The 72089-nt window shown below is 42.4% G+C and overlaps 1 protein-coding gene and 1 long non-coding RNA gene across 4 annotated transcripts; one reads left to right on the top strand and one right to left on the bottom strand.

The window, feature by feature from the left end:
• Window positions 1-38745: 38745 nt before the first annotated feature.
• LOC311253959 lies at window positions 38746-42539 on the bottom strand. The gene is made up of 3 exons (XR_014622097.1): window positions 42468-42539; window positions 40885-41028; window positions 38746-38903 (listed from the first exon to the last, which is right to left on the bottom strand). It is a non-coding gene; the product is annotated as an uncharacterized lncRNA (long non-coding RNA).
• On the top strand, window positions 41726-63541 carry LOC311253958 (uncharacterized protein). Of its 3 annotated transcripts, none has more exons than XM_084384402.1 (4): window positions 41726-41738; window positions 60656-60801; window positions 60924-61978; window positions 62341-63541. In XM_084384402.1, the coding sequence occupies exons 3-4, from the start codon at window positions 61883-61885 to the stop codon at window positions 62866-62868; spliced, it is 624 nt and encodes a 207-aa protein (XP_084240528.1). In that variant the 5' UTR covers window positions 41726-41738; window positions 60656-60801; window positions 60924-61882; the 3' UTR covers window positions 62869-63541. The 3 variants fall into 3 exon arrangements, 2 of the variants coding, with proteins under 2 accessions (XP_084240528.1, XP_084240527.1); XR_014622096.1 differs by lacking the exon at window positions 41726-41738 and adding an exon at window positions 57831-59504 and having other exon boundaries at window positions 60924-62035; XM_084384401.1 differs by lacking the exon at window positions 41726-41738 and adding an exon at window positions 57854-59504.
• The last annotated feature ends 8548 nt before the right edge of the window (window positions 63542-72089 follow it).

Below are 72089 nucleotides of genomic sequence, written 5' to 3'. Positions count from 1 at the left end.
TGCTCTCGCTCTGAAACGCTCATTTTTCACATAAGCCACTTTTCAGCGCTAAAACAGCCTCCAATCGCTCTGAAACGCTCATTTTTGACATAAGCCACTTTTCACCTTTAATGAATGAAATTCCAGGTAAAAACTCCTTTGCCATGAAGAAGATCCAAATTCAACCAGTTCAGGCTAGTAAACCTGTTTGAAAGACCTTTTTTCAGTGAAATGCAGCTTAGTGCAAAAACAGGCTGCTCTCGCTCTGAAACGCTCATTTTTCACATAAGCCACTTTTCAGCCTTAGGAGACTGTACAGTGCTAAAACAGCCTCCTATCGCTCTGAAACGCTCATTTTTGACATAACCCACTTTTCAGCCTTAATGAATTAAATTCCAGGTGAAAACTCCTTTGCCATGAAGAAGATCCAAATTCAACAAGTTCAGGCTAGTAAACCTGTTTGAAAGACCTTTTTTCAGTGAAATGCAGCTTAGTGCAAAAACAGGCTGCTCTCGCTCTGAAACGCTCATTTTTCACATAAGCCACTTTTCAGCGCTAAAACAGCCTCCAATCGCTCTGAAACGCTCATTTTTGACATAAGCCACTTTTCACCTTTAATGAATGAAATTCCAGGTAAAAACTCCTTTGCCATGAAGAAGATCCAAATTCATCCAGTTCAGGCTAGTAAACCTGGTTGAAAGACCTTTTTTCAGTGAAATGCAGCTTAGTGCCAAAACAGGCTGCTCTCGCTCTGAAACGCTCATTTTTCACATAAGCCACTGTTCAGCCTTATAGGCGACTGTACAGTGCAAAAACAGCCTCCTCTCGCTCTGAAACGCTCATTTTTGACATAAGCCACTTTTCACCTTTAATGAATGAAATTCCAGGTAAAAACTCCTTTGCCATGAAGAAGATCCAAATTCAACCAGTTCAGGCTAGTAAACCTGTTTGAAAGACCTTTTTTCAGTGAAATGCAGCTTAGTGCAAAAACAGGCTGCTCTCGCTCTGAAACGCTCATTTTTCACATAAGCCACTTTTCAGCGCTAAAACAGCCTCCAATCGCTCTGAAACGCTCATTTTTGACATAAGCCACTTTTCACCTTTAATGAATGAAATTCCAGGTAAAACCTCCTTTGCCATGAAGAAGATCCAAATTCAACCAGTTCAGGCTAGTAAACCTGTTTGAAAGACCTTTTTTCAGTGAAATGCAGCTTAGTGCAAAAACAGGCTGCTCTCGCTCTGAAACGCTCATTTTTCACATAAGCCACTTTTCAGCGCTAAAACAGCCTCCAATCGCTCTGAAACGCTCATTTTTGACATAAGCCACTTTTCACCTTTAATGAATGAAATTCCAGGTAAAAACTCCTTTGCCATGAAGAAGATCCAAATTCAACCAGTTCAGGCTAGTAAACCTGTTTGAAAGACCTTTTTTCAGTGAAATGCAGCTTAGTGCAAAAACAGGCTGCTCTCGCTCTGAAACGCTCATTTTTCACATAAGCCACTTTTCAGCCTTAGGCGACTGTACAGTGCTAAAACAGCCTCCAATCGCTCTGAAACGCTCATTTTTGACATAAGCCACTTTTCACCTTTAATGAATGAAATTCCAGGTAAAAACTCCTTTGCCATGAAGAAGATCCAAATTCAACCAGTTCAGGCTAGTAAACCTGTTTGAAAGACCTTTTTTCAGTGAAATGCAGCTTAGTGCAAAAACAGGCTGCTCTCGCTCTGAAACGCTCATTTTTCACATAAGCCACTTTTCAGCCTTAGGCGACTGTACAGTGCTAAAACAGCCTCCAATCGCTCTGAAACGCTCATTTTTGACATAAGCCACTTTTCACCTTTAATGAATGAAATTCCAGGTAAAAACTCCTTTGCCATGAAGAAGATCCAAATTCAACCAGTTCAGGCTAGTAAACCTGTTTGAAAGACCTTTTTTCAGTGAAATGCAGCTTAGTGCAAAAACAGCCTCCTCTCGCTCTGAAACGCTCATTTTTCACATAAGCCACTTTTCAGCCTTAGGCGACTGTACAGTGCTAAAACAGCCTCCTATCGCTCTGAAACGCTCATTTTTGACATAACCCACTTTTCAGCCTTAATGAATGAAATTCCAGGTAAAAACTCCTTTGCCATGAAGAAGATCCAAATTCAACCAGTTCAGGCTAGTAAACCTGTTTGAAAGACCTTTTTTCAGTGAAATGCAGCTTAGTGCAAAAACAGGCTGCTCTCGCTCTGAAACGCTCATTTTTCACATAAGCCACTTTTCAGCCTTAGGCGACTGTACAGTGCTAAAACAGCCTCCAATCGCTCTGAAACGCTCATTTTTGACATAAGCCACTTTTCACCTTTAATGAATGAAATTCTAGGTAAAAACTCCTTTGCCATGAAGAAGATCCAAATTCAACCAGTTCAGGCTAGTAAACCTGTTTGAAAGACCTTTTTTCAGTGAAATGCAGCTTAGTGCAAAAACAGCCTCCTCTCGCTCTGAAACGCTCATTTTTCACATAAGCCACTTTTCAGCCTTAGGCGACTGTACAGTGCTAAAACAGCCTCCTATCGCTCTGAAACGCTCATTTTTGACATAACCCACTTTTCAGCCTTAATGAATGAAATTCCAGGTAAAAACTCCTTTGCCATGAAGAAGATCCAAATTCAACCAGTTCAGGCTAGTAAACCTGTTTGAAAGACCTTTTTTCAGTGAAATGCAGCTTAGTGCAAAAACAGGCTGCTCTCGCTCTGAAACGCTCATTTTTCACATAAGCCACTTTTCAGCGCTAAAACAGCCTCCAATCGCTCTGAAACGCTCATTTTTGACATAAGCCACTTTTCACCTTTAATGAATGAAATTCCAGGTAAAAACTCCTTTGCCATGAAGAAGATCCAAATTCAACCAGTTCAGGCTAGTAAACCTGTTTGAAAGACCTTTTTTCAGTGAAATGCAGCTTAGTGCAAAAACAGGCTGCTCTCGCTCTGAAACGCTCAATTTTCACATAAGCCACTTTTCAGCCTTAGGAGACTGTACAGTGCTAAAACAGCCCCCTATCGCTCTGAAACGCTCATTTTTGACATAACCCACTTTTCAGCCTTAATGAATTAAATTCCAGGTGAAAACTCCTTTGCCATGAAGAAGATCCAAATTCAACAAGTTCAGGCTAGTAAACCTGTTTGAAAGACCTTTTTTCAGTGAAATGCAGCTTAGTGCAAAAACAGGCTGCTCTCGCTCTGAAACGCTCATTTTTCACATAAGCCACTTTTCAGCGCTAAAACAGCCTCCAATCGCTCTGAAACGCTCATTTTTGACATAAGCCACTTTTCACCTTTAATGAATGAAATTCCAGGTAAAAACTCCTTCGCCATGAATAAGATCCAAATTCAACCAGTTCAGGCTAGTAAACCTGTTTGAAAGACCTTTTTTCAGTGAAATGCAGCTTAGTGCAAAAACAGGCTGCTCTCGCTCTGAAACGCTCATTTTTCACATAAGCCACTTTTCAGCCTTAGGCGACTGTACAGTGCTAAAACAGCCTCCAATCGCTCTGAAACGCTCATTTTTGACATAAGCCACTTTTCACCTTTAATGAATGAAATTCTAGGTAAAAACTCCTTTGCCATGAAGAAGATCCAAATTCAACCAGTTCAGGCTAGTAAACCTGTTTGAAAGACCTTTTTTCAGTGAAATGCAGCTTAGTGCAAAAACAGCCTCCTCTCGCTCTGAAACGCTCATTTTTCACATAAGCCACTTTTCAGCCTTAGGCGACTGTACAGTGCTAAAACAGCCTCCTATCGCTCTGAAACGCTCATTTTTGACATAACCCACTTTTCAGCCTTAATGAATGAAATTCCAGGTAAAAACTCCTTTGCCATGAAGAAGATCCAAATTCAACCAGTTCAGGCTAGTAAACCTGTTTGAAAGACCTTTTTTCAGTGAAATGCAGCTTAGTGCAAAAACAGGCTGCTCTCGCTCTGAAACGCTCATTTTTCACAAAAGCCACTTTTCAGCGCTAAAACAGCCTCCAATCGCTCTGAAACGCTCATTTTTGACATAAGCCACTTTTCACCTTTAATGAATGAAATTCCAGGTAAAAACTCCTTTGCCATGAAGAAGATCCAAATTCAACCAGTTCAGGCTAGTAAACCTGTTTGAAAGACCTTTTTTCAGTGAAATGCAGCTTAGTGCAAAAACAGGCTGCTCTCGCTCTGAAACGCTCATTTTTCACATAAGCCACTTTTCAGCCTTAGGCGACTGTACAGTGCTAAAACAGCCTCCAATCGCTCTGAAACGCTCATTTTTGACATAAGCCACTTTTCACCTTTAATGAATGAAATTCTAGGTAAAAACTCCTTTGCCATGAAGAAGATCCAAATTCAACCAGTTCAGGCTAGTAAACCTGTTTGAAAGACCTTTTTTCAGTGAAATGCAGCTTAGTGCAAAAACAGCCTCCTCTCGCTCTGAAACGCTCATTTTTCACATAAGCCACTTTTCAGCCTTAGGCGACTGTACAGTGCTAAAACAGCCTCCTATCGCTCTGAAACGCTCATTTTTGACATAACCCACTTTTCAGCCTTAATGAATGAAATTCCAGGTAAAAACTCCTTTGCCATGAAGAAGATCCAAATTCAACCAGTTCAGGCTAGTAAACCTGTTTGAAAGACCTTTTTTCAGTGAAATGCAGCTTAGTGCAAAAACAGGCTGCTCTCGCTCTGAAACGCTCATTTTTCACATAAGCCACTTTTCAGCGCTAAAACAGCCTCCAATCGCTCTGAAACGCTCATTTTTGACATAAGCCACTTTTCACCTTTAATGAATGAAATTCCAGGTAAAAACTCCTTTGCCATGAAGAAGATCCAAATTCAACCAGTTCAGGCTAGTAAACCTGTTTGAAAGACCTTTTTTCAGTGAAATGCAGCTTAGTGCAAAAACAGGCTGCTCTCGCTCTGAAACGCTCAATTTTCACATAAGCCACTTTTCAGCCTTAGGAGACTGTACAGTGCTAAAACAGCCCCCTATCGCTCTGAAACGCTCATTTTTGACATAACCCACTTTTCAGCCTTAATGAATTAAATTCCAGGTGAAAACTCCTTTGCCATGAAGAAGATCCAAATTCAACAAGTTCAGGCTAGTAAACCTGTTTGAAAGACCTTTTTTCAGTGAAATGCAGCTTAGTGCAAAAACAGGCTGCTCTCGCTCTGAAACGCTCATTTTTCACATAAGCCACTTTTCAGCGCTAAAACAGCCTCCAATCGCTCTGAAACGCTCATTTTTGACATAAGCCACTTTTCACCTTTAATGAATGAAATTCCAGGTAAAAACTCCTTCGCCATGAATAAGATCCAAATTCAACCAGTTCAGGCTAGTAAACCTGTTTGAAAGACCTTTTTTCAGTGAAATGCAGCTTAGTGCAAAAACAGGCTGCTCTCGCTCTGAAACGCTCATTTTTCACATAAGCCACTTTTCAGCCTTAGGCGACTGTACAGTGCTAAAACAGCCTCCAATCGCTCTGAAACGCTCATTTTTGACATAAGCCACTTTTCACCTTTAATGAATGAAATTCTAGGTAAAAACTCCTTTGCCATGAAGAAGATCCAAATTCAACCAGTTCAGGCTAGTAAACCTGTTTGAAAGACCTTTTTTCAGTGAAATGCAGCTTAGTGCAAAAACAGCCTCCTCTCGCTCTGAAACGCTCATTTTTCACATAAGCCACTTTTCAGCCTTAGGCGACTGTACAGTGCTAAAACAGCCTCCTATCGCTCTGAAACGCTCATTTTTGACATAACCCACTTTTCAGCCTTAATGAATGAAATTCCAGGTAAAAACTCCTTTGCCATGAAGAAGATCCAAATTCAACCAGTTCAGGCTAGTAAACCTGTTTGAAAGACCTTTTTTCAGTGAAATGCAGCTTAGTGCAAAAACAGGCTGCTCTCGCTCTGAAACGCTCATTTTTCACAAAAGCCACTTTTCAGCGCTAAAACAGCCTCCAATCGCTCTGAAACGCTCATTTTTGACATAAGCCACTTTTCACCTTTAATGAATGAAATTCCAGGTAAAAACTCCTTTGCCATGAAGAAGATCCAAATTCAACCAGTTCAGGCTAGTAAACCTGTTTGAAAGACCTTTTTTCAGTGAAATGCAGCTTAGTGCAAAAACAGGCTGCTCTCGCTCTGAAACGCTTATTTTTCACATAAGCCACTTTTCAGCCTTAGGCGACTGTACAGTGCTAAAACAGCCTCCTATCGCTCTGAAACGCTCATTTTTGACATAACCCACTTTTCAGCCTTAATGAATGAAATTCCAGGTAAAAACTCCTTTGCCATGAAGAAGATCCAAATTCAACCAGTTCAGGCTAGTAAACCTGTTTGAAAGACCTTTTTTCAGTGAAATGCAGCTTAGTGCAAAAACAGGCTGCTCTCGCTCTGAAACGCTCATTTTTCACATAAGCCACTTTTCAGCCTTATAGGCGACTGTACAGTGCAAAAACAGCCTCCTCTCGCTCTGAAACGCTCATTTTTCACATAAGCCACTTTTCAGCCTTAGGCGACTGTACAGTGCTAAAACAGCCTCCTATCGCTCTGAAACGCTCATTTTTGACATAAGCCACTTTTCAGCCTTAATGAATGAAATTCCAGGTAAAAACTCCTTTGCCATGAAGAAGATCCAAATTCAACCAGTTCAGGCTAGTAAACCTGTTTGAAAGACCTTTTTTCAGTGAAATGCAGCTTAGTGCAAAAACAGGCTGCTCTCGCTCTGAAACGCTCATTTTTCACAAAAGCCACTTTTCAGCGCTAAAACAGCCTCCAATCGCTCTGAAACGCTCATTTTTGACATAAGCCACTTTTCACCTTTAATGAATGAAATTCCAGGTAAAAACTCCTTTGCCATGAAGAAGATCCAAATTCAACCAGTTCAGGCTAGTAAACCTGTTTGAAAGACCTTTTTTCAGTGAAATGCAGCTTAGTGCAAAAACAGGCTGCTCTCGCTCTGAAACGCTCATTTTTCACATAAGCCACTTTTCAGCGCTAAAACAGCCTCCAATCGCTCTGAAACGCTCATTTTTCACATAAGCCACTTTTCACCTTTAATGAATGAAATTCCAGGTAAAAACTCCTTTGCCATGAAGAAGATCCAAATTCAACCAGTTCAGGCTAGTAAACCTGTTTGAAAGACCTTTTTTCAGTGAAATGCAGCTTAGTGCAAAAACAGGCTGCTCTCGCTCTGAAACGCTCATTTTTCACAAAAGCCACTTTTCAGCGCTAAAACAGCCTCCAATCGCTCTGAAACGCTCATTTTTGACATAAGCCACTTTTCACCTTTAATGAATGAAATTCCAGGTAAAAACTCCTTTGCCACGAAGAAGATCCAAATTCAACCAGTTCAGGCTAGTAAACCTGGTTGAAAGACCTTTTTTCAGTGAAATGCAGCTTAGTGCCAAAACAGGCTGCTCTCGCTCTGAAACGCTCATTTTTCACATAAGCCACTTTTCAGCGCTAAAACAGCCTCCAATCGCTCTGAAACGCTCATTTTTGACATAAGCCACTTTTCACCTTTAATGAATGAAATTCCAGGTAAAAACTCCTTTGCCATGAAGAAGATCCAAATTCAACCAGTTCAGGCTAGTAAACCTGTTTGAAAGACCTTTTTTCAGTGAAATGCAGCTTAGTGCAAAAACAGGCTGCTCTCGCTCTGAAACGCTCATTTTTCACATAACCCACTTTTCACCCTTAATGAATTAAATTCCAGGTAAAAACTCCTTTGCCATGAAGAAGATCCAAATTCAACCAGTTCAGGCTAGTAAACCTGTTTGAAAGACCTTTTTTCAGTGAAATGCAGCTTCGTGCAAAAACAGGCTGCTCTCGCTCTGAAACGCTCATTTTTCACATAAGCCACTTTTCAGCGCTAAAACAGCCTCCAATCGCTCTGAAACGCTCATTTTTGACATAAGCCACTTTTCACCTTTAATGAATGAAATTCCAGGTAAAAACTCCTTTGCCATGAAGAAGATCCAAATTCATCCAGTTCAGGCTAGTAAACCTGGTTGAAAGACCTTTTTTCAGTGAAATGCAGCTTAGTGCAAAAACAGGCTGCTCTCGCTCTGAAACGCTCATTTTTCACATAAGCCACTTTTCAGCCTTAGGCGACTGTACAGTGCTAAAACAGCCTCCAATCGCTCTGAAACGCTCATTTTTGACATAAGCCACTTTTCACCTTTAATGAATGAAATTCCAGGGAAAAACTCCTTTGCCTTGAAGAAGATCCAAATTCAACCAGTTCAGGCTAGTAAACCTGTTTGAAAGACCTTTTTTCAGTGAAATGCAGCTTAGTGCAAAAACAGGCTGCTCTCGCTCTGAAACGCTCATTTTTCACATAAGCCACTTTTCAGCGCTAAAACAGCCTCCAATCGCTCTGAAACGCTCATTTTTGACATAAGCCACTTTTCACCTTTAATGAATGAAATTCCAGGTAAAAACTCCTTTGCCATGAATAAGATCCAAATTCAACCAGTTCAGGCTAGTAAACCTGTTTGAAAGACCTTTTTTCAGTGAAATGCAGCTTAGTGCAAAAACAGGCTGCTCTCGCTCTGAAACGCTCATTTTTCACATAAGCCACTTTTCAGCGCTAAAACAGCCTCCAATCGCTCTGAAACGCTCATTTTTGACATAAGCCACTTTTCACCTTTAATGAATGAAATTCCAGGTAAAAACTCCTTTGCCATGAAGAAGATCCAAATTCAACCAGTTCAGGCTAGTAAACCTGTTTGAAAGACCTTTTTTCAGTGAAATGCAGCTTAGTGCAAAAACAGGCTGCTCTCGCTCTGAAACGCTCATTTTTCACATAAGCCACTTTTCAGCCTTAGGCGACTGTACAGTGCTAAAACAGCCTCCAATCGCTCTGAAACGCTCATTTTTGACATAAGCCACTTTTCACCTTTAATGAATGAAATTCCAGGTAAAAACTCCTTTGCCATGAAGAAGATCCAAATTCAACCAGTTCAGGCTAGTAAACCTGTTTGAAAGACCTTTTTTCAGTGAAATGCAGCTTAGTGCAAAAACAGGCTGCTCTCGCTCTGAAACGCTCATTTTTCACATAAGCCACTTTTCAGCCTTAGGCGACTGTACAGTGCTAAAACAGCCTCCAATCGCTCTGAAACGCTCATTTTTGACATAAGCCACTTTTCACCTTTAATGAATGAAATTCCAGGTAAAAACTCCTTTGCCATGAAGAAGATCCAAATTCAACCAGTTCAGGCTAGTAAACCTGTTTGAAAGACCTTTTTTCAGTGAAATGCAGCTTAGTGCCAAAACAGGCTGCTCTCGCTCTGAAACGCTCATTTTTCACATAACCCACTTTTCACCCTTAATGAATTAAATTCCAGGTAAAAACTCCTTTGCCATGAAGAAGATCCAAATTCAACCAGTTCAGGCTAGTAAACCTGTTTGAAAGACCTTTTTTCAGTGAAATGCAGCTTAGTGCAAAAACAGGCTGCTCTCGCTCTGAAACGCTCATTTTTCACATAAGCCACTTTTCAGCGCTAAAACAGCCTCCAATCGCTCTGAAACGCTCATTTTTGACATAAGCCACTTTTCAACTTTAATGAATGAAATGCCAGGTAAAAACTCCTTTGCCATGAAGAAGATCCAAATTCAACCAGTTCAGGCTAGTAAACCTGTTTGAAAGACCTTTTTTCAGTGAAATGCAGCTTAGTGCAAAAACAGGCTGCTCTCCCTCTGAAACGCTCATTTTTCACATAAGCCACTTTTCAGCCTTAGGCGACTGTACAGTGCTAAAACAGCCTCCTATCGCTCTGAAACGCTCATTTTTGACATAACCCACTTTTCAGCCTTAATGAATGAAATTCCAGGTAAAAACTCCTTTGCCATGAAGAAGATCCAAATTCAACCAGTTCAGGCTAGTAAACCTGTTTGAAAGACCTTTTTTCAGTGAAATGCAGCTTAGTGCAAAAACAGGCTGCTCTCGCTCTGAAACGCTCATTTTTCACATAAGCCACTTTTCAGCGCTAAAACAGCCTCCAATCGCTCTGAAACGCTCATTTTTGACATAAGCCACTTTTCACCTTTAATGAATGAAATTCCAGGTAAAAACTCCTTTGCCATGAAGAAGATCCAAATTCAACCAGTTCAGGCTAGTAAACCTGTTTGAAAGACCTTTTTTCAGTGAAATGCAGCTTAGTGCAAAAACAGGCTGCTCTCGCTCTGAAACGCTCATTTTTCACATAAGCCACTTTTCAGCCTTAGGCGACTGTACAGTGCTAAAACAGCCTCCAATCGCTCTGAAACGCTCATTTTTGACATAAGCCACTTTTCACCTTTAATGAATGAAATTCCAGGTAAAAACTCCTTTGCCATGAAGAAGATCCAAATTCAACCAGTTCAGGCTAGTAAACCTGTTTGAAAGACCTTTTTTCAGTGAAATGCAGCTTAGTGCCAAAACAGGCTGCTCTCGCTCTGAAACGCTCATTTTTCACATAACCCACTTTTCACCCTTAATGAATTAAATTCCAGGTAAAAACTCCTTTGCCATGAAGAAGATCCAAATTCAACCAGTTCAGGCTAGTAAACCTGTTTGAAAGACCTTTTTTCAGTGAAATGCAGCTTAGTGCAAAAACAGGCTGCTCTCGCTCTGAAACGCTCATTTTTCACATAAGCCACTTTTCAGCGCTAAAACAGCCTCCAATCGCTCTGAAACGCTCATTTTTGACATAAGCCACTTTTCAACTTTAATGAATGAAATGCCAGGTAAAAACTCCTTTGCCATGAAGAAGATCCAAATTCAACCAGTTCAGGCTAGTAAACCTGTTTGAAAGACCTTTTTTCAGTGAAATGCAGCTTAGTGCAAAAACAGGCTGCTCTCCCTCTGAAACGCTCATTTTTCACATAAGCCACTTTTCAGCCTTAGGCGACTGTACAGTGCTAAAACAGCCTCCTATCGCTCTGAAACGCTCATTTTTGACATAACCCACTTTTCAGCCTTAATGAATGAAATTCCAGGTAAAAACTCCTTTGCCATGAAGAAGATCCAAATTCAACCAGTTCAGGCTAGTAAACCTGTTTGAAAGACCTTTTTTCAGTGAAATGCAGCTTAGTGCAAAAACAGGCTGCTCTCGCTCTGAAACGCTCATTTTTCACATAAGCCACTTTTCAGCCTTAGGCGACTGTACAGTGCAAAAACAGGCTGCTCTCGCTCTGAAACGCTCATTTTTCACATAAGCCACTTTTCAGCGCTAAAACAGCCTCCAATCGCTCTGAAACGCTCATTTTTGACATAAGCCACTTTTCACCTTTAATGAATGAAATTCCAGGTAAAAACTCCTTTGCCATGAAGAAGATCCAAATTCATCCAGTTCAGGCTAGTAAACCTGGTTGAAAGACCTTTTTTCAGTGAAATGCAGCTTAGTGCAAAAACAGGCTGCTCTCGCTCTGAAACGCTCATTTTTCACATAAGCCACTTTTCAGCCTTAGGCGACTGTACAGTGCTAAAACAGCCTCCAATCGCTCTGAAACGCTCATTTTTGACATAAGCCACTTTTCACCTTTAATGAATGAAATTCCAGGGAAAAACTCCTTTGCCTTGAAGAAGATCCAAATTCAACCAGTTCAGGCTAGTAAACCTGTTTGAAAGACCTTTTTTCAGTGAAATGCAGCTTAGTGCAAAAACAGGCTGCTCTCGCTCTGAAACGCTCATTTTTCACATAAGCCACTTTTCAGCGCTAAAACAGCCTCCAATCGCTCTGAAACGCTCATTTTTGACATAAGCCACTTTTCACCTTTAATGAATGAAATTCCAGGTAAAAACTCCTTTGCCTTGAAGAAGATCCAAATTCAACCAGTTCAGGCTAGTAAACCTGTTTGAAAGACCTTTTTTCAGTGAAATGCAGCTTAGTGCAAAAACAGGCTGCTCTCGCTCTGAAACGCTCATTTTTCACATAAGCCACTTTTCAGCGCTAAAACAGCCTCCAATCGCTCTGAAACGCTCATTTTTGACATAAGCCACTTTTCACCTTTAATGAATGAAATTCCAGGTAAAAACTCCTTTGCCATGAATAAGATCCAAATTCAACCAGTTCAGGCTAGTAAACCTGTTTGAAAGACCTTTTTTCAGTGAAATGCAGCTTAGTGCAAAAACAGGCTGCTCTCGCTCTGAAACGCTCATTTTTCACATAAGCCACTTTTCAGCGCTAAAACAGCCTCCAATCGCTCTGAAACGCTCATTTTTGACATAAGCCACTTTTCACCTTTAATGAATGAAATTCCAGGTAAAAACTCCTTTGCCATGAAGAAGATCCAAATTCAACCAGTTCAGGCTAGTAAACCTGTTTGAAAGACCTTTTTTCAGTGAAATGCAGCTTAGTGCAAAAACAGGCTGCTCTCGCTCTGAAACGCTCATTTTTCACATAAGCCACTTTTCAGCCTTAGGCGACTGTACAGTGCTAAAACAGCCTCCAATCGCTCTGAAACGCTCATTTTTGACATAAGCCACTTTTCACCTTTAATGAATGAAATTCCAGGTAAAAACTCCTTTGCCATGAAGAAGATCCAAATTCAACCAGTTCAGGCTAGTAAACCTGTTTGAAAGACCTTTTTTCAGTGAAATGCAGCTTAGTGCAAAAACAGGCTGCTCTCGCTCTGAAACGCTCATTTTTCACATAAGCCACTTTTCAGCCTTAGGCGACTGTACAGTGCTAAAACAGCCTCCAATCGCTCTGAAACGCTCATTTTTGACATAAGCCACTTTTCACCTTTAATGAATGAAATTCCAGGTAAAAACTCCTTTGCCATGAAGAAGATCCAAATTCAACCAGTTCAGGCTAGTAAACCTGTTTGAAAGACCTTTTTTCAGTGAAATGCAGCTTAGTGCCAAAACAGGCTGCTCTCGCTCTGAAACGCTCATTTTTCACATAACCCACTTTTCACCCTTAATGAATTAAATTCCAGGTAAAAACTCCTTTGCCATGAAGAAGATCCAAATTCAACCAGTTCAGGCTAGTAAACCTGTTTGAAAGACCTTTTTTCAGTGAAATGCAGCTTAGTGCAAAAACAGGCTGCTCTCGCTCTGAAACGCTCATTTTTCACATAAGCCACTTTTCAGCGCTAAAACAGCCTCCAATCGCTCTGAAACGCTCATTTTTGACATAAGCCACTTTTCAACTTTAATGAATGAAATGCCAGGTAAAAACTCCTTTGCCATGAAGAAGATCCAAATTCAACCAGTTCAGGCTAGTAAACCTGTTTGAAAGACCTTTTTTCAGTGAAATGCAGCTTAGTGCAAAAACAGGCTGCTCTCCCTCTGAAACGCTCATTTTTCACATAAGCCACTTTTCAGCCTTAGGCGACTGTACAGTGCTAAAACAGCCTCCAATCGCTCTGAAACGCTCATTTTTGACATAAGCCACTTTTCACCTTTAATAAATGAAATTCCAGGTAAAAACTCCTTTGCCATGAAGAAGATCCAAATTCAACCAGTTCAGGCTAGTAAACCTGTTTGAAAGACCTTTTTTCAGTGAAATGCAGCTTAGTGCAAAAACAGGCTGCTCTCGCTCTGAAACGCTCATTTTTCACATAAGCCACTTTTCAGCCTTAGGCGACTGTACAGTGCTAAAACAGCCTCCAATCGCTCTGAAACGCTCATTTTTGACATAAGCCACTTTTCACCTTTAATGAATGAAATTCCAGGTAAAAACTCCTTTGCCATGAAGAAGATCCAAATTCAACCAGTTCAGGCTAGTAAACCTGTTTGAAAGACCTATTTTCAGTGAAATGCAGCTTAGTGCAAAAACAGGCTGCTCTCGCTCTGAAACGCTCATTTTTCACATAAGCCACTTTTCAGCGCTAAAACAGCCTCCAATCGCTCTGAAACGCTCATTTTTGACATAAGCCACTTTTCACCTTTAATGAATGAAATTCCAGGTAAAAACTCCTTTGCCATGAAGAAGATCCAAATTCAACCAGTTCAGGCTAGTAAACCTGTTTGAAAGACCTTTTTTCAGTGAAATGCAGCTTAGTGCAAAAACAGGCTGCTCTCGCTCTGAAACGCTCATTTTTCACATAAGCCACTTTTCAGCCTTAGGCGACTGTACAGTGCTAAAACAGCCTCCAATCGCTCTGAAACGCTCATTTTTGACATAAGCCACTTTTCACCTTTAATGAATGAAATTCCAGGTAAAAACTCCTTTGCCTTGAAGAAGATCCAAATTCAACCAGTTCAGGCTAGTAAACCTGTTTGAAAGACCTTTTTTCAGTGAAATGCAGCTGAGTGCAAAAACAGGCTGCTCTCGCTCTGAAACGCTCATTTTTCACATAACCCACTTTTCACCCTTAATGAATTAAATTCCAGGTAAAAACTCCTTTGCCATGAAGAAGATCCAAATTCAACCAGTTCAGGCTAGTAAACCTGTTTGAAAGACCTTTTTTCAGTGAAATGCAGCTTCGTGCAAAAACAGGCTGCTCTCGCTCTGAAACGCTCATTTTTCACATAAGCCACTTTTCAGCGCTAAAACAGCCTCCAATCGCTCTGAAACGCTCATTTTTGACATAAGCCACTTTTCACCTTTAATGAATGAAATTCCAGGTAAAAACTCCTTTGCCATGAAGAAGATCCAAATTCATCCAGTTCAGGCTAGTAAACCTGGTTGAAAGACCTTTTTTCAGTGAAATGCAGCTTAGTGCAAAAACAGGCTGCTCTCGCTCTGAAACGCTCATTTTTCACATAAGCCACTTTTCAGCCTTAGGCGACTGTACAGTGCTAAAACAGCCTCCAATCGCTCTGAAACGCTCATTTTTGACATAAGCCACTTTTCACCTTTAATGAATGAAATTCCAGGGAAAAACTCCTTTGCCTTGAAGAAGATCCAAATTCAACCAGTTCAGGCTAGTAAACCTGTTTGAAAGACCTTTTTTCAGTGAAATGCAGCTTAGTGCAAAAACAGGCTGCTCTCGCTCTGAAACGCTCATTTTTCACATAAGCCACTTTTCAGCGCTAAAACAGCCTCCAATCGCTCTGAAACGCTCATTTTTGACATAAGCCACTTTTCACCTTTAATGAATGAAATTCCAGGTAAAAACTCCTTTGCCATGAAGAAGATCCAAATTCAACCAGTTCAGGCTAGTAAACCTGTTTGAAAGACCTTTTTTCAGTGAAATGCAGCTTAGTGCAAAAACAGGCTGCTCTCGCTCTGAAACGCTCATTTTTCACATAAGCCACTTTTCAGCCTTAGGCGACTGTACAGTGCTAAAACAGCCTCCAATCGCTCTGAAACGCTCATTTTTGACATAAGCCACTTTTCACCTTTAATGAATGAAATTCCAGGTAAAAACTCCTTTGCCTTGAAGAAGATCCAAATTCAACCAGTTCAGGCTAGTAAACCTGTTTGAAAGACCTTTTTTCAGTGAAATGCAGCTGAGTGCAAAAACAGGCTGCTCTCGCTCTGAAACGCTCATTTTTCACATAAGCCACTTTTCAGCGCTAAAACAGCCTCCAATCGCTCTGAAACGCTCATTTTTGACATAAGCCACTTTTCACCTTTAATGAATGAAATTCCAGGTAAAAACTCCTTTGCCATGAAGAAGATCCAAATTCAACCAGTTCAGGCTAGTAAACCTGTTTGAAAGACCTTTTTTCAGTGAAATGCAGCTTAGTGCAAAAACAGGCTGCTCTCGCTCTGAAACGCTCATTTTTCACATAAGCCACTTTTCAGCGCTAAAACAGCCTCCAATCGCTCTGAAACGCTCATTTTTGACATAAGCCACTTTTCACCTTTAATGAATGAAATTCCAGGTAAAAACTCCTTTGCCATGAAGAAGATCCAAATTCAACCAGTTCAGGCTAGTAAACCTGTTTGAAAGACCTTTTTTCAGTGAAATGCAGCTTAGTGCAAAAACAGGCTGCTCTCGCTCTGAAACGCTCATTTTTCACATAAGCCACTTTTCAGCCTTAGGCGACTGTACAGTGCTAAAACAGCCTCCAATCGCTCTGAAACGCTCATTTTTGACATAAGCCACTTTTCACCTTTAATGAATGAAATTCCAGGTAAAAACTCCTTTGCCATGAAGAAGATCCAAATTCAACCAGTTCAGGCTAGTAAACCTGTTTGAAAGACCTTTTTTCAGTGAAATGCAGCTTAGTGCAAAAACAGGCTGCTCTCGCTCTGAAACGCTCATTTTTCACACAAGCCACTTTTCAGCCTTAGGCGACTGTACAGTGCTAAAACAGCCTCCAATCGCTCTGAAACGCTCATTTTTGACATAAGCCACTTTTCACCTTTAATGAATGAAATTCCAGGTAAAAACTCCTTTGCCATGAAGAAGATCCAAATTCAACCAGTTCAGGCTAGTAAACCTGTTTGAAAGACCTTTTTTCAGTGAAATGCAGCTTAGTGCCAAAACAGGCTGCTCTCGCTCTGAAACGCTCATTTTTCACATAAGCCACTTTTCAGCCTTATAGGCGACTGTACAGTGCAAAAACAGCCTCCTCTCGCTCTGAAACGCTCATTTTTCACATAAGCCACTTTTCAGCCTTAGGCGACTGTACAGTGCTAAAACAGCCTCCTATCGCTCTGAAACGCTCATTTTTGACATAACCCACTTTTCAGCCTTAATGAATTAAATTCCAGGTAAAAACTCCTTTGCCATGAAGAAGATCCAAATTCAACCAGTTCAGGCTAGTAAACCTGTTTGAAAGACCTTTTTTCAGTGAAATGCAGCTTAGTGCAAAAACAGGCTGCTCTCGCTCTGAAACGCTCATTTTTCACATAAGCCACTTTTCAGCGCTAAAACAGCCTCCAATCGCTCTGAAACGCTCATTTTTGACATAAGCCACTTTTCACCTTTAATGAATGAAATTCCAGGTAAAAACTCCTTTGCCATGAAGAAGATCCAAATTCAACCAGTTCAGGCTAGTAAACCTGTTTGAAAGACCTTTTTTCAGTGAAATGCAGCTTAGTGCAAAAACAGGCTGCTCTCGCTCTGAAACGCTCATTTTTCACATAAGCCACTTTTCAGCCTTAGGCGACTGTACAGTGCTAAAACAGCCTCCAATCGCTCTGAAACGCTCATTTTTGACATAAGCCACTTTTCACCTTTAATGAATGAAATTCCAGGGAAAAACTCCTTTGCCTTGAAGAAGATCCAAATTCAACCAGTTCAGGCTAGTAAACCTGTTTGAAAGACCTTTTTTCAGTGAAATGCAGCTTAGTGCAAAAACAGGCTGCTCTCGCTCTGAAACGCTCATTTTTCACATAAGCCACTTTTCAGCGCTAAAACAGCCTCCAATCGCTCTGAAACGCTCATTTTTGACATAAGCCACTTTTCACCTTTAATGAATGAAATTCCAGGTAAAAACTCCTTTGCCATGAAGAAGATCCAAATTCAACCAGTTCAGGCTAGTAAACCTGTTTGAAAGACCTTTTTTCAGTGAAATGCAGCTTAGTGCAAAAACAGGCTGCTCTCGCTCTGAAACGCTCATTTTTCACATAAGCCACTTTTCAGCCTTAGGCGACTGTACAGTGCTAAAACAGCCTCCAATCGCTCTGAAACGCTCATTTTTGACATAAGCCACTTTTCACCTTTAATGAATGAAATTCCAGGTAAAAACTCCTTTGCCTTGAAGAAGATCCAAATTCAACCAGTTCAGGCTAGTAAACCTGTTTGAAAGACCTTTTTTCAGTGAAATGCAGCTGAGTGCAAAAACAGGCTGCTCTCGCTCTGAAACGCTCATTTTTCACATAAGCCACTTTTCAGCGCTAAAACAGCCTCCAATCGCTCTGAAACGCTCATTTTTGACATAAGCCACTTTTCACCTTTAATGAATGAAATTCCAGGTAAAAACTCCTTTGCCATGAAGAAGATCCAAATTCAACCAGTTCAGGCTAGTAAACCTGTTTGAAAGACCTTTTTTCAGTGAAATGCAGCTTAGTGCAAAAACAGGCTGCTCTCGCTCTGAAACGCTCATTTTTCACATAAGCCACTTTTCAGCGCTAAAACAGCCTCCAATCGCTCTGAAACGCTCATTTTTGACATAAGCCACTTTTCACCTTTAATGAATGAAATTCCAGGTAAAAACTCCTTTGCCATGAAGAAGATCCAAATTCAACCAGTTCAGGCTAGTAAACCTGTTTGAAAGACCTTTTTTCAGTGAAATGCAGCTTAGTGCAAAAACAGGCTGCTCTCGCTCTGAAACGCTCATTTTTCACATAAGCCACTTTTCAGCCTTAGGCGACTGTACAGTGCTAAAACAGCCTCCAATCGCTCTGAAACGCTCATTTTTGACATAAGCCACTTTTCACCTTTAATGAATGAAATTCCAGGTAAAAACTCCTTTGCCATGAAGAAGATCCAAATTCAACCAGTTCAGGCTAGTAAACCTGTTTGAAAGACCTTTTTTCAGTGAAATGCAGCTTAGTGCAAAAACAGGCTGCTCTCGCTCTGAAACGCTCATTTTTCACACAAGCCACTTTTCAGCCTTAGGCGACTGTACAGTGCTAAAACAGCCTCCAATCGCTCTGAAACGCTCATTTTTGACATAAGCCACTTTTCACCTTTAATGAATGAAATTCCAGGTAAAAACTCCTTTGCCATGAAGAAGATCCAAATTCAACCAGTTCAGGCTAGTAAACCTGTTTGAAAGACCTTTTTTCAGTGAAATGCAGCTTAGTGCCAAAACAGGCTGCTCTCGCTCTGAAACGCTCATTTTTCACATAAGCCACTTTTCAGCCTTATAGGCGACTGTACAGTGCAAAAACAGCCTCCTCTCGCTCTGAAACGCTCATTTTTCACATAAGCCACTTTTCAGCCTTAGGCGACTGTACAGTGCTAAAACAGCCTCCTATCGCTCTGAAACGCTCATTTTTGACATAACCCACTTTTCAGCCTTAATGAATTAAATTCCAGGTAAAAACTCCTTTGCCATGAAGAAGATCCAAATTCAACCAGTTCAGGCTAGTAAACCTGTTTGAAAGACCTTTTTTCAGTGAAATGCAGCTTAGTGCAAAAACAGGCTGCTCTCGCTCTGAAACGCTCATTTTTCACATAAGCCACTTTTCAGCGCTAAAACAGCCTCCAATCGCTCTGAAACGCTCATTTTTGACATAAGCCACTTTTCACCTTTAATGAATGAAATTCCAGGTAAAAACTCCTTTGCCATGAAGAAGATCCAAATTCAACCAGTTCAGGCTAGTAAACCTGTTTGAAAGACCTTTTTTCAGTGAAATGCAGCTTAGTGCAAAAACAGGCTGCTCTCGCTCTGAAACGCTCATTTTTCACAAAAGCCACTTTTCAGCGCTAAAACAGCCTCCAATCGCTCTGAAACGCTCATTTTTGACATAAGCCACTTTTCACCTTTAATGAATGAAATTCCAGGTAAAAACTCCTTTGCCATGAAGAAGATCCAAATTCAACCAGTTCAGGCTAGTAAACCTGTTTGAAAGACCTTTTTTCAGTGAAATGCAGCTTAGTGCAAAAACAGGCTGCTCTCGCTCTGAAACGCTCATTTTTCACATAACCCACTTGTCACCCTTAATGAATTAAATTCCAGGTAAAAACTCCTTTGCCATGAAGAAGATCCAAATTCAACCAGTTCAGGCTAGTAAACCTGTTTGAAAGACCTTTTTTCAGTGAAATGCAGCTTAGTGCAAAAACAGGCTGCTCTCGCTCTGAAACGCTCATTTTTCACATAAGCCACTTTTCAGCGCTAAAACAGCCTCCAATCGCTCTGAAACGCTCATTTTTGACATAAGCCACTTTTCACCTTTAATGAATGAAATTCCAGGTAAAAACTCCTTTGCCATGAAGAAGATCCAAATTCATCCAGTTCAGGCTAGTAAACCTGGTTGAAAGACCTTTTTTCACTGAAATGCAGCTTAGTGCCAAAACAGGCTGCTCTCGCTCTGAAACGCTCATTTTTCACATAAGCCACTTTTCAGCCTTATAGGCGACTGTACAGTGCAAAAACAGCCTCCTCTCGCTCTGAAACGCTCATTTTTCACATAAGCCACTTTTCAGCCTTAGGCGACTGTACAGTGCTAAAACAGCCTCCTATCGCTCTGAAACGCTCATTTTTGACATAACCCACTTTTCAGCCTTAATGAATTAAATTCCAGGTAAAAACTCATTTGCCATGAAGAAGATCCAAATTCAACCAGTTCAGGCTAGTAAACCTGTTTGAAAGACCTTTTTTCAGTGAAATGCAGCTTAGTGCAAAAACAGGCTGCTCTCGCTCTGAAACGCTCATTTTTCACATAAGCCACTTTTCAGCGCTAAAACAGCCTCCAATCGCTCTGAAACGCTCATTTTTGACATAAGCCACTTTTCACCTTTAATGAATGAAATTCCAGGTAAAAACTCCTTTGCCATGAATAAGATCCAAATTCAACCAGTTCAGGCTAGTAAACCTGTTTGAAAGACCTTTTTTCAGTGAAATGCAGCTTAGTGCAAAAACAGGCTGCTCTCGCTCTGAAACGCTCATTTTTCACATAAGCCACTTTTCAGCCTTAGGCGACTGTACAGTGCTAAAACAGCCTCCAATCGCTCTGAAACGCTCATTTTTGACATAAGCCACTTTTCACCTTTAATGAATGAAATTCCAGGTAAAAACTCCTTTGCCATGAAGAAGATCCAAATTCAACCAGTTCAGGCTAGTAAACCTGTTTGAAAGACCTTTTTTCAGTGAAATGCAGCTTAGTGCAAAAACAGGCTGCTCTCGCTCTGAAACGCTCATTTTTCACATAAGCCACTTTTCAGCCTTAGGCGACTGTACAGTGCTAAAACAGCCTCCAATCGCTCTGAAACGCTCATTTTTGACATAAGCCACTTTTCACCTTTAATGAATGAAATTCCAGGTAAAAACTCCTTTGCCATGAAGAAGATCCAAATTCAACCAGTTCAGGCTAGTAAACCTGTTTGAAAGACCTTTTTTCAGTGAAATGCAGCTTAGTGCAAAAACAGGCTGCTCTCGCTCTGAAACGCTCATTTTTCACACAAGCCACTTTTCAGCCTTAGGCGACTGTACAGTGCTAAAACAGCCTCCAATCGCTCTGAAACGCTCATTTTTGACATAAGCCACTTTTCACCTTTAATGAATGAAATTCCAGGTAAAAACTCCTTTGCCATGAAGAAGATCCAAATTCAACCAGTTCAGGCTAGTAAACCTGTTTGAAAGACCTTTTTTCAGTGAAATGCAGCTTAGTGCCAAAACAGGCTGCTCTCGCTCTGAAACGCTCATTTTTCACATAAGCCACTTTTCAGCCTTATAGGCGACTGTACAGTGCAAAAACAGCCTCCTCTCGCTCTGAAACGCTCATTTTTCACATAAGCCACTTTTCAGCCTTAGGCGACTGTACAGTGCTAAAACAGCCTCCTATCGCTCTGAAACGCTCATTTTTGACATAACCCACTTTTCAGCCTTAATGAATTAAATTCCAGGTAAAAACTCCTTTGCCATGAAGAAGATCCAAATTCAACCAGTTCAGGCTAGTAAACCTGTTTGAAAGACCTTTTTTCAGTGAAATGCAGCTTAGTGCAAAAACAGGCTGCTCTCGCTCTGAAACGCTCATTTTTCACATAAGCCACTTTTCAGCGCTAAAACAGCCTCCAATCGCTCTGAAACGCTCATTTTTGACATAAGCCACTTTTCACCTTTAATGAATGAAATTCCAGGTAAAAACTCCTTTGCCATGAAGAAGATCCAAATTCAACCAGTTCAGGCTAGTAAACCTGTTTGAAAGACCTTTTTTCAGTGAAATGCAGCTTAGTGCAAAAACAGGCTGCTCTCGCTCTGAAACGCTCATTTTTCACAAAAGCCACTTTTCAGCGCTAAAACAGCCTCCAATCGCTCTGAAACGCTCATTTTTGACATAAGCCACTTTTCACCTTTAATGAATGAAATTCCAGGTAAAAACTCCTTTGCCATGAAGAAGATCCAAATTCAACCAGTTCAGGCTAGTAAACCTGTTTGAAAGACCTTTTTTCAGTGAAATGCAGCTTAGTGCAAAAACAGGCTGCTCTCGCTCTGAAACGCTCATTTTTCACATAACCCACTTGTCACCCTTAATGAATTAAATTCCAGGTAAAAACTCCTTTGCCATGAAGAAGATCCAAATTCAACCAGTTCAGGCTAGTAAACCTGTTTGAAAGACCTTTTTTCAGTGAAATGCAGCTTAGTGCAAAAACAGGCTGCTCTCGCTCTGAAACGCTCATTTTTCACATAAGCCACTTTTCAGCGCTAAAACAGCCTCCAATCGCTCTGAAACGCTCATTTTTGACATAAGCCACTTTTCACCTTTAATGAATGAAATTCCAGGTAAAAACTCCTTTGCCATGAAGAAGATCCAAATTCATCCAGTTCAGGCTAGTAAACCTGGTTGAAAGACCTTTTTTCACTGAAATGCAGCTTAGTGCCAAAACAGGCTGCTCTCGCTCTGAAACGCTCATTTTTCACATAAGCCACTTTTCAGCCTTATAGGCGACTGTACAGTGCAAAAACAGCCTCCTCTCGCTCTGAAACGCTCATTTTTCACATAAGCCACTTTTCAGCCTTAGGCGACTGTACAGTGCTAAAACAGCCTCCTATCGCTCTGAAACGCTCATTTTTGACATAACCCACTTTTCAGCCTTAATGAATTAAATTCCAGGTAAAAACTCATTTGCCATGAAGAAGATCCAAATTCAACCAGTTCAGGCTAGTAAACCTGTTTGAAAGACCTTTTTTCAGTGAAATGCAGCTTAGTGCAAAAACAGGCTGCTCTCGCTCTGAAACGCTCATTTTTCACATAAGCCACTTTTCAGCGCTAAAACAGCCTCCAATCGCTCTGAAACGCTCATTTTTGACATAAGCCACTTTTCACCTTTAATGAATGAAATTCCAGGTAAAAACTCCTTTGCCATGAATAAGATCCAAATTCAACCAGTTCAGGCTAGTAAACCTGTTTGAAAGACCTTTTTTCAGTGAAATGCAGCTTAGTGCAAAAACAGGCTGCTCTCGCTCTGAAACGCTCATTTTTCACATAAGCCACTTTTCAGCCTTAGGCGACTGTACAGTGCTAAAACAGCCTCCAATCGCTCTGAAACGCTCATTTTTGACATAAGCCACTTTTCACCTTTAATGAATGAAATTCCAGGTAAAAACTCCTTTGCCATGAAGAAGATCCAAATTCAACCAGTTCAGGCTAGTAAACCTGTTTGAAAGACCTTTTTTCAGTGAAATGCAGCTTAGTGCAAAAACAGGCTGCTCTCGCTCTGAAACGCTCATTTTTCACATAAGCCACTTTTCAGCCTTAGGCGACTGTACAGTGCTAAAACAGCCTCCAATCGCTCTGAAACGCTCATTTTTGACATAAGCCACTTTTCACCTTTAATGAATGAAATTCCAGGTAAAAACTCCTTTGCCATGAAGAAGATCCAAATTCAACCAGTTCAGGCTAGTAAACCTGTTTGAAAGACCTTTTTTCAGTGAAATGCAGCTTAGTGCCAAAACAGGCTGCTCTCGCTCTGAAACGCTCATTTTTCACATAACCCACTTTTCACCCTTAATGAATTAAATTCCAGGTAAAAACTCCTTTGCCATGAAGAAGATCCAAATTCAACCAGTTCAGGCTAGTAAACCTGTTTGAAAGACCTTTTTTCAGTGAAATGCAGCTTAGTGCAAAAACAGGCTGCTCTCGCTCTGAAACGCTCATTTTTCACATAAGCCACTTTTCAGCGCTAAAACAGCCTCCAATCGCTCTGAAACGCTCATTTTTGACATAAGCCACTTTTCAACTTTAATGAATGAAATGCCAGGTAAAAACTCCTTTGCCATGAAGAAGATCCAAATTCAACCAGTTCAGGCTAGTAAACCTGTTTGAAAGACCTTTTTTCAGTGAAATGCAGCTTAGTGCAAAAACAGGCTGCTCTCGCTCTGAAACGCTCATTTTTCACATAAGCCACTTTTCAGCCTTAGGCGACTGTACAGTGCTAAAACAGCCTCCAATCGCTCTGAAACGCTCATTTTTGACATAAGCCACTTTTCACCTTTAATGAATGAAATTCCAGGTAAAAACTCCTTTGCCATGAAGAAGATCCAAATTCAACCAGTTCAGCCTAGTAAACCTGTTTGAAAGACCTTTTTTCAGTGAAATGCAGCTTAGTGCAAAAACAGGCTGCTCTCGCTCTGAAACGCTCATTTTTCACATAAGCCACTTTTCAGCCTTAGGCGACTGTACAGTGCTAAAACAGCCTCCAATCGCTCTGAAACGCTCATTTTTGACATAAGCCACTTTTCACCTTTAATGAATGAAATTCCAGGTAAAAACTCCTTTGCCATGAAGAAGATCCAAATTCAACCAGTTCAGGCTAGTAAACCTGTTTGAAAGACCTTTTTTCAGTGAAATGCAGCTTAGTGCAAAAACAGGCTGCTCTCGCTCTGAAACGCTCATTTTTCACATAACCCACTTGTCACCCTTAATGAATTAAATTCCAGGTAAAAACTCCTTTGCCATGAAGAAGATCCAAATTCAACCAGTTCAGGCTAGTAAACCTGTTTGAAAGACCTTTTTTCAGTGAAATGCAGCTTAGTGCAAAAACAGGCTGCTCTCGCTCTGAAACGCTCATTTTTCACATAAGCCACTTTTCAGCGCTAAAACAGCCTCCAATCGCTCTGAAACGCTCATTTTTGACATAAGCCACTTTTCACCTTTAATGAATGAAATTCCAGGTAAAAACTCCTTTGCCATGAAGAAGATCCAAATTCATCCAGTTCAGGCTAGTAAACCTGGTTGAAAGACCTTTTTTCACTGAAATGCAGCTTAGTGCCAAAACAGGCTGCTCTCGCTCTGAAACGCTCATTTTTCACATAAGCCACTTTTCAGCCTTATAGGCGACTGTACAGTGCAAAAACAGCCTCCTCTCGCTCTGAAACGCTCATTTTTCACATAAGCCACTTTTCAGCCTTAGGCGACTGTACAGTGCTAAAACAGCCTCCAATCGCTCTGAAACGCTCATTTTTGACATAAGCCACTTTTCACCTTTAATGAATGAAATTCCAGGTAAAAACTCCTTTGCCATGAAGAAGATCCAAATTCAACCAGTTCAGGCTAGTAAACCTGTTTGAAAGACCTTTTTTCAGTGAAATGCAGCTTAGTGCAAAAACAGGCTGCTCTCGCTCTGAAACGCTCATTTTTCACATAAGCCACTTTTCAGCCTTAGGCGACTGTACAGTGCTAAAACAGCCTCCAATCGCTCTGAAACGCTCATTTTTGACATAAGCCACTTTTCACCTTTAATGAATGAAATTCCAGGTAAAAACTCCTTTGCCATGAAGAAGATCCAAATTCAACCAGTTCAGGCTAGTAAACCTGTTTGAAAGACCTTTTTTCAGTGAAATGCAGCTTAGTGCCAAAACAGGCTGCTCTCGCTCTGAAACGCTCATTTTTCACATAACCCACTTTTCACCCTTAATGAATTAAATTCCAGGTAAAAACTCCTTTGCCATGAAGAAGATCCAAATTCAACCAGTTCAGGCTAGTAAACCTGTTTGAAAGACCTTTTTTCAGTGAAATGCAGCTTAGTGCAAAAACAGGCTGCTCTCGCTCTGAAACGCTCATTTTTCACATAAGCCACTTTTCAGCGCTAAAACAGCCTCCAATCGCTCTGAAACGCTCATTTTTGACATAAGCCACTTTTCAACTTTAATGAATGAAATGCCAGGTAAAAACTCCTTTGCCATGAAGAAGATCCAAATTCAACCAGTTCAGGCTAGTAAACCTGTTTGAAAGACCTTTTTTCAGTGAAATGCAGCTTAGTGCAAAAACAGGCTGCTCTCGCTCTGAAACGCTCATTTTTCACATAAGCCACTTTTCAGCCTTAGGCGACTGTACAGTGCTAAAACAGCCTCCAATCGCTCTGAAACGCTCATTTTTGACATAAGCCACTTTTCACCTTTAATGAATGAAATTCCAGGTAAAAACTCCTTTGCCATGAAGAAGATCCAAATTCAACCAGTTCAGCCTAGTAAACCTGTTTGAAAGACCTTTTTTCAGTGAAATGCAGCTTAGTGCAAAAACAGGCTGCTCTCGCTCTGAAACGCTCATTTTTCACATAAGCCACTTTTCAGCCTTAGGCGACTGTACAGTGCTAAAACAGCCTCCAATCGCTCTGAAACGCTCATTTTTGACATAAGCCACTTTTCACCTTTAATGAATGAAATTCCAGGTAAAAACTCCTTTGCCATGAAGAAGATCCAAATTCATCCAGTTCAGGCTAGTAAACCTGGTTGAAAGACCTTTTTTCACTGAAATGCAGCTTAGTGCCAAAACAGGCTGCTCTCGCTCTGAAACGCTCATTTTTCACATAAGCCACTTTTCAGCCTTATAGGCGACTGTACAGTGCAAAAACAGCCTCCTCTCGCTCTGAAACGCTCATTTTTCACATAAGCCACTTTTCAGCCTTAGGCGACTGTACAGTGGTAAAACAGCCTCCTATCGCTCTGAAACGCTCATTTTTGACATAACCCACTTTTCAGCCTTAATGAATTAAATTCCAGGTAAAAACTCATTTGCCATGAAGAAGATCCAAATTCAACCAGTTCAGGCTAGTAAACCTGTTTGAAAGACCTTTTTTCAGTGAAATGCAGCTTAGTGCAAAAACAGGCTGCTCTCGCTCTGAAACGCTCATTTTTCACATAAGCCACTTTTCAGCGCTAAAACAGCCTCCAATCGCTCTGAAACGCTCATTTTTGACATAAGCCACTTTTCACCTTTAATGAATGAAATTCCAGGTAAAAACTCCTTTGCCATGAATAAGATCCAAATTCAACCAGTTCAGGCTAGTAAACCTGTTTGAAAGACCTTTTTTCAGTGAAATGCAGCTTAGTGCCAAAACAGGCTGCTCTCGCTCTGAAACGCTCATTTTTCACATAACCCACTTTTCACCCTTAATGAATTAAATTCCAGGTAAAAACTCCTTTGCCATGAAGAAGATCCAAATTCAACCAGTTCAGGCTAGTAAACCTGTTTGAAAGACCTTTTTTCAGTGAAATGCAGCTTAGTGCAAAAACAGGCTGCTCTCGCTCTGAAACGCTCATTTTTCACATAAGCCACTTTTCAGCGCTAAAACAGCCTCCAATCGCTCTGAAACGCTCATTTTTGACATAAGCCACTTTTCAACTTTAATGAATGAAATGCCAGGTAAAAACTCCTTTGCCATGAAGAAGATCCAAATTCAACCAGTTCAGGCTAGTAAACCTGTTTGAAAGACCTTTTTTCAGTGAAATGCAGCTTAGTGCAAAAACAGGCTGCTCTCGCTCTGAAACGCTCATTTTTCACATAAGCCACTTTTCAGCCTTAGGCGACTGTACAGTGCTAAAACAGCCTCCAATCGCTCTGAAACGCTCATTTTTGACATAAGCCACTTTTCACCTTTAATGAATGAAATTCCAGGTAAAAACTCCTTTGCCATGAAGAAGATCCAAATTCAACCAGTTCAGCCTAGTAAACCTGTTTGAAAGACCTTTTTTCAGTGAAATGCAGCTTAGTGCAAAAACAGGCTGCTCTCGCTCTGAAACGCTCATTTTTCACATAAGCCACTTTTCAGCCTTAGGCGACTGTACAGTGCTAAAACAGCCTCCAATCGCTCTGAAACGCTCATTTTTGACATAAGCCACTTTTCACCTTTAATGAATGAAATTCCAGGTAAAAACTCCTTTGCCATGAAGAAGATCCAAATTCAACCAGTTCAGGCTAGTAAACCTGTTTGAAAGACCTTTTTTCAGTGAAATGCAGCTTAGTGCAAAAACAGGCTGCTCTCGCTCTGAAACGCTCATTTTTCACATAACCCACTTTTCACCCTTAATGAATTAAATTCCAGGTAAAAACTCCTTTGCCATGAAGAAGATCCAAATTCAACCAGTTCAGGCTAGTAAACCTGTTTGAAAGACCTTTTTTCAGTGAAATGCAGCTTCGTGCAAAAACAGGCTGCTCTCGCTCTGAAACGCTCATTTTTCACATAAGCCACTTTTCAGCGCTAAAACAGCCTCCAATCGCTCTGAAACGCTCATTTTTGACATAAGCCACTTTTCACCTTTAATGAATGAAATTCCAGGTAAAAACTCCTTTGCCATGAAGAAGATCCAAATTCATCCAGTTCAGGCTAGTAAACCTGGTTGAAAGACCTTTTTTCAGTGAAATGCAGCTTAGTGCCAAAACAGGCTGCTCTCGCTCTGAAACGCTCATTTTTCACATAAGCCACTTTTCAGCCTTATAGGCGACTGTACAGTGCAAAAACAGCCTCCTCTCGCTCTGAAACGCTCATTTTTCACATAAGCCACTTTTCAGCCTTAGGCGACTGTACAGTGCTAAAACAGCCTCCTATCGCTCTGAAACGCTCATTTTTGACATAACCCACTTTTCAGCCTTAATGAATTAAATTCCAGGTAAAAACTCATTTGCCATGAAGAAGATCCAAATTCAACCAGTTCAGGCTAGTAAACCTGTTTGAAAGACCTTTTTTCAGTGAAATGCAGCTTAGTGCAAAAACAGGCTGCTCTCGCTCTGAAACGCTCATTTTTCACATAAGCCACTTTTCAGCGCTAAAACAGCCTCCAATCGCTCTGAAACGCTCATTTTTCACATAAGCCACTTTTCACCTTTAATGAATGAAATTCCAGGTAAAAACTCCTTTGCCATGAAGAAGATCCAAATTCAACCAGTTCAGGCTAGTAAACCTGTTTGAAAGACCTTTTTTCAGTGAAATGCAGCTTAGTGCAAAAACAGGCTGCTCTCGCTCTGAAACGCTCATTTTTCACATAAGCCACTTTTCAGCCTTAGGCGACTGTACAGTGCTAAAACAGTCTGCTATCGCTCTGAAACGCTCATTTTTGACATAAGCCACTTTTCAGCCTTAATGAATGAAATTCCAGGTAAAAACTCCTTTGCCATGAAGAAGATCCAAATTCAACCAGTTCAGGCTAGTAAACCTGTTTGAAAGACCTTTTTTCAGTGAAATGCAGCTTAGTGCAAAAACAGGCTGCTCTCGCTCTGAAACGCTCATTTTTCACATAAGCCACTTTTCAGCGCTAAAACAGCCTCCAATCGCTCTGAAACGCTCATTTTTGACATAAGCCACTTTTCACCTTTAATGAATGAAATTCCAGGTAAAAACTCCTTTGCCATGAAGAAGATCCAAATTCAACCAGTTCAGGCTAGTAAACCTGTTTGAAAGACCTTTTTTCAGTGAAATGCAGCTTAGTGCAAAAACAGGCTGCTCTCGCTCTGAAACGCTCATTTTTCACATAAGCCACTTTTCAGCGCTAAAACAGCCTCCAATCGCTCTGAAACGCTCATTTTTGACATAAGCCACTTTTCACCTTTAATGAATGAAATTCCAGGTAAAAACTCCTTTGCCATGAAGAAGATCCAAATTCAACCAGTTCAGGCTAGTAAACCTGTTTGAAAGACCTTTTTTCAGTGAAATGCAGCTTAGTGCAAAAACAGGCTGCTCTCGCTCTGAAACGCTCATTTTTCACATAAGCCACTTTTCAGCGCTAAAACAGCCTCCAATCGCTCTGAAACGCTCATTTTTGACATAAGCCACTTTTCACCTTTAATGAATGAAATTCCAGGTAAAAACTCCTTTGCCATGAAGAAGATCCAAATTCAACCAGTTCAGGCTAGTAAACCTGTTTGAAAGACCTTTTTTCAGTGAAATGCAGCTTAGTGCAAAAACAAGCTGCTCTCGCTCTGAAACGCTCATTTTTCACATAAGCCACTTTTCAGCGCTAAAACATCCTCCAATCGCTCTGAAACGCTCATTTTTGACATAAGCCACTTTTCACCTTTAATGAATGAAATTCCAGGTAAAAACTCCTTTGCCATGAAGAAGATCCAAATTCAACCAGTTCAGGCTAGTAAACCTGTTTGAAAGACCTTTTTTCAGTGAAATGCAGCTTAGTGCAAAAACAGGCTGCTCTCGCTCTGAAACGCTCATTTTTCACATAAGCCACTTTTCAGCCTTATAGGCGACTGTACAGTGCAAAAACAGCCTCCTCTCGCTCTGAAACGCTCATTTTTCACATAAGCCACTTTTCAGCCTTAGGCGACTGTACAGTGCTAAAACAGCCTCCTATCGCTCTGAAACGCTCATTTTTGACATAACCCACTTTTCAGCCTTAATGAATTAAATTCCAGGTAAAAACTCATTTACCATGAAGAAGATCCAAATTCAACCAGTTCAGGCTAGTAAACCTGTTTGAAAGACCTTTTTTCAGTGAAATGCAGCTTAGTGCAAAAACAGGCTGCTCTCGCTCTGAAACGCTCATTTTTCACATAAGCCACTTTTCAGCGCTAAAACAGCCTCCAATCGCTCTGAAACGCTCATTTTTGACATAAGCCACTTTTCACCTTTAATGAATGAAATTCCAGGTAAAAACTCCTTTGCCATGAATAAGATCCAAATTCAACCAGTTCAGGCTAGTAAACCTGTTTGAAAGACCTTTTTTCAGTGAAATGCAGCTTAGTGCCAAAACAGGCTGCTCTCGCTCTGAAACGCTCATTTTTCACATAACCCACTTTTCACCCTTAATGAATTAAATTCCAGGTAAAAACTCCTTTGCCATGAAGAAGATCCAAATTCAACCAGTTCAGGCTAGTAAACCTGTTTGAAAGACCTTTTTTCAGTGAAATGCAGCTTAGTGCAAAAACAGGCTGCTCTCGCTCTGAAACGCTCATTTTTCACATAAGCCACTTTTCAGCGCTAAAACAGCCTCCAATCGCTCTGAAACGCTCATTTTTGACATAAGCCACTTTTCAACTTTAATGAATGAAATGCCAGGTAAAAACTCCTTTGCCATGAAGAAGATCCAAATTCAACCAGTTCAGGCTAGTAAACCTGTTTGAAAGACCTTTTTTCAGTGAAATGCAGCTTAGTGCAAAAACAGGCTGCTCTCGCTCTGAAACGCTCATTTTTCACATAAGCCACTTTTCAGCCTTAGGCGACTGTACAGTGCTAAAACAGCCTCCAATCGCTCTGAAACGCTCATTTTTGACATAAGCCACTTTTCACCTTTAATGAATGAAATTCCAGGTAAAAACTCCTTTGCCATGAAGAAGATCCAAATTCAACCAGTTCAGCCTAGTAAACCTGTTTGAAAGACCTTTTTTCAGTGAAATGCAGCTTAGTGCAAAAACAGGCTGCTCTCGCTCTGAAACGCTCATTTTTCACATAAGCCACTTTTCAGCCTTAGGCGACTGTACAGTGCTAAAACAGCCTCCAATCGCTCTGAAACGCTCATTTTTGACATAAGCCACTTTTCACCTTTAATGAATGAAATTCCAGGTAAAAACTCCTTTGCCATGAAGAAGATCCAAATTCAACCAGTTCAGGCTAGTAAACCTGTTTGAAAGACCTTTTTTCAGTGAAATGCAGCTTAGTGCAAAAACAGGCTGCTCTCGCTCTGAAACGCTCATTTTTCACATAACCCACTTTTCACCCTTAATGAATTAAATTCCAGGTAAAAACTCCTTTGCCATGAAGAAGATCCAAATTCAACCAGTTCAGGCTAGTAAACCTGTTTGAAAGACCTTTTTTCAGTGAAATGCAGCTTCGTGCAAAAACAGGCTGCTCTCGCTCTGAAACGCTCATTTTTCACATAAGCCACTTTTCAGCGCTAAAACAGCCTCCAATCGCTCTGAAACGCTCATTTTTGACATAAGCCACTTTTCACCTTTAATGAATGAAATTCCAGGTAAAAACTCCTTTGCCATGAAGAAGATCCAAATTCATCCAGTTCAGGCTAGTAAACCTGGTTGAAAGACCTTTTTTCAGTGAAATGCAGCTTAGTGCCAAAACAGGCTGCTCTCGCTCTGAAACGCTCATTTTTCACATAAGCCACTTTTCAGCCTTATAGGCGACTGTACAGTGCAAAAACAGCCTCCTCTCGCTCTGAAACGCTCATTTTTCACATAAGCCACTTTTCAGCCTTAGGCGACTGTACAGTGCTAAAACAGCCTCCTATCGCTCTGAAACGCTCATTTTTGACATAACCCACTTTTCAGCCTTAATGAATTAAATTCCAGGTAAAAACTCATTTGCCATGAAGAAGATCCAAATTCAACCAGTTCAGGCTAGTAAACCTGTTTGAAAGACCTTTTTTCAGTGAAATGCAGCTTAGTGCAAAAACAGGCTGCTCTCGCTCTGAAACGCTCATTTTTCACATAAGCCACTTTTCAGCGCTAAAACAGCCTCCAATCGCTCTGAAACGCTCATTTTTCACATAAGCCACTTTTCACCTTTAATGAATGAAATTCCAGGTAAAAACTCCTTTGCCATGAAGAAGATCCAAATTCAACCAGTTCAGGCTAGTAAACCTGTTTGAAAGACCTTTTTTCAGTGAAATGCAGCTTAGTGCAAAAACAGGCTGCTCTCGCTCTGAAACGCTCATTTTTCACATAAGCCACTTTTCAGCCTTAGGCGACTGTACAGTGCTAAAACAGTCTGCTATCGCTCTGAAACGCTCATTTTTGACATAAGCCACTTTTCAGCCTTAATGAATGAAATTCCAGGTAAAAACTCCTTTGCCATGAAGAAGATCCAAATTCAACCAGTTCAGGCTAGTAAACCTGTTTGAAAGACCTTTTTTCAGTGAAATGCAGCTTAGTGCAAAAACAGGCTGCTCTCGCTCTGAAACGCTCATTTTTCACATAAGCCACTTTTCAGCGCTAAAACAGCCTCCAATCGCTCTGAAACGCTCATTTTTGACATAAGCCACTTTTCACCTTTAATGAATGAAATTCCAGGTAAAAACTCCTTTGCCATGAAGAAGATCCAAATTCAACCAGTTCAGGCTAGTAAACCTGTTTGAAAGACCTTTTTTCAGTGAAATGCAGCTTAGTGCAAAAACAGGCTGCTCTCGCTCTGAAACGCTCATTTTTCACATAAGCCACTTTTCAGCGCTAAAACAGCCTCCAATCGCTCTGAAACGCTCATTTTTGACATAAGCCACTTTTCACCTTTAATGAATGAAATTCCAGGTAAAAACTCCTTTGCCATGAAGAAGATCCAAATTCAACCAGTTCAGGCTAGTAAACCTGTTTGAAAGACCTTTTTTCAGTGAAATGCAGCTTAGTGCAAAAACAGGCTGCTCTCGCTCTGAAACGCTCATTTTTCACATAAGCCACTTTTCAGCGCTAAAACAGCCTCCAATCGCTCTGAAACGCTCATTTTTGACATAAGCCACTTTTCACCTTTAATGAATGAAATTCCAGGTAAAAACTCCTTTGCCATGAAGAAGATCCAAATTCAACCAGTTCAGGCTAGTAAACCTGTTTGAAAGACCTTTTTTCAGTGAAATGCAGCTTAGTGCAAAAACAAGCTGCTCTCGCTCTGAAACGCTCATTTTTCACATAAGCCACTTTTCAGCGCTAAAACATCCTCCAATCGCTCTGAAACGCTCATTTTTGACATAAGCCACTTTTCACCTTTAATGAATGAAATTCCAGGTAAAAACTCCTTTGCCATGAAGAAGATCCAAATTCAACCAGTTCAGGCTAGTAAACCTGTTTGAAAGACCTTTTTTCAGTGAAATGCAGCTTAGTGCAAAAACAGGCTGCTCTCGCTCTGAAACGCTCATTTTTCACATAAGCCACTTTTCAGCCTTATAGGCGACTGTACAGTGCAAAAACAGCCTCCTCTCGCTCTGAAACGCTCATTTTTCACATAAGCCACTTTTCAGCCTTAGGCGACTGTACAGTGCTAAAACAGCCTCCTATCGCTCTGAAACGCTCATTTTTGACATAACCCACTTTTCAGCCTTAATGAATTAAATTCCAGGTAAAAACTCATTTACCATGAAGAAGATCCAAATTCAACCAGTTCAGGCTAGTAAACCTGTTTGAAAGACCTTTTTTCAGTGAAATGCAGCTTAGTGCAAAAACAGGCTGCTCTCGCTCTGAAACGCTCATTTTTCACATAAGCCACTTTTCAGCGCTAAAACAGCCTCCAATCGCTCTGAAACGCTCATTTTTCACATAAGCCACTTTTCACCTTTAATGAATGAAATTCCAGGTAAAAACTCCTTTGCCATGAAGAAGATCCAAATTCAACCAGTTCAGGCTAGTAAACCTGTTTGAAAGACCTTTTTTCAGTGATATGCAGCTTAGTGCAAAAACAGGCTGCTCTCGCTCTGAAACGCTCATTTTTCACATAAGCCACTTTTCAGCCTTATAGGCGACTGCACAGTGCAAAAACAGCCTCCTCTCGCTCTGAAACGCTCATTTTTCACATAAGCCACTTTTCAGCCTTAGGCGACTGAACAGTGCTAAAACAGCCTCCTATCGCTCTGAAACGCTCATTTTTCACATAACCCACTTTTCAGCCTTAATGAATGAAATTCCAGGTAAAAACTCCTTTGCCATGAAGAAGATCCAAATTCAACCAGTTCAGGCTAGTAAACCTGTTTGAAAGACCTTTTTTCAGTGAAATGCAGCTTAGTGCAAAAACAGGCTGCTCTCGCTCTGAAACGCTCATTTTTCACATAAGCCACTTTTCAGCCTTAGGCGACTGTACAGTGCAAAAACAGGCTGCTCTCGCTCTGAAACGCTCATTTTTCACATAAGCCACTTTTCAGCCTTAGGCGACTGTACAGTGCTAAAACAGCCTCCTATCGCTCTGAAACGCTCATTTTTGACATAACCCACTTTTCAGCCTTAATGAATTAAATTCCAGGTAAAAACTCCTTTGCCATGAAGAAGATCCAAATTCAACCAGTTCAGGCTAGTAAACCTGTTTGAAAGACCTTTTTTCAGTGAAATGCAGCTTAGTGCAAAAACAGGCTGCTCTCGCTCTGAAACGCTCATTTTTCACATAAGCCACTTTTCAGCCTTAATGAATTAAATTCCAGGTAAAAACTCATTTGCCATGAAGAAGATCCAAATTCAACCAGTTCAGGCTAGTAAACCTGTTTGAAAGACCTTTTTTCAGTGAAATGCAGCTTAGTGCAAAAACAGGCTGCTCTCGCTCTGAAACGCTAATTTTTCACATAAGCCACTTTTCAGCCTTAGGCGACAGTACAGTGCTAAAACAGCCTGCTATCGCTCTGAAACGCTCATTTTTGACATAAGGCACTTTTCAGCCTTAATGAATTAAATTCCAGGTAAAAACTCCTTAGCCATGAAGAAGATCCAAATTCAACCAGTTCAGGCTAGTAAACCTGTTTGAAAGACCTTTTTTCAGTGAAATGCAGCTTAGTGCAAAAACAGGCTGCTCTCGCTCTGAAACGCTCATTTTTCACATAAGCCACTTTTCAGCCTTAGGCGACAGTACAGTGCTAAAACAGCCTGCTATCGCTCTGAAACGCTCATTTTTGACATAAGCCACTTTTCAGCCTGAATGAATTAAATTCCAGGTAAAAACTCCTTTGCCATGAAGAACATCCAAATTCAACCAGTTCAGGCTAGTAAACCTGTTTGAAAGACCTTTTTTCAGTGAAATGCAGCTTAGTGCAAAAACAGGCTGCTCTCGCTCTGAAACGCTCATTTTTCACATAAGCCACTTTTCAGCCTTAGGCGACTGTACAGTGCAAAAACAGCCTCCTATCGCTCTGAAACGCTCATTTTTGACATAAGCCACTTTTTACCCTTAATGAATGAAATTCCAGGTAAAAACTCCTTTGCCATGAAGAAGATACAAATTCAACCAGTTCAGGCTAGTAAACCTGTTTCAAAAGACCTTTTTTCATTGAAATGCAGCTTAGTGCAAAAACAGGCTGCTCTCGCTCTGAAACGCTCATTTTTCACATAAGCCACTTTTCATCCTAAATGAATGAAATTCCAGGTAAAAACTCCTTTGCCATGAAGAAGATCCAAATTCAACCAGTTCAGGCTAGTAAACCTGTTTGAAAGACCTTTTTTCAGTGAAATGCAGCTTAGGCGACTGTACAGTGCTAAAACAGCCTCCTATCGCTCTGAAACGCTCATTTTTCACATAAGCCACTTTTCAGCCTTAGGCGACTTTACAGTGCTAAAACAGCCTCATATCGCTCTGAAACGCTCATTTTTGACATAAGCCACTTTTCACCCTTAATGAATGAAATTCCAGGTAAAAACTCCTTTGCCATGAAGAAGATCCAAATTCAACCAGTTCAGGCTAGTAAACCTGTTTGAAAGACCTTTTTTCAGTGAAATGCAGCTTAGTGCAAAAACAGGCTGCTCTCGCTCTGAAACGCTCATTTTTCACATAAGCCACTTTTCAGCCTTAGGCGACAGTACAGTGCTAAAACAGCCTCCTATCGCTCTGAAACGCTCATTTTTGACATAAGCCACTTTTCGCCCTTAATGAATGAAATTCCAGGTAAAAACTCCTTTGCCATGAAGAAGATCCAAATTCAACCAGTTCAGGCTAGTAAACCTGTTTGAAAGACCTTTTTTCAGTGAAATGCAGCTTAGTGCAAAAACAGGCTGCTCTCGCTCTGAAACGCTCATTTTTCACATAAGCCACTTTTCACCCTTAATGTATGAAATTCCAGGTAAAAACTCCTTTGCCATGAAGAAGATACAAATTCAACCAGTTCAGGCTAGTAAACCTGTTTGAAAGACCTTTTTTCAGTGAAATGCAGCTTAGTGCAAAAACAGGCTGCTCTCGCTCTGAAACGCTCATTTTTCACATAAGCCACTTTTCAGCCTTAGGCTAAAACAGCCTCCTATCGCTCTGAAACGCTCATTTTTGACATAAGCCACTTTTCACCCTTAATGAATGAAATTCCAGGTAAAAACTCCTTTGCCATGAAGAAGATACAAATTCAACCAGTTCAGGCTAGTAAACCTGTTTGAAAGACCTTTTTTCAGTGAAATGCAGCTTAGGCGACTGTACAGTGCTAAAACAGCCTCCTATTGCTCTGAAACGCTCATTTTTGACATAACCCACTTTTCAGCCTTAATGAATTAAATTCCAGGTAAAAACTCCTTTGCCATGAAGAAGATCCAAATTCAACCAGTTCAGGCTAGTAAACCTGTTTGAAAGACCTTTTTTCAGTGAAATGCAGCTTAGTGCAAAAACAGGCTGCTCTCGCTCTGAAGCGCTCATTTTTCACATAAGCCACTTTTCAGCCTTAGGCGACTGTACAGTGCTAAAACAGCCTCCTATCGCTCTGAAACGCTTATTTTTGACATAAGCCACTTTTCACCCTTAATGAATGAAATTCCAGGTAAAAACTCCTTTGCCATGAAGAAGATCCAAATTCAACCAGTTCAGGCTAGAAAACCTGTTTGAAAGACCTTTTTTCAGTGAAATGCAGCTTAGGCGACTGTACAGTGCTAAAACAGGCTCCTCTCGCTCTGAAACGCTCATTTTTGACATAAGCCACTTTTCACCCTTAATGAATTAAATTCCAGGTAAAAACTCCTTTGCCATGAAGAAGATCCAAATTGTCGGGGTTCGATACTTTGAAACGCTGGTTTGGAAAGATGATGGCCCAGTCGGCAAACTTTAGTTTGGTGATTTTCTTTTTATTACACCAAAAACCCAAAGACAAAAATACCCACAGGTGGCAAAGCAACAAAAAAAACGCAGGAATATTTACAATATGACAGAGTAAAAAAAATATTTACAAGGAACAGGCAGCAACTGTCATCCACATGCCACTCAGCCGAATCCTTCCTTCAAGTGAGCCGAGCTCTCTTTAAATACCCCCTTGGCCCCTCCCCCGGGCAAACCAATTAACAAAACACAGGGGTTAAGAAACATAAACTGGGAAACAACCCAGATAGCAAAATTCTTTTGGCCCATATCTGGCCCACACCTGACATGTTCATCCGGTCCACATACCGCATGGAATGATGTCACTTGGGAGGTCCGCTCCTGTTTGCCAAAAGTGGGCCACAACCAAGCCATCACAATGCCAGATGTCAACCAAAAACAGGCCAAATAAACCAGCAATCAACCGAATGTGGGCCACTGTACACTTTTATTCTGGCCCAAGTACGGCATGGGAAGATGGCACAAGGGTGGTCCACAGTTGTTTGCCAGAAGTGGGCCACAACCAAACCAACACAGTGCCAAATGTCAGCCGACACGCAATAAACCAGCACTCACCCAAATGTGGGCCACCACTGTACATTTTTATTCTGGCCCACATCCCACATGGAATGATGGCACATGAGTGGTCCACAGCTGTTTGCTAGAAGTGGGCCACAACCAAACCAACACAGTGCCAAATGTCAGCCATGACCAAATAAACCAGCACTCACCCAAATGTGGGCCACCACTGTACATTTTTATTCTGGCCCATATACCACTTGGAATGATGGCACAAATGTGGTCCACAGTTGTTTGCCAGAAGTGGGCCACAACCAAACCAACACAGTGCCAAGTGTCAGCCAAAAATAGACCAAATAAACCAGCACTCACCCAAATTTGGGCCACTATGCATTTTTATTCTGACCCACCTACCACATGGAATGACATGAGTGGTCCACACTTGTTTCTCACATATGACCCACAGCCTAGTCATAATGCTACATATTAACCAAGAGCTGAATACATCAGAACTGGTTTACAGTCTATGATCTTGTCTAGCCTGTACACATTGGAGTCACAACCAAACCATGACAAAGTTCTATGTCAAATATGAACACATCATATAAATAAACCAGAACTGGTCTGAATTTGTGGCTACTGTACATGTCATTATGGTACCTCCAGATACTGTGTTAAATGGTGGCAATGGTCCAGTCTTGTTGGTCTCAGTCAAAGATGAAGATACCTACTGAAGAATTGAAGAAAAAACCAGACACGAGAAACAACTTGTGAACAGTAGAGAACTATTTTATTTTTTTAACATGTGCCACAAACAACAACACAACACAAACAAAACAAACATGAAGATGAACATGAAAATTCTGACTGCGGAACACTGTTGCGGAACACGCTCACTCATGGCCCCACCATTGTCTCCTCTTCATCTGGCCCTTTAAGAAATGCACAAAAGAACATATTTTGTTGACTCAGTAAAGCAGTACTGTGGTTACTGTATATGGTTGCAGTGCAAAACACAAAACCTTATCAGGAGACCAAACAAAAAAGGCCCTGTAAAGTGATATAAAGTTATACAATATTGTGTTCATCAAACACTCTGACAAACTTCACATTTAACCTGAAGTTACAGTAATAAAACATAATGTATATTTGAGTTTGTCTTCATGTTAAAGGGGAATAGTGCACAGCCATTTGATTTTTTGCTATTTTGCTAACCTTTCCTCAGCATTTGTTGGTTCACTGAAGCCAGCCATAATGCAATTAATGGAGCATATCATATACATGTTGCAATGTGTGTATTTGTGTGGTTCTATCCTTTCATAAAAAGATAATGGATACAGGGTGTTTTGGTGTGTCATGATGCTGCCAGCACGAGAGCTGGGATACTGGGTCGGAGGGTCTGATCTTACAAGGTTGGTTTTCAGCCAAGTGACGCTAGGTGGAAGGCAGAGAGCCTCCATTCTCCCTGGAACAAGCCAGCAACATTACTCTGAAGCTGTTTCATTAAAGCATAAGTAAGCGGAATGTTTGTGTTAATATAAGTCTTATATAGTTATATCTTCCGACAGCAATCACTTATATAGAGTGTTTGGTCCGAAACACGGGTCTGTCAGTCACCCTGCTCTGCTGTAAGCCGAGGAGAAAACTTTCCTTGTATCCTACAACCTTTATCCAATGAGGAGAGAGAACGGCATAAAGGGGCGGTCCTCTCTGTGTGTGCAGCCAAGGGATGCACGCGCATGTGTTGACGTAGGGAAGAGGGCGGGGACTGCTAACTCCATCCGCTGACAGGAAGTTAGCCAAAACGACCGGATCGCTTACTTCTGCTTTAAGTAAAAAGTAGGTAAAAATCTTGAATATTTCCTCTTTAATGACTCTCCATGGGGACCCCCAAGATAGCTGTCAGTCTGGTGGTGCGTAATAGGTATCCACAAAACTGGACATTTACTGGACCAGAGGTCTGTGTGCTATGGCACGGTGCTCTGGCGGAACACTGGGGCCATACTCAGATCTAAAAGCCCTCACAAGAGGAGAGAGTTGGGATAAAAGTTGAGGTGAGGTCTCTCTGTCCTGGTTTATTCTTTATATATTATGCCAAGGTAAGTATTATATTCCATTGCAACATGGCTGAGGCTCTCAGTTGGAAGCAACTCCATCCTACATATTAAACCTATCACATATCAAGTCTGAGATGACAATGAGTCAGCTAGCCTCACTCACACAATCGCTGTGTAGTTACATCAGACCTGCCCACATGGTGGAGCTGAAGACCATGAATGCAGCAGTAAAGGGAAAAGTTTGAGGTTAGATAAGACCACATCTTAAGACTCAAAACTTCATCCACTCATGTTAACATTAGAAGTATGTTTTTGTGTTTGATAGGGGGTTCTTTCATTCCAGCTCAATTTAGCAGGGAGATGGCATGTAATATTAATATATTTAAAAATATATTTCAGCTGTTGCTTCATATTCATTAATTTATTTTGTAGATAGAATATTATACTAAAGTCAAATACAGTTTTCATTAAAGATGTGTTTCTAACTGAAATGTGATTTCCCTACTTTTCAGACCCATGTACTGGCTTTTAAGAAAGGCAATGGGTGACAATTCCAGTTACAGTTTACATTACTGTCCCACCACTGCCAAGTGAAATCTTTACATTTACAAGAAAATGGCTATGCTTGCTGCATGGTGGCTGAACAAGCTTCTAATTCCTAAGTGACCATAGCGGAAAAAATGGCAAAAATCACAACACTGCCTTTTTTAATTGTATTTGCTCATTTAGAATTGGGGAGATTTGTTCTGTACTTTGCGCTCGTTTTTTTTTTACATATGCTGACAGCTTCATCTTGATTTCTGCTGTAGAACAGTATCACACATATATTGCAAAATAGGTATTGTAGCTGACTTACGTGCGAGCTGTGTGGCACGCCTTTTCTCCTCTCTCTCTCTCCTCCCACCATCCCTGTCTCCAGCGAGATGAAGCCACCTTTTTATATAAGCCTCCACCTCCTGGTCTGTTGCAGTGGCCGTCAATTGATTGTTTCTGACCGTTCCTAAAAATTTAGAAAACTGTAAAGCTTTGGATAGATTGCACACAATGGTGAGAAATGGCTAACTGCATGACATGCTATATCCTGCCCATAGTTGGGCAGCAATGAATGTAGTTTGAAAACAGTCTAGCCATGACCAGCCAATTACTAAAATTGTAGGAGGAAAACTCTCGCCTTCAGCTGACGAACTGATTGCAGACTGGTGCATCTTAGAGCAGGGGGCAGATAAATAGCTGGAGAAGATGGTGAAGCACATAGTTTTAGATATTTTTCTTATGGTGCAGGTTGCTGACATTTCGGCACAGAGTATGTCTTCTTCAAAGCAAACAGAGCAATTTAAGAATGGCAGCTTTAAACTGGTGCCTTATAAAATGTGATTGGGTGTATATGTTGTTGTATTATAAGTATTTTATAACGAGTATTAGACTATCAGCATTTTTAATTAATTGTATTACTTAAAGCTATGGTCTAAGGTCTGAAAGACGATGAGAAGCCGCCATTAGCAGCACCGTGGAGAGCTCCAGAGCTGGAGGGAGACTCGTCGCTCTGGGCGACCCAGCACAGGGTGCTGTATGTGGGGGAGAGGAGTAGGAAGACCGGGGCCTGTAGCTCCGCGGCGCCGTAGTTCGCAGAGCGACCCCGCTCAGGTTGCCGCTGCGGCTAGAAGCGGCTGTGTGTTGGGGAGAGGATCAGGGAGACTCGACGCGGCACCGGTACCAGTAATAACGGCAGCAACACATTCTGTGCTTCTGTACTGTGCTTCTCTGAATCCTAGTGGGGCTTTCAGCGGCATGTGTTTAAACATGTACCCTCTGACTGTTATAATCATATGGATGCTGTTATAATGTGTTGTGATTGAGATCCTGACCCACCAAACATCCTGGAAAGTGACAAAGTTACGTTTTTCGTACAAAATTACATAATCACCATCAGTAAACAGGACGCTGTCTGACTATTTCACTCGCGGGGAGGGATGCTGTTTTCTGGAGGGAAAGTTCACTGCCACAGAGATTTATTTTTCTTGTCTCACACAGAGTCGTTGAACATGGGTCGGCATGTTCTCTGACCACTTTGCCACCACTTCTCAACTGCCTGCTCTGCATTATAGTCCTCAACCTCAGGGAAATGCAATGATATACGGAGGAGGGAATTGAGCATTTTGTTTGAGAGTGAGCGTTTGACATTTTTTTTTTCACTGTCCCGTAATTGTCCCGGACAAAATATAAGTGTGTCCCAGCAGGAATTTTTATGGTCCCCGCCGGGACATCGTTAATTTCGAGCCCTGCTGCCTGGTCATATTAACCTTGTATAAAAACTGAATGTTAACTAGCTAACATTTTTCGCAGCACTGGCAACCTGACAAAACAATGTGAAGTTCCAACAATAAGAGCTGAATGTTTCCCACAGAAATTCATTCATTTATTTTTCGTTCAGGGACTCACCTCACCGTGACTTCTCTCCTCGATCTCCGGCTCGCGCACTTTTTGCTCCCTTGCTCCCTTTCGTCAATTCGAATATGATGCATTCAAAAGACTCGTAATTTGGAAAACTCCAACTTAAAGCGGAAAAAAACATAACGGAAAGTAGAGTTTGAATAAAGATACGATCCTTACAGACTTAATAGCGTTGACTTAATAAAAAAAAAAAAAACAAAAAAAACAAAACACTGTCACTGTGGGTGATATGTTCAGGTAAATGTAGGTCAATACATTTTCCAATGTCGACCTGCCAGTCATTTTCTATGTGACACAGAGAGCAGGTGGGAGCGGTTTCTGTTCACAAATGAACTGTCACTCTTGGCCTAGGCTATGCTCTTATTGGCACACTCGGTCAAGGAATGTACAGTATGTTGTGAATTTAATGAATTGAATTGAATTTATTTATTTAAAACAGGGACAATGCACAAAAAAACATTAATCTTGTAAGACAAGAAGAGATGCTTTGAGCCAGGTTATAGTTCCGCCTGTAGTCCCTGGGCAGGTAAAGTTAAAGCAGATACAGTATTAAAATCATTGAAATATGAGTGACATGATGACCATAATATTTTAAAAATAGACAGAATACACTAGTAAAAGCAGGGAACAAGAGCACCAAATCATGAAGTGCACAGCAGCACATACTCTCTCTTACTCTTATCACACATTCAAACAGATAACAGTCCAACTATCCTCCTCTAATAACCACATTCATACACATATTAATAACCAGACACGTATACACACATGTAACTCAACAATGTGTGCAAACTCGCTTCCTCAGTAACCAGCGCTTTGACAAGCATGAGAACATGTAGGGATTTGTACATAGAATAAGTTCTGGAAGGACATTCCATTGGCCACACATGAAAATGCATATACTCAAATCAGAGAAAACACAGAATTGTTGGTCAATATATATATATTTTTATAAATTAACTTTGATCAACAAACAACAAATTCATCACAGTCAGCATATTATTTATACTGACAGATAATATTGCACTAAGAGAAGAACAAGTTAAACTTGACTATGCCTACTGTATGTAATTCCTGCTGGTATCAGACGGATAACAACTCTCAGAATTCACCATCCGCTTGTTGTGTTAACTTTTTTCTCTCAGATTTTTATGAACGGTTTTGTTTCTCTTTGTATCATGGGTGCAACATCCGGGCTTGCCATGGGGATGTGTTGTTCATGATAGACATTAGCTTGGATAAAATTCTCACCTCCATAGTGGAGAACACAATTAAGGCAGTTCAGGCCTAAAGGTCTTCAGTCCTCTAACTGCTTCAAGCTCCAGCAAAGAAGCTGGACGGGGGCTCCATTAGTGGCGAGCTTCTTCCAGAATGAGTGAAGGATCAATATTGCAGGTCGTTCATGCTGCAACATTGCCAATCATGCCCATCATGGAACATTTCCACCGAAAAAGGAATATCTACTTGCACTTTGCACTTTGGATTCCTTGTTTTTTCCCCTGTCCGAGACTTAGGCTCGTTGACTCTTTTGTTGCTACTTTATTTCTGTTGGACTTTGATTACCTGTTTATTTACCTCTTTCTAAAATAATAAACTGTTCCATTTGAGTCTGCATTTGGGTCCTGTTATCCCCTATACCCTGAATAGTGGACAGCGGTTCAATGAGAGAAGCAAACTAACTTAACTTAACTTGTCTTGTCTTTTCTTGTCCTGGCACATTTGTACTTCACAAAGTATGGACCCCACAATGTTACTGAACCATATGTGGGCCACTTTAGGCTCACATCCAGATTAGTCGATGCTAACTTGCCGTCTTTCGGCCAAAAATGGCCCAAATGTGTTTCAACAAAGGTGGGCCACCTGTGTGGAACCATATGTGGGCCACTTTAGGCTCACATCCAGATTAGTCGATGCTAACTTGTCGTCTTTCAGCCAAAACTGGCCCAAATGTGTTTCAATAAAGGTGGGCCACGTGTGTGGAGCCATAAGTGGGCCACTTTAGGCTCACATCCAGATTAGTCGATGCTTACTTACCGTCTTTTGGCCAAAACTGGCCCAATTGTGTTTGAGCAAAGGTGGGCCACATGCGTTTTCTCATAAGTGGGCCACATAGGCTCACATCCAGATTAGTCGATGCTAATTTGCTGTCTTTCGGCCAAAACTGGCCCAATTGTGTTTCAGCAAAGGTGGGCCACTTGTATTTTCTCATATGTTGGCCACTTTAGGCTCACATCCAGATTAGTCGATGCTAATTTGCCGTCTTTTGCCCAAAACTGGCCCAAATGTGTTTCAGCAAAGGTGGGCCACGTGTGCTGAACCATATGTGGCCCAGCCTTGGTTCACTTAAGGAATAACCATTCCCTACTCTGCCACGTATTTGCCAAAGATGGGCCATATCTGTTTTGTGATATAAGGGCCGAATGTAGCATTTACCACATGGGCCAGTTTAGGCTCACATCTGTTTTGTGCGGGCCAGAAGAATGCCTACAGTGCCGGATTGTTGCCTGAAGTGGCCCACATCCGTATGCTATCTGGGAAAGCACAAAACTAACAGAACCCCTTTAAATCTAACCCCAGTACTGTGGCACTAATAACCCCTCATATAGCTGTGCCACTTTTCCCACAGAACACATACATTAACAATATTTCAAAACAATTAACACACATAGTTTAGTCCATGGTCACCTGACCCATGGAAGCGCGCCACAGTGCGCTACTTATGACGTGGCCCGGAACTGCCTCGGTTCGGCCCGTGAACCCGAGACAGACCTCTGCAGCAACAGCAGGTGAGCGTGTGTGTAGGTGTGTGTGTGTGTGTGTGTGTGTACGTGTCGCGTAGGCGCCGAGTGTGCACCCTCGACGACCCACGGAGGGGAGAACAGAGTTCAGGGTAAAAAGTTTATGTCACTGCTGGACCGCGAGATGCGGCCGGCGGGGAAACAGGTGATAAGGAGCTTGGCTCCGCCGGAACAATGAGGGCGCAGCGCGCCCCACCGGCACTCTCTGACAGAGAGAGCGCGCCGGTCAGGAAATGACGGGCGTTCAACAGCGCTCCGCCACATTATCCCCCTCCTCCCCGAGGTTGACGATGTGCGGCAACCTGGAGAGATAGTCTGCCACAACATTGGTCTTGCCCGCTCGGTGTCGGATCTGGAACTGGAACGGCTGGAGAGAGAGGTACCAGCGGGTGAGACGACTGTTGTGGTCTTTCATGGAGTTAATCCAGGTCAGAGCCCTGTGATCAGTCTCTAAGTCAAACTCTCTCCCCAGCAGGTAGTACCTCAAACTCTCCAGGGCCCATTTGATGGCCAGGCCCTCCTTCTCCACAGTGGAGTACCTGGTCTCCCGTGGCAGCAGCTTCCGGCTCAGGTACAGCACCGGTCGCTCGTCACCAGGCTCACCTTGGGCCAGGACTGCCCCCAGTCCCACCGCTGAGGCATCGGTCTGAACCAGGAACCGCTGGCTGAAGTCAGGGCTCCTCAGAACTGGCGAAGAGCACAAACAGGCCTTGAGAGCTTGGAACGCCGCCTCGCAGTCCTCGTTCCAGATGACCGGGTTGCTCTGGTCCTTCGCCGTCAGTGCTGTCAGAGGTGCTGCGAGGGTGGCGAACTGTGGGACGAACCTCCTGTACCAGCCGGCCAAGCCCAAGAAGGACCTCACCTCCTTCTTCGTGCGAGGGCGTGGGCAGCTACGGATGGCCTCGACCTTGTCCACCTGTGGTCGGACCTCCCCTCGTCCAAGCCGGTACCCCAAGTACTTCGCCTCCTCCCAGGCCCATTGACACTTGGCTGGATTCAGCGTCAGGCCTGCCTGCTGGATCTGGCCCAGGACTCGCTCCAGATCATGCAGGTGCTGCTCCCAGGTGGCACTGAAGATGACCACGTCATCGAGGTAGGTAGCACTGCAGTCCTCACACCTCCGCAGGACACGGTCCATCAGCCTCTGGAAAGTTGCTGGTGCTCCATGTAGGCCGAAGGGCATCACCGTGAACTGGAAGAGGCCAGCAGGTGTCTGGAACGCTGTGCAGGGACGACTGGACGCTTCCAGGGGTACCTGCCAGTACCCTTTACAGAGGTCCAGGGTGGTGATGAACCTAGCCCGACCAATCCTCTCCAGCAGGTCGTCGATCCGGGGCATCGGGTAGGCGTCGAACTCTGACATGGCGTTGACCTTCCTGAAGTCCATGCAGATGCGCAGGGAACCGTCCTTCTTCCCCACAATGACCACCGGGCTACACCACTCAGACTGCGACGGCTCGATCACCCCCAAGCGCTGCATCTCCTCCACCTCCTTCTGAAGTTTGGCCACCAGGTGCTGGGGCACCCGGTAGGCCCTCTGACGAACCGGCCCCTTGTCTTTCAGCCGGACCACATGCTCCACGAGGTCAGTCTTCCCCGGGTTGGCCGCGAAGAGCTTGGCGACCCGCTGGAACACCTGGCACAGCTGGCTGGACTGGGCGGCAGAGAGGTGCCCGAGAGCAGGCTCCGCAGACTGGCTCAGGTCGGCGAGGGTAGACTCCTCCTCCCCCGCGCTGTCCACCGCCGTCACCAGCAGAGACGCCACGGGAACCCGAGCCTCCCTCCACTCCTTCAGCAGGTTGACGTGGTAAATCTGCTTTGCCCTTTTCTTGTCCGGGTGGTGGATCTCGTAGGTCACCGGGCCCATCTTCCTGAGGACGGTGTACGGGCCCTGCCATTTGGCCAGCAGCTTGCTGTTGGAGGATGGCAGGAGGAGTAGGACCTTCTGGCCAGGCTGGAACTCTCTGTGCCTGGCCTGTCGGTCGTACCACGCCTTCTGGGTCTGCTTGGCCTCACGAAGGTTGACCTCGGCCTCGTCTCGGTACCTTGCCAACCGGTCCCTCATCTCCAGCACGAACTGGACCACACCACGGTCACTGGTGCCGGTTGCGGGAGACTCCCAGGTCTTCCGCAGCAGATCCAATGGCCCCTGTACCTCCCAGCCATACAGAAGCTCAAACGGGGAAAACCCTGTGGACGCTTGGGGAACCTCCCGGTAGGCGAAAAGCAGGTAGGGCAGCCACTGGTCCCAGTCTCTCCCAGTGTCGGCCACAAACTTCTGCAGCATCTTCTTCAGGGTCTGAATGAAGCGCTCGACCAGGCCGTCCGTCTGAGGGTGGTCTTGATCGCCGAAATCCCCAGTGCCGGTGGAAGAGCTGCAGGAGTCTGGAGGTGAAGTTGGTCCCCTGGTCTGTGATGATCTCGTCCGGTACACCAACCCTGGAAAACAACTGAACAAGACAACGCAGAACAGCAGGAGCAGTGACCGTGCGCAGGGGGAAAGCCTCTGGGAACCGTGTAGCGTAGTCACAGAGCACCAGGATGTACTGGTGCCCCCCACTGCTCTTCACCAATGGGCCCACAATGTCCATGGCCACACGCCTAAACGGAGTGGAGATCATGGGCAGGGGTTGTAGGTAGGCTCGGTCGGACTGGCAGACATAGCAAGTTTTCTGACAGGTGGGACAGGTTTTGCAGAAGGTTTGCACATCAACATACATGGAAGGCCAATAGAACCTGGGGGATATGCGCAAATAGGTTTTGTTGCGGCCAAGATGACCTGCCCAAGGCAAGGTGTGTGCCAGGTGCATTATCATCGGCCGGCATGACACAGGAACCACAAGGCGTTTGACCCCCTCCGCCACTGCATACAAAACATCACTGTCAACAACAAAACATTCTTTCTCCCCTTTTGACATATCCAGCCCCCCAACCACCTTGGCGAACAAGGACTTCAGAGTCCCATCCTCCCTTTGCAGGGCCCCAATGTCCTCTGGCACCTCCCACATGCCCTTTGCCAGTCCCTTTGCACAGTCCGGCTCCCGGGACTTCAGCCCCTTTTCAAACCGCCGCTGGCGGCGAGACTTCCTGGGCCCCTTCATGGGCCCCTCAAACAAACTGCTGTCCAGGGTTGAAAAGAGTTCTGGATCGGGCCCCTTTTTCGGCCCTGGGTCGGCTGTCACCCCCGCCCTGGCCTGGGTGCGGGTGATCACATAACCGGACAAACCCTTCCCCAGGTCACTGTCTTTGGGGCCGGCCTCCAGCAGCACGTCCAGCAGCACAGGTAAGTCCCACCCCAGGATAGCAGCAACAGGTAACCTTTCCACCAGCCCGACCGTCAGCAGGTAAGGTTGCTCATCCACCACCACCGTCACCTCAGCTGTGGGGTAGGAATGGCTGTCCCCGTGCACACACAAAATGTCTTCCTGTCTGCTATAATCCACCACGCCCGTTGGCACCAACTCCCTTCGGACCAGCGTCAGGAAGCTCCCCGAGTCAACCAGAGCAGTCACAGACTCACCATTAATGGTAACGTCCTTAAAACGCTGTTGCCCTCCCCCAGCACTTGCAACCTCAGCCCGAGGAGTGTAGCATGCCCCGCTAAGCTTAGCTTTTCTGATGGGGCACAACGAAGCCTTGTGCCCTGCTTGCTGGCGGTAGAAACAGATGAACTCCTTACCGGGGCTGCGCTGGCGAGGTGTGGGCCGGGATTCTCCAGGCGGATGCTGGCTGGCTCTGGCTGCTGGTCTGGGCTGCGACGAAACCTGGCGACTGGGACCACCGTGATAAGCAGGCGGGCCTCCCCTCCGTGCGTTGAGGTACTGCAGCGCTAGCTTGCCTGCAGCTAACCCATCCGTTGGCTTGTGCTCCTTCACCCAGGTGCGGATGTCTGTTGGGAAGACTCGCAGCAGCTGCTCCAAGATGACCTGCTCACCGATCTGCTCCTTGGTATGCTGCTCTGGCCGAATCCATCGACGGTAGAGACCCTTTAAGCGGTGGTAAGTTTCTGTTGGGTTCTCTCCCGGTGGAACTGCCATGGCCCGGAACTGCTGGCGATACGTCTCCGGTGAGACGTCAAACTTGGTCAGGAGTGCCGCCTTCAGGTCCGGGTATGAATGAGCCCTCTCCTCGTCCATAGCGGTGTACGCCTCTAGCGCCTTCCCAGTGAGTAGCGGCACCAGGCGACACGCCCACTCACCATCTGGCCAACCACACGTTCTGGCAATCCACTCGAAGCGAAGCAGGTAATTTCCAATGTCCTCCCCAGCCAGGTACTGGGGAATCTTGGGGTCACCAAAGGGTCTGCTCTCCGGCCTCGGAGGTTCTGTCCCACTGCTCACCCCAAACCTTGCCGCCCTTAAGGGTGAACTGCGGCGCGGTGCAGCAGGTGTAGGTAAGTCCATTCTAAGGCTCATCAGCGACCTCTCAGATGGTGATAGGGACCCAGGTGCAGGGACAGGTGCTACCGGCCTCGGCCCTGCCACTGCCTGATCCAGTTGCGGGGCTGGCCACGAAGCCTGGAGTCCCCTGAGCTCTGCCAGGAACCCCTCCTCTCTTCTCTGCTGTCCCTCCAGGAAGGTCCTCATGACCGCCACCAGCTCCTCTCCTGGACTTGGAGCTCCAGGGCCGGCCTGCCGGACTGGGGCCGCCGCACCCCCTTCGTCCTCCTCGGCTGTGGACCAGGCTCCCTCCTCGCCATCTTTGTCCTGCACTGGTTCCTCCTTTTGTGAGCGCAACCCAGTACCCGTCTTCCTGTGTACCGGATGCGCCCTCGTCGACTGGCCATCCCACTTCTGACACCAAATGTCGGGGTTCGATACTTTGAAACGCTGGTTTGGAAAGATGATGGCCCAGTCGGCAAACTTTAGTTTGGTGATTTTCTTTTTATTACACCAAAAACCCAAAGACAAAAATACCCACAGGTGGCAAAGCAACAAAAAAAACGCAGGAATATTTACAATATGACAGAGTAAAAAAAATATTTACAAGGAACAGGCAGCAACTGTTATCCACATGCCACTCAGCCGAATCCTTCCTTCAAGTGAGCCGAGCTCTCTTTAAAAACCCCCTTGGCCCCTCCCCCGGGCAAACCAATTAACAAAACACAGGGGTTAAGAAACATAAACTGGGAAACAAAGCACAAAACTAACAGAACCCCTTTAAATATAACCCCAGTACTGTGGCACTAATAACCCCTCATATGGCTGTGCCACTTTTCCCACAGAACACATACATTAACAATATTTCAAAACAATTAACACACATAGTTTAGTCCATGGTCGCCTGACCCATGGAAGCACGCCACAGTGCGCTACTTATGACGTGGCCCGGAACTGCCTCGGTTCGGCCCGTGAACCCGAGACAGACCTCCGCAGCAACAGCAGGTGAGCATGTGTGTAGGTGTGTGTGTGTGTGTGTGTGTGTGTGTGTACGTGTCGCGTAGGCGCCGAGTGTGCACCCTCGACAACCCACGGAGGGGAGAACAGAGTTCAGGGTAAAAAGTTTATGTCACTGCTGGACCGCGACATGCGGCCGGCGGGGAAACAGGTGATAAGGAGCTTGGCTCTGCCGGAACAATGAGGCGCCCCACCGGCACTCTCTGAGAGAGAGAGCGAGCCGGTCAGGAAATGACGGGCGTTCAACAGCGCTCCGCCACACAAATTCAACCAGTTCAGGCTAGAAAACCTGTTTGAAAGATCTTTTTTCAGTGAAATGCAGCTTAGGCGACTGTACAGTGCAAAAACAGGCTCCTCTTGCTCTGAAACGCTCATTTTTCATAAGCCACTTTTCACCCTTAATGAATTAAATTCCAGGTAAAAACTCCTTTGCCATGAAGAAGATCCAAATTCAACCAGTTCAGGATAGAAAACCTGTTTGAAAGACCTTTTTTCAGTGAAATGCAGCTTAGGCTACTGTACAGCGCAAAAACAGGCTCCTCTCGCTCTGAAACGTCTATTTTTGACATAAGCCAGTTTTCAGCCTTAATGAATTAAATTCCAGGTAAAAACTCCTTTGCCATGGAGAAGATCCAAATTCAACCAGTTCAGGCTAGAAAACCTGTTTGAAAGACCTTTTTTCAGTGAAATGCAGCTTAGTGCAAAAACAGGCTCCTCTCGCTCTGAAACGCTCATTTTTGACATAAGCCACTTTTCAGTCTTAATGAATTAAATTCCAGGTAAAAACTCCTTTGCCATGAAGAAGATCCAAATTCAACCAGTTCAGGCTAGAAAACTTGTTTGAAAGACCTTTTTTCAGTGAAATGCAGCTTAGGCTACTGTACAGTGCAGAAACAGGCTCCTCTCGCTCTGAAATGCTCATTTTTGACATAAGCCAGTTTTCACCCTTAATGAATTAAATTCCAGGTAAAAACTCCTTTGCCATGAAGAAGATCCAAATTCAACCAGTTCAGGCTAGAAAACCTGTTTGAAAGACCTTTTTTAAGTGAAATGCAGTTTAGTGCAAAAACAGGCTCCTCTCGCTCTGAAACGCTAATTTTTCACATAAGCCACTTTTCAGCCTTAGGCGACTGTACAGTGCAAAAACAGGCTCCTATCGCTCTGAAACGCTCATTTTTCACATAAGCCACTTTTCAGCGCAAAAACAGGCTCCTCTCGCTCTGAAACGCTCAATTTTGACATAAGCCACTTTTCAGTCTTAATGAATTAAATTCCAGGTAAAAACTTCTTTGCCATGAAGAAGATCCAAATTCAACCAGTTCAGGCTAGAAAACCTGTTTGAAAGACCTTTTTTCAGTGAAATGCAGCTTAGGCTACTGTACAGTGCAGAAACAGGCTCCTCTCGCTCTGAAATGCTCATTTTTGACATAAGCCAGTTTTCACCCTTAATGAATTAAATTCCAGGTAAAAACTCCTTTGCCATGAAGAAGATCCAAATTCAACCAGTTCAGGCTAGAAAACTTGTTTGAAAGACCTTTTTTCAGTGAAATGCAGCTTAGGCTACTGTACAGTGCAGAAACAGGCTCCTCTCGCTCTGAAATGCTCATTTTTGACATAAGCCAGTTTTCACCCTTAATGAATGAAATTCCAGGTAAAAACTCCTTTGCCATGAAGAAGATCCAAATTCAACCAGTTCAGGCTAGAAAACCTGTTTGAAAGACCTTTTTTAAGTGAAATGCAGTTTAGTGCAAAAACAGGCTCCTCTCGCTCTGAAACGCTCATTTTTCACATAAGCCACTTTTCAGCCTTAGGCGACTGTACAGTGCAAAAACAGGCTCCTCTCGCTCTGAAACGCTCATTTTTCACATAAGCCACTTTTCAGCCTTAATGAATGAAATTCCAGGTAAAAACTCCTTTGCCATGAAGAAGATCCAAATTCAACCAGTTCAGGCTAGAAAACCTGTTTGAAAGACCGTTTTTCAGTGAAATGCAGCTTAGTGCAAAAACAGGCTCCTCTCGCTCTGAAACGCTCATTTTTGACATAAGCCACTTTTCAGTCTTAATGAATTTAATTCCAGGTAAAAACTCCTTTGCCATGAAGAAGATCCAAATTCAACCAGTTCAGGCTAGAAAACTTGTTTGAAAGACCTTTTTTCAGTGAAATGCAGCTTAGGCTACTGTACAGTGCAGAAACAGGCTCCTCTCGCTCTGAAATGCTCATTTTTGACATAAGTCAGTTTTCACCCTTAATCTATTAAATTCCAGGTAAAAACTCCTTTGCCATGAAGAAGATCCAAATTCAACCTGTTCAGGCTAGAAAACTTCTTTGAAAGACCTTTTTTCAGTGAAATGCAGCTTAGACAAAAATAGGCTCCTCTCGCTCTGAAAGGCTCATTTTTGACATAAGCCAGTTTTCACCCTTAATGAATTAAATTCCAGGTAAAAACTTGTTTGCTATGAAGACAAGGGCGCAATTTCCACTGGGGACAGGGGGGACATGTCCGCCCCACTTTTCAAAATCATGTTTTTGTCCCCCCCACTTTTTACACTTTGAAAACTAACAGTAGGCACAGGCTGTAATTGCAAAACAACAAGAAACCCTGCGTAAACTGACCGCTCGGAAGCCCCCCTCACACTACGTGCTCAATCAAAGACACAGACAGGACGCGGCACAGCAGCAAAAAGATGAAAAGGAGCCGACAGCTCAACTTAAAGTCCTTATTTGGAACGGGACTAAAAAGGAAGAAAGAAAATGTGAGTTGATTAGTCATTACTGGTATTTCTAACTTTACTCTATACACTATTGTAGCTAACGTTAGCTAACTAATATGTTAAACCAGGCGCTTAGCCATCTCTGTTTAAAACGTGTATGCAGCGCACTGATCACACAAGGAAGAGAGGAGGTGAAAAGAGACAACAACACCGTTACCTGTTGTATACTGGCCTCAGGCTGTACGATCGCTAAAACGCTGACGACCAGTGAGTAACGAGTTTGAAAGTAGCCTCTAACTTAATCAATCAATCAATCAATCACATTTTATTTGTATAGCACTTTACAATAGCCAGACGGTACCCAAAGTGCTTTACATCAAAACAATAAAATAATACATAAAAGCAATACATAAAAAACACAGGAAAGTGCTACAGTGCTGCAAGAAAACACAAGAAAGTACTACTAGTGCTGCAGGGTGTTAAAGGCCCTCCAAAAGTGCATTAAGTAAAAAACAGGCAAAATAAGTACACCTAAGAGCAGGACTACCCTAGTCAGAGTTAAATGCCAATCTAAAAAAGTGTGTCTTCAGCTTCGATTTAAAAAGGCTGAGGTCAGTAGTGGTGCGAATGTCAGGGGGCAGTCTGTTCCACAGCCTGGGAGCTGTGACAGCAAAAGAACGATCGCCCCACTGTTTAAGTCTTGACCTTGGTACCTCTAACAGGAGCTGGCCGGAAGAACGGAGGGCCCTGCCATGATCGCGGACAGTTAAAATCTCTGACAGGTAGGAGGGAGCCAGGCCATTAATGGAGTAAAAAACAAACAATAAAAGTTTAAAATCAATTCTAAAACGAACTGGAAGCCAGTGGAGTGACGACAGCACAGGGGTAATGTGTTCACACCTGGACGTGCCTGTTAAAAATCGGGCAGCAGCGTTCTGAACAAGTTGGAGACGCGAGATTAAAGACTGGCTTCATGAACGCAGCTCAAACCAACCCGGTGCCTCAGCAGGATGACCAAGCCTTGATAAATACACCGGATCCGCGCATCCTCATGCATTTCAGCCGGGTCGCTACCGGAGCTAAATTAAAAAAATAAATAAAAATAAAAATAAAAGCGCTCCTTGCGGTGGAGCTGAGAACAGCGGAGTTTCCTCTACTACAGCTGAACAGCTGACATGTGGTCAAGACGTACAGACCTGTCACAGTCTCACGGTGCATTTCATAATTATAAACTTCAACCTCAGAGCTCTCTGTCCTCAGACTGTCCTCACCTGTCCTGAACATCACACAGGGACAACATGGAGCCATGGAGCTGCTTGTGTGATTGGTTACTGAGTTGAGTTGATTTGTGTCTGACTGTCAGTCTGTGACCAACACTGTCTATGGTGCTGAAAGCTCAAGCAGGTTGATGTCTGGCTGAGTCAGTAGCTACCATGTCTTTGGTACAACACAAACATTAAATGGACACAGACAGTCTACAATTAACATGGTAGCTACATGGCTTAGACATGGTAGCCACTGACTCAGACAGTGACCTGTGTGTGTGTGTGTGTGTCAGAGGGGGTGATCTGTGGCATTGTCTTCTGCAGAAATATTTAGTGTGACTAGCATGTTTAAATAATGGAATAAATGCAATGTTTAAATAACTATCACAAGGGCCCATCGAGAATGCTCCTCCCTCTCTGTGCTGAGACCCACGCTCCGCCACTGGCAGTATGGCTAATGACAAAATAGTAGGCTAGGGTTAAATAGAAATGGCATGATTTAAGCTCTACGCAGGCAGAAATCGAGCGCACTGTGGTGTAGTGAAGAATGAAAACCAACTTGTAAGCTCAAGGGACTTTACTCAACATCTTCAGCAGGAAGTACAGCTTCATAACAACAGCTCCTTCTTCTTCTCTTCACCTACATACATAGTCCTGTCTTATTCAGTGGTGCCATCTAGTGACACTCCAACGTAACAGCGTTACAGAACACAACACGCGCTATGCGTACACAAATTTGCCGTTCCTACTTGTGTCCCCCCCACTTCTGAAACTAAAGTTTCGCCCATGGTTAAGTATATTTCTCCAGGAAAGTTTCTTCTGCCTCTCAAGTTTATAATTACAGTTTATAATTCAAGAGAAGGTCCGAACAGTCTGATGACATTATTTTGCATATGAATTAGCCATGTGCTTCTGTTCCTTCGCAGACCATGTCAATAACACCCGAAGACATAGTGTAGTCAGATTCTCTGAGCACCGCAGACAGTTCAGTCCTTTTGAATTCTCATTCACATCTTTCTTTGACCTCATGACGCTTTCCAACAAGGTCAAGGTGTGGTTTGGTAAACACTAGGAGGTCATTTTTGACTATGCGCGTTCCTCCCAAAACGGCGCTGACGTCCCCTGCAGAGTTTAATCTTGACATTTTCAATACGTCTTTGTATAAAATCACAATCGAGTAAGTCGACATTAAAAAAAAAAGCGTTGAGCATGGAAATGTAATTTGTTACATACTGGTTGAAATAAAATCCATGGTGACTACAGCTGTGGCTAGTGGTTGTGGCTAACCTTGCATGCCACCATATGCACAAAGGATTGTGCCATCAGAACAGCTCATGGCAGTCTATCACAGATGTTAATCATTAAAATCTGAATCACTTTCACTGTTTGTTTCAATCTCGTAATTTATGTATTTTGTAACTTTACAATCGACCTAATACGGCTTGGCTTTATTCGCGGACTTCATGCTACGAGGATACAATAGACGATAGTAATTAAGGTTTCAAACATTTAGTAAATGGGGTAATTTGAATGTCGACAAGATAACGTGCAAAAATTAATTTAAAAAAAATAGTATCGCAAACATACCTCCAGTCCTCAGTCAACTTCTCTGCACGATCCGCTTCTCCGATTGCATTCACAGGCAGTGGGAAACTTCACTACTGTTATGGCCTCAAATTGAAAGGAAACTTTTATCAAATGTTTCAATGCAAAAATACTACAGATTGAGGTAATTACTCCCATATTAAATAATTACTTCAAATATAGTTTTAAGCAGAGTGAATACTACGAAAACTGCCTATTAAAAATGAAATAATCTTAATATTCTCAGTCATGCAAGCCATGGGATGGTTTTGATTAGTAAAAATGAGTTAAAATATTTTTTTATCTTCAAATAATTTCAAATCATAAAGGGATTAAGAAGTTAAACATGTATTAATAATCATTATTTATTCAGTTCCAGGAAATCAGTAATTCCTGCCTGCCTTGAACGCAGCAGTGTTTTTGGAGGGAGTTTGGAGGTGCAGGTGCATTGAAAGCTCCCCTCCCCCACCCTGACTTGCACCTGACCTGACTGTGAACTTTCAGAGGAGCATGTAGTATGGCACTTATTCAATCTGAGATACAGAGCAGCACAAGTCTGAACTTTTTAAATGCTGTTTATCTTTAATAGGGATTTTCACATATTTTATACCAGATATGTATATTTAAATTACTATTGAAAATAAAATAAAAAATACAATTAGAATTTTTCTTTTCTATTAAATTTTGTAACTTGTAAGAAATGACTTATCATGGAAGGCTGAATATTGAGACAATATTTAGGAAAGACTGATATTTTAGCTCTGGCAGCTCATTGTAGTGACACTGAAGGTCAGTTTCTAAGCCTGTTGAGTGGCATCCTATGGTGGCATCCCCTCCCCCACCCTGAGTCCTCTCTTAACAGCCTTAGCTTTGAAGTCTGTCTTCTCCCTCTCACTAGAGAGATTTCTGATGCTGCTCGGGAAATTGCCTCCATACAGAATTGGGGGAGCATACGTCAGTCCGACCACCCAAAAGTCCGACTACCCATTAATCCGAGTTACTTTACAGTGTTAGGGTTAGGCTAAGGCAAATGTAATCAAATAATGCCCTATTTGCATATTTAAATATATATTCATGGAAACCTCCAATACAAAGGATGTTCTTATTCATGTCAGTGATCAACCTGTGAAGTTTCATGGATATATCTCTTAGTTTAAATTTTTGCCCTATTCACCTCAATTATACAGGGGCTAATATTGTGGTGGCCATATTGGATTTCCAGCAAAAAATTAACTTGCTTGTCCATATAGGTTGTAATCCTACTGGGTCATAGATATTTTTCTGGTGGCCAACCTTTTATAACATTGCAAATGCAGCACCCCGGGTGGATCATCTTATTTGTCCTCCAACATGTCAATCATTCTGAGGAAATGCTCACGTCACGCTGTCATGCATGCTCTTTCCTGGCTCGTTTCCACTAGCTGCACGTGCACTTTGATTATTTATGTGTCCCATGAAATGTCTGCGAGGACTTTTACCCCAGTTGGTGTGACAGTGGAGCATTACCGGCGGCCCGGTGGATGGTGCAGCGGGGGCTCCACCGGCCGGGACCGCACAGTAAAGCCGGGGGCATGGAGGGGGTGAAAGGGGAGGCTATACAGTAGGATATACAGTAACATGTTTTAATAAAAGTATTTTAAACATGCACAGAACAGTAACACTCTTGCATAAAAGGTATGCCCCAGTGGTCAGCATAATCCGACTCGAAGCAGACTGGTGCATTTGTGTGCAGATTAAGAGGAATAACAGAGTTTGTCATCCTGAATGTGTACAGAGTGTTTTGAATAGGAAAGCTAAGTAGCTTTAGAAAGCTCTAATCATTATGGGACAAAAATATTTTTGTATGACACTTATAAGTGAGCAACATAAAAATCTGGCTAAATCCCTTCAATCCTGTTTTTTCACCTTTAATACCCCCTGTCTCTTTGGCTGCCATGCAGCCCCCTTTCACCTTAGAGACCCCAAAATTTGCATGGAGGTTGTCTTGGGGCCCCTACACAAGAATACGAAAGCAAAATATAAGTCATTTAGAAAAAAGGTCCTTTTCAAAAACCCAAGGGTGTTACACCCTCTGACATACTGACAAATTTATAGCATTTTTTTTATAGAGGTCGTGGAAGTCTGAGCTTTTGATATGTTGTTCTGTAGCCCCAGATGAGTAGATAAGCATTGGTTTGGCTTTGATTAAACATCTACTTTTTGGTAGGCGGGCCTTCAAACTTTCACATTTTTAAACCAAATGAGGCTCACCATTCCAACAAACTGAATGACTTGAAACTTGTTATCTATTCCAAAAGCTCACAACTGCTGGCCACTAGGAAAGCGAAGAACGCTCCAATTATGGGACCAAAATGTTCTTGTATTACAATTTTAGCTGAGCAACATACTCAAATCGTATTCATTTAGAATAAAGTTTTGATATTTTTGTTAAACAGTTTTACATGTCTTTTTTGGCCTTAAATGGCCCCCTTTGACCCTAGAGACCCTAAATTTTGCACGGTGGTTGACCCCCCAATACAAGTGTGCCTAAGGATTTTTCATATTGCAGGTTATACTGGTTTACAAAATAAATGTAATGTGTGAAAAATACCATTTGAAAAGTTGAGTGAGGATTTGAAATGTTTTTTCAAGACACAAGAGCACAAATTTAACCGAAAAAGTGAGCACAGCGCCTAAAAACTCTCTCTGTCTCTCTCTTTTTTTTTTTCCAACATCGCGTCATATTACGTCACAAGAGGGAGTTGTATGCTAGCAGCTGCCATAGCTTAGTGTGGGAGCAGATGGCTATTTGTCAGAGCGGTCGTCTTATCGTGAGTCAGTGTGTTTACAGCAGGTTTGGATTGCGTTATCATGGACATGGTAAATTATTCAGTTTGTGGTGGTTTCACAAACTCCAGCCTGTCACGACATCGAGTCCACCGGTCCACCAGAAAAAAAACGGTGCTATCTTCCGTGCCTGGGTGCGTGTTGTGCAGCTGAAGAGACGGGGCTTGACCTCTGCGTCAGCTACGAAAAACTCGGTTGTGTGTCGCTCAGTTTAAACCAGAGGATTATCACTCCAGCGATCTGATGGAGTTCAACTGGGATTCCGAAGCAAGAACTGTGCGACCCCCCGCCCCCCTCTCCCCTCCAACCCCCGGTGCGGTGCGGTGCCTTCGGTGCCGACAGCCTCATCCGGACCGCTGTCTGTCAGCAGCTGCTGGTGCTGCCGCCCCGGCAGGAGACAGTAACGGATCAGACAGAGACTCAGCTGAACGTGAACAGCCACTTGTAAGTCTTGTTTTATAACATTTGCGTGAGCTAGAGTGGGTGACATCATCGCTAGAGTGGAGAGCAGCTGCAAAAACTTGAGAAAAAACTCTCTTCATCTTGATTTGGGTCCCACAGCTTTTACTTCACATAGACAATATATACATAGAAATGTAGGAAATCTTGTTGGCTTTCAGGTGATGTTCTTATTTCAGATGTAGGACTTAAACTTTTGGCTGTAGAAGCCCTCGAGCGACAAGCACTCCAGCAACTCCCCCATAAGCTGCAGTGTTAACTTTGAGCCTAAATTTCTGGAGTGGAGCAGACGGTACCGGTTTTGTCTCTCGCTCTGGCTCCCTCATTTTTCACTTTACAGAAATAAAAAAGACATCACATGGTTCAGCAATGTCTCCTGTTACTCACTGTATACATATTTTGGCCATAACCATTACACTTTTTTCTAAACCTGCAGGAGTTTGGGAGGTGTTTTCCCATTCATTCTTATGGGGACATTTTCAACTTTGGTTCTGCTATTGCTCCAGCATATGCAGCTACAGAAACTGTTTGGCTGTCAAACTGTTCAGCTTTTTAAGCTCTTTCAGCCTATTACTTTTCAGCTTTTCAGCCTTTTCATCCTTTTCAAATATTCAGCTTCATGTTCAGCTAGAGAAACCATCCAATTATCAAAATGTTCAGCTTTTTAAGCTCTTTGAACCTATTACTTTTCCGCCTTTGACTTTTCAGCTTTTGAAAAAAGACAGCTTTTTCTGCAAATTCTTGACCATTCATTCTCATAGTTGTATGCATTTTTTATGCATTAGGCAAGTGTTTTCCAGCACATTCAGCAGATTTCCGAAATCACTTCAGCCGTCAGCATTCACGCTGTATTTTCGCAGGAAATACAATTTTTCGAGTTATATATGCTATCTATATGCATACAGGCGGTACAACTCCAACACTATCTGACCTCCATTTTTAACACACTTGAACACATTCTGTGACAGAGCTGTTGTATGGGATTGCAGGTTGGACAAGGGTATATGTAGTAAACCAACCATTGAATGTATTAAGTTACATATTTGTATAAAGATTGACCTCTTATTATCCTAGCTTTCCAGGCACAGCCCAAGATGTGTCATGGTGCAAATTAATAGGTAATTTTCTTTTTTCAGGGCTACTGACAAGTTCATTGTGTGCCAAAGCCAGCTTATGTCTCTATTTACTAACTGCTCAGCCTGTTGTGGAGAAACTGAAGTAAGTAACTCCAACGGAAAGAAACATTGAGACGCAGGAGGGAACTTGTGCAAAAATAAAGCAGGTAAGGGTCTTCTTGTGATTTCTGATGAAAAAGTATCATAACTTGTATTTCAGTTTGTATATCTTGTGTTATTTATGTACTGTGATCTTCTGCCTTTCACATATGTCTTTCATGTCTGTCAGCATTTTTGGCTCCTCATGGATTCTCTGAGAGTGCGAGAGTGCAGCACTGTCCTGTCCTCGTCTGCTGCGGCTCCCCTTTCCAGATCCCTCCAGAAGATCAACAAGGAGGAAGCTGTTGGCATATTCACTGCCAGCATTCATGATTTGATACAGGACATTGATAACTCTGAGGCTTTTCATACTCATAACACTGTTTTTTTTTTTTTTAAATGGGTCAGATGGTATATTTCTTTTGATTATTAATGGATAATAACCGTTTTTTACAATCTGGACCTTATTTCTAGCATAAAATACGATCATTTACTCACCCAGATAACTTTGGTGTCATTACAAGTCGTTCCAACGAAATTAGATCCAGCTGAGAGCCGCGTATATCTGTATAATGCAAGTACACAGGGCAGTGCAATGTAGCCTCTAAATAACACATTATCTGCCGCAAAATTCGTTAATTTCACCAATATTTTGTTATGATACGCTACTGCTATTCCCCTCTGAGTCCGGGGTTAGCTGTTGGTCTGTAGGTTGACCTACTAACCTCTGATCTGGATGATGTCATCTCCGACTGCGGCGCGCCTTGTTGCTATCGCTAATGCTACGGTTCGTTTCTGCGTGTGTCCGACTTGTCTGAACAAAATGAGCAGCTGGACGAAGTTCAGCTTCCTCTCCGCAACCTAGACTTACTAAAGCTCTGGCTAGTTGCACTAAAAATGGACCCGAATGCCGAAGCGGAATGATTATTATCAGAATGAGCCGGGCAGCGGTCGGAGATGATATCGTCCAGGTCAGAGGTCAGTAGGTCAACCTACAGACCCCGGGTGTTGATAACCGCTAACCCCCGGACTCAGAGGGGAATAGCACTAGCGTATCATAACAAAATATTGGTGAATGAAAGAGTTTCGCGGCAATTTTTTATTACTTACTAGTATTACTGTTTTTTTTAAAGAGAGTAATTATTGATAATGGCATTGACATACTGTCATCATATTCTCACACTTTTGATCTGTCTCCCTTCAGGGACCAAAGCTCCTCTCAACAGCAGCAGCAAGAAGCACCAGGTACCACAAGATCAAGGAGAGCCTTATGAACAAGAGTAGCAGAGGCTGTCAAAAGAGGTATCTGCATTCACTACTGACCAATGATGTAGGCATACTCAAGTGTTGGAACCAAGTGATAAAGTCACAATCTCTTTTTCAGTAATTCAGTAATGGATGGTAGTCATTTGTTTTACTCACCCATTACTTGTCCATTATACTCACACAAGGATACAGTAATAAGTCTGCATGAATAATAAAATGCATACTTTGGAACTGTGAGACAGTAGATACAGTAGATCATGGCCACATTCATGCCAACACCAGTAGAATTTTTTTTTTTACAATTGTGTGTTACTGACTATACATTTTTATCATTTTAACAGATCTGTGAAACAATCCTGGGCCATGCCAAAGACAGGTTCTCCTTCACCAGCTACCTTGTGAGTGCCGTGCTGCTAGAGGCAGAGCTGTTTGACCGGCATCTGAAAACATTCCCTGAAGAGGCTCTGAATACCACCATGAGGGCATACCCCATGCTACACAAGGAGAGGCTCAGGACTGAGCTTTCTCTCATCTACGAAAGTCCAGACTTCAGGGGCTCCTGCAGTGCACTGGCTCTGTACCAGGTTCTACAGAGCTACAACCTCCAGGAAACCTTCTCTGAGACTGTGGCGCTGTTGAACATCCTCATAATCACTCCAATGACAACAGCTGAAGCTGAGAGGTGTTTCTCCACCTTAAAGAGGTTCAAGACATTCCTGAGAAATACAATGGGACAGGAACGTCTGAATGCATTGGGCCTGCTTTCCATGGAGAGGGAACTTGTCAGGAACATGCCTGATTTCAATGAGAGGGTGATTGATCGCTTTGCTTGCTTGAAAGAGAGGCGAGCTAAATTCCAATACAAGTGATGAGTGAGTGTGTTCTTAAATGGTGAGTTGTGTTATGTTGTACTCTCCAAATGTTGAATTGTAAATAGTTGTATTGATTGCATATTGCCAGCCAAATATAAACTGAATATGTTCTGGAAAATTTTGATTAATTACAGTTTTGATGATAGTGTAATTTGATTTGATTATCGCTATGGCATCCATGATGGCTATAAATTGTAGACTGTGCTAAATGTGATTTCATGGGCAAACTATTAGATGACAATGTATCTGTTAATGTGTGTTTTATTGTGGAACCAAATTTATTGTATTTGAGACATTTAAATAGCCTAGCTATACAAAAAATACTGAATAGTATGAATATTTTATGTCTGGTGTTGCCATCTAGTGGTTGAACAGGAACACCAAATTAATCAATGAAATGTGACACTGTAAAGCTGGCTATCTGACTTTTATTTATTATTATTTTACCCATTGAATGGGTCACCTTAGCCATCATTGCAACTTTTGCCTAGTGGTGGTGAAACCGAAGCTTTCTGAAGCACTGAACCACTTTGACAAAGTTGCCTGGAAAATGATGCACTGCTTCGAAGCATTCGATACAGTCAAAATAGTGACATCTGCTGGCTGTTGAGGGGAAGAATTGACGTCATGACTTTCATGAGTCAGTTTTTAATAAAATGTATGTTCTCTCACCAAACTTGTGTCATAATGTTACTGTAGTCAATCTAAATATTCTATATATTCTGTCATTGGTAAGTATCAGTACTCCGACATGTATTAGATAATCAATACTAGTTTTTTTATTGCATGATACATGGTAGTAATCTGTACGATGTTGTGATGTAAGCATATCCGTAGCTAATGCGTATACAGTAAGCTAAGCCACCAGTCTCTGACCAACTCTGCACTGACTGTCCTGACACCACAGCTCAATTTCTCTCTCCTCTGGCCATCAATTCTCCTCCTGGTGTCTCTCTGCTCTCTAATGTGCATAATGGACTCCTAGTTATACGGTTGTGGTCTGTCGTATTTGTAATTATACACATGTAAAGTTCCCTCGGGGTCAGAACCAGCACCACAATCCATTGTTTTCCTATTGTTCAAACCGACCGCTCTCCCTCTGCCTACGTCACTTCCGTTAAGGGTTTTTCGATGCGGAAGTAAAATTTTCTCCCAAAAACGGAAGTCTTATTTATAAATTTATATTTATAAATATAATTTTAAGAAAAACTTGTTCCTACATTATATTTCTAAGCATTGGTTTAAGGGGGGGGGTCTAACCTGCAATATGCTCTTTAAGTCTTTTAGAATGTGAAAATTTATAAAAATAAAGGGGTTTATTTGAAGACCTCACATGCACCAGGATGACCTTTCAAGTTTCTGAAGGTTGTATGGGCTGGGGACTTTACAAACTGCAGAGGCCATGTCAGGATTTCAGCCTTCTCGGACAAAGCTTTGATCATTTATTAAAGAAAAGGGACTGTCCTGCCTTTTTAAAATTCAAATGTGTTGGGGCGGTGTTTAGTTCAGTTGGTAGAGCACCCGCCCCATGTGTAGAGCAGGCGGCCCTGGTTCGAATCCCACATTCAGCGGCCCTATCCTGCCTGTCATTCCCCCTCTCTGCCTCCCATTTCCTGTCACTCTCTGAACTGTCCTATCAATTAAAGGCATAAAAGCCCCAAAAATATACTTAAAAAAAAAACAATTCAAATGTGTAAAACCTTTTTTTTTTAACCTTAAATAGTCCCCTTTGACCCTAGTCAAAGTCACTCTAGGGTCTAATAAACTCACACACAATTGGCCCATGTATCGCGTACCATCACATAAACGGTATCATCATTGCCAGACTTGGCCCACATCTGGTTAACATACTATTTGCCTTGTCAGAAATAGACAAGAAGTGCCGGCTTGATGCCAGATCTGGCCCAGACCTGTCTGCTACGTATCTGGGCCACATACAACTAACCACAAATGGCCCACATTTGGCATGCCATTACATAAACGGTGCCATCATTGCCAGACCTGGCGCACACCTGGCTAACATACTATTTACCAGGTCAGAAATAGGCCAGAAGTGCCGGCTTGATGCCAGATCTGGCCCAGACCTGTCTGCTACTGTACAGACCTGGGCCACATACACCTAACCACAATTGGCCCACATTTGGCATGCCATTTCATAAACGGTGCCATCACTGCCAGACCTGGCCCACATCTGGCTAACATACTATTGCCATGCCAGATGTAGGCCAGAGGTGCCGGCTTGATGCCGGATCTGGCCCTGACCCGCTTGCTATGTGGGGCTGGCATTTCTAACAAGAAAACGGCTTGAAAACAATCTCACTGCACACACCTCTGCTGTGTGTGTGACTGCGGGCACAGCGGGGTTGGTTGCACCATGAGACATGAGAGGGGGGGATTCAATTACATTTTATAAAGATTAAAACACTTTGTTTTATGCTCTAGTCGACTGCCTATACCCCCTATGCCAAGAGCCGGCCCTGCAACCTCCTCTAGGACAAGTATCCAACATTTTAAACTGCCTCATTAAAACAGGTAACACACAACTGAACACCTGCTAGGCTTGCTAGCACAATGTTTCCTTCTGGAAGCGTGGCAAAGCACATAAAAAATAGGGACCCGCCATTTCTGCTATTTTTTTCGACACGCACCCAAAATACAACTAAATGTTAGTATATTAACAATATATGAACATTCAAAACTTACAGTAAGTCCAGTGAGGCTGACTGTTGCCACGTAGGTCCAACTTTCTGCAGTCCTCCGTGCTGCCTGTCTTCGGTGCTCCCCCCCTTTTATTGCATTTTAGCATGTACAAGGCCTATTATTAAATTCCACCTATTTGAAATAATAGAAATAAGAAGACTTTACCATTCTTATATGTAGGCCTTAATTCTATTAACTTGTACTTAAGTTGTGTTTTTAATTTATGCTTACTTAATAAAGAAATATTTCAATTTAATCAAACATTATTAGTATAAATTACTCAAAAAGAAAGAACATGTTACACAAACTTGACATAATTAAGTTAGTAGAACTTTTTTAAAACTTTGAGTATGCAGTACTTAATCTATTTAATTAATTTGAACGTTCGGGTTTACAGTGTAGCATAAGCTGTATTTGACTGAAAAAAGGTCTTTCACTGAAGTTTCCTTGCCTGAACTGGTTGAATGTGGATCTATTTCATGACAAACAAGGTTTTACCTGATCTTTAATTCATTGAGGGTGAAAACTGGCTTATGTCAATTTTTAGCATTTCAGAACAATAGTAGCCAGTCCAGGCTAGGAAACTTGCTTGAGAAACCTTTTTGCAGTCAAATACAGCTTATGCTACTGTACAGTGCACAGAGCACACAGTACAAATACACATAACAAAGTAGAAATATACAGAAAACTGTAGAAATACACAGTGGAAATACACAGCACACAGTATAAATATACAGTAGAATTACACATCACAGCAGAATAACTCCTCACAATAGAAATACTCAGTCGAAATACAGAGCAGACAATAGAAATGCACAGTAGAAATACTTATCACAGTAGAAATACACTGTAGAAATACAGAGCACACAGTAGAAATGCACAGTAGAAATACACATCACACAGTGGAAGTACACAGCACACAGTCGAAATACACTTTAGAAATACAGAGCAGACAATAAAAATACACAGCAGACATAAACATCACAGTAGAAATACACATCACAATATAAAAACACAGTGGAAATACAGAGCAGACACTAGAAATACACAGTAGAAATACACATCACAGTAGAAATACACATCACAGTAGAAATACACAGCACACAGTGCAAATACACTAGAAATACCACACAGTCAAAATACACAGTAGAAATACACAGTAGAAATACACAGCACAGAGTCGAAATACACTTTAGAAATGAAGAGCAGACAATAGAAATACGCAGTAGAAATACACATCACAATAGAAATGCACAGTAGAAATACACAGCACACAGTTGAAATACACAGTAGAAATACAGAGCAGACAAGAGAAATACACAGTAGAAATACACAGCACACAGTAGAAATACAGAGCAGACAAGAGAAATACACAGTAGAAATACACAGCACACAGTAGGAATACACTAGAAATACATAGCAGACGGTAGAAATACATTGTAGAAATACACATCATAAAGTCCAAATACACTGTAGAAATACACAGTAGAAATACACATCACAGTGGAAATACACAGTAGAAATATAGATCACAGTAGAAATACACATCACAGTAGAAATACACAGCACACAGTACAAATACTATAGAAATACATAGCACACAGTCAATATACACAGTAGAAATACAGAGCAGACAATAGAAATACACAGTAGAAATACATATCACAATAGAAATACACAGTAGAAATACACAGCACAATAGAAATACACAGTAGAAATACAGAGCAGACAATAGAAATACACAGTAGAAATACACATCACAGTAGTAATGCAGAGCAGACAATAGAAATACACAGTGGAAATACACGTCACAGTAGAAATACACAGTAGAAATACACAGCACACAGTACAAATACACTAGAAATACATAAGACACAGTCGAAATATACAGTGGAAATACACATCACAATAGAAATACACAGTAGAAATACACAGCAGACAATAGAAATACACAGTGGAAATACACATCACAGTAGAAATACACATCACAATAGAAATACACAGTAGAAATACACATCACAGTAGAAATACACATCACAATAGAAATACACAGTAGAAATACACATCACTGTAGAAACACAGAAGAAATACACAGCACACACTGCAAATACACAAGAAATACATAGCACACAGTCAAAATACACAGTAGAAAAAAGGAGGAGACAATAGACATACACAGAGAAATAGAAATCACAATAGAAATACACAGTAGAAATACACAGCACACAGTGCAAATACACTAGAAATACATAGCACACAGTCAAAATACACAGTAGAAATACAGAGCAGACAAGAGAAATACACAGTAGAAATACACAGCACACAGTAGAAATACACAGTAGAAATACACAGCACACAGTAGAAATACACTAGAAATACATAGCAGACAGTAGAAATACATTGTAGAAATACACATCATAAAGTCCAAATACACTGTAGAAATACACATCACAGTGGAAATACACAGTAGAAATATAGATCACAGTAGAAATACACATCACAGTAGAAATACACAGCACACAGTACAAATACTATAGAAATACATACAGTAGGTACTACTTCAAAGTGGCCATTTCACTCGCGGGGAGCGAGATTCACGCAACGCGTGAAATGTCAGTGACAACTGTAGCCACTAGGTGGAAGCATAGTACTGAATTGCAGCTGAAACGATTTTGGGACAATTCCACATTTGACCACAATGTAGCTGCAATGGAGAGTGGCGCTGTTTTAGGCTACAGGTAGAGTGAATGGAGAGGGGGACTGCTAAACCGTATCATATTGATTCAGACTGATTGTTTCACAGCGGTGGGACACCTCAGTTATCTGGGTGACCTTGGATAATCACTTGTGCTTTCTTTGTTTTACAGTAGAGCTAAACTACATTAGTCGTTTTTTAAGGAACATTTGTTTACTGGTAAAATTGCCGACCTGAATTATTGTCCCAGTCCGCCCCCGTGAGCATATATCACGGCCTGACTGGATGTTGCTTAAATATAAGAATAGCCAATAAAAATATCTGATACCCTAAAGACATCTGAGGTTGTGATTTCACTTGCTCGCTCGCTGCAGCCATGGCTAATAAGCGGAGGCAGAAACAATTACGCACAGCCTACAGAATTTTCTACGTCCATACAAGCATTTAAGAAATTATTCTTATCAGTTCCATAATTCAGAGAGGATTTTTACTCAACGAAAAAATTTATAAAGATCATCTTTTAGGTTGAAGACACGACAGCAGCACCTATGTCCAGACGCTGGTGTGTGTTATGACTGACGTATAGCTCCCCTGGTAGAGCAGCTCCCTCAGAAAGCAGAATCTGCCGCTAGTGTGAGTTCGAATCTCAGTTTAGGCTGTAACTTTAGTTAATGTGTTTTCTTTTCTCATCATCATCATCATCATTATGATCACATATAGCTCCAAGTTTGAGCAAATAAATGAGCAAATGAGCATTAATTCTCTGCCGGGCCGCGGCACCAGCTTTCCTGCTTGTGTACATAAAATACATTAAATTCTGACACCACAACTGTAGCGTACCGAATATCAATAGATGATAACCAGAAAAAAAACGTTCTATTGATCTGATTCACCGGCTTCATGGACGTCGGAACTATTTTCTGAGAGGGGGGGCGGGGGAAGCACGCACTTTTATCAATGATTAAGGATTTGATTTGAAGTTATTTTATAATGGCGTGCAGTTATAAGAGAACTAGATGGATGAACACGGCATCTTTATTGTTAAGAAAATGAAACTCCAGGAAGCTCCCCACTGCGTAAAAACGCAGCGCAGCCAGGAGCTGCACCTCCGGGCTGAGGGCAAAATTGCAGCGGGTTGCTCTCTGGATGTGTGGAGACAGAGTGATCAGCCGTTGGATCTCCGCACGGGGCAGCCGGTACTTTGCCTGGACAGCCCGGTCTGACAGCACGTCCAGTGGGGAGAAGTGCTGACGCACGTATGCATTTATGTAAACCGTCTGGCTTCGCGCACGGCGACGCTGTTGGTTCGCAGCGAGAATGTGCTGTATTGTAGCCATCGTTTCTCACACGCGCGGACTTTGGCAACGCATTTATATACTGTAGAGTAGCAGGTGAAGCCTCTCTGGATGAGGTTCAGTTGAGTTTAATTACATCTGTTTCCTTGATATCTGTGAAATGCCACAGGGTTGTTGTATTTTTATGTGTAGCAGCCTACTATAAACTCATATGCAGATATGTGTGGAAAACTTAAACGTGTAATTCAATAACAAGGTTTTTTCTTCTTCTTCTATTAGCCTATGTTTCTTGCGCCAGTGGTCCGCAGCTATGAGCGCATTTCAACATTGAGCATTGTTTTATTATTTCGAAAAGTGGAGGATGTAAATTTCCCTGACGCGGCTTGATCACTGAGCATTTGGCTGTAAGAAGGCTGTTAAGAGTGGGTCAGCTCGATCTTACATTTCCTTCTTAGTGAAAGATCTTCTTAAGCTAAGAGCGACTCTGGAAAACACATCCTTCTTTCACAGCGTTCTTAAGAGCGCTCCTAAGAAGATCTTAGCACTTAAGAGCTCCTTAACGAATCTGAGAAACGCGGCCATTGGCAGGGCCAGACACAGCTTAATGAGCTTCTCCACCTCCGAATGCAGGATGGACACATCCTGGATGGTGCTTACTTCTCGTCCCCTACACACATTCCTCAGTATGGGGGAATGCAAATGTTAAGGCATCTGGAACAAGTTGCTTAACTGGAAAGACCACATCCATCCCCCACACTTTTGAAAAGCTTGCTACGCCAGCGCCCCCACCCCCACCCCCGCGCGCTGAGGACAGCAAAGAGGTCTGCAACAAATACATTGATCACTTGGCCAAGGGATCTCCTCCTGCAGGGAGACGGCTTCAGGGACTCAGTCCGCTTTAAATAACCTTCTGTATATCCGACTACTGTGAAGCTGCTGATTATGTATTTTAATAAAGCTAGAGAAAACTGTCTGACATGACGTGGCGTCATTCTTCTTTCTATAAGCCTGTTGTAGAAAATAGAAGGAATAGAAAGCACAAATATTTGTGTTAAATTCTGACACCACAACTGAAATAAAGAAAGCCGGTCATAGACGTCGGAACTCACGCACCCCATCAGCCACCCTACCCACGGGAAGATACGAGAAGTAAGCACCATCCAGGATGTGCATATGGACCTGGTGCGCTCCGAGGCGGAGCGGCGTTTTGATCAGGAAGGACTCCGCATAGCTGCAGGGCGAGAGCAGGCAGTTCTTGAGGCGGCTCAGGGGAAACGAGTGGATGTGGGTTCCTCGGAACTGACCCCCTTTCCACGAGAGAGGTGGAGAAGCTCATTAAGCTGTGCCTGGCCCTGCCAATATCTGTCGCGGCATCCGAGCACTCTTTCTCAGCCTTGCGCAGGCTGAAAACCTGGCTGCACACCATGACGCAGGAGAGACCAACACATTTGACCGTTATGAACGTTCACAGTGACCTTATGGATGAAAGCGATGTCTCGACCCTGCTTAAAATCTTCATCAGTGGGTCAACTGAGAGAAGGTCCACTTTTGGATATGCATGAAAGCCCTGAGTCAGGAGCGCAGACTTTTCTTTTTTTCATTCAAGGGTACAAATAATGCCGTTATGTTCCTTAAATGGCTTGATTTAGTGATCAAAGTTTCATTTTCTTAACAATAAAGATGCCGTGTTCATCCATCTAGTTCTCTTATAACTGCACGCCATTATAAAATAACTTCAAATCAAATCCTTAATCATTGATAAAAGTGCGTGCTTCCCCCGCCCCCCCTCTCAGAAAATAGTTCCGACGTCCATGAAGCCGGTGAATCAGATCAATAGAACGTTTTTTTTCTGGTTATCATCTATTGATATTCGGTACGCTACAGTTGTGGTGTCAGAATCTATGTACACAAGCAGGAAAGCTGGTGCCGCGGCCGGTGGAGAATTAATGCTCATTTGCTCATTTATTTGCGCAAACTTGGAGCCATATGTGATCATAATGATGATGAGAAAAGAAAACACATTAACTTAAGTTACAGCCTACACAGAGATTCGAACTTGTATCAGCGGGTGATTCTGCTTACTGAGGGAGCTGCTCTACCAGGGGAGCTATACGTCAGTCACAATGTTTTCATGTGCCTTATCTTTCACCGACCCGCTGCCCCAGCTGACACACCAGCGTCTGGACATACGTGCTGCTGTCGTGTCTTCAACCTAAAAGCTGATCTTTATACACTTTTTCGTTGAGTAAAAATCCTCTCTGAATTATGGAACTGATAAGAATCATTTCTTAAATGCTTATATGGACGTTGAAACTTCTGTAGGCTGTGCGTAATTTAAAAGGCTTCATAGTGAAAAAAAATCATTCATCTCATCCGCCATCAACATCATCAACAACTCACTAAGTTTGTCCTTGCTAGAGGGACCCTGTAGCGACAGGCTGAAGGAAGGAGTTGGAATGAGGTGTGGAGTGGGTGAGGTATTATTAGCTACATTCTTGTATTTAAGCAACAATGAACAGAAACATAAA

The sequence above is a fragment of the Pagrus pagrus genome, assembly GCF_965226575.1.
Source record: "Pagrus pagrus genome assembly, contig: HAP1_SCAFFOLD_90, whole genome shotgun sequence".
NCBI lineage: Eukaryota > Metazoa > Chordata > Actinopteri > Spariformes > Sparidae > Pagrus > Pagrus pagrus.
Note: the sequence above shows the minus strand (reverse complement) of the source record. Positions and strands in the feature narration are given on the sequence as shown.

Bases quoted from the DNA above. Each gene is read 5' to 3' on its own strand.
- LOC311253958 (XM_084384402.1), top strand. From the start codon at position 61,883: ATGGCATTGACATACTGTCATCATATTCTCACACTTTTGATCTGTCTC. The intron at 61,979-62,340 runs GTACCACAAGAT...TCATTTTAACAG, and splicing joins GCAGCAGCAAGAAGCACCAG to ATCTGTGAAACAATCCTGGG.